Source organism: Panthera leo, chromosome B2, assembly GCF_018350215.1.
Source record: "Panthera leo isolate Ple1 chromosome B2, P.leo_Ple1_pat1.1, whole genome shotgun sequence".
Lineage (NCBI taxonomy): Eukaryota > Metazoa > Chordata > Mammalia > Carnivora > Felidae > Panthera > Panthera leo.
In genome coordinates, this window is record NC_056683.1 from 11,920,604 (window position 1) to 11,992,692 (window position 72,089).

General features: G+C 43.4%; 1 protein-coding gene across 1 annotated transcript; it reads right to left on the reverse strand.

The window, feature by feature from the left end:
- Nucleotides 1-26,078: 26,078 nt before the first annotated feature.
- STMND1 (stathmin domain containing 1) lies at nucleotides 26,079-52,418 on the reverse strand. Its single transcript, XM_042937836.1, is given in 6 exon segments — nucleotides 26,079-26,974; nucleotides 26,977-27,085; nucleotides 27,974-28,105; nucleotides 36,006-36,157; nucleotides 40,799-40,979; nucleotides 52,259-52,418. Coding segments are annotated over 6 exon segments (831 nt in total). The 5' UTR covers nucleotides 52,340-52,418; the 3' UTR covers nucleotides 26,079-26,798.
- Between the last annotated feature and the right edge of the window lie 19,671 nt (nucleotides 52,419-72,089).

The following is a 72,089-nucleotide window of genomic DNA, read 5'->3' on the forward strand; positions in this document are numbered from 1 at the left end:
AAATCCAATTCTTTGAAGTCCGATGTGTGTTTGGATCTTTATACAGAGACAATGGGAGCTATATTTCATTATTGGCTTTAATAGAAAAAGCAGGGACTAAATGTCTGTAAGATGAAGCCTGTGAAACCATTTTAAAGCCTATAATTGTCTTGATAACGGGGGGGGGGGGGGGGGGGGGGGGAGAATGCACTAGAATTCAATAAAATAAGGTATATTTAAAGCATTCTAAAGACAATATTTGGATTGATAGTTATAAATACTGTTCAAATGGGCCTAACTTTATTTCCCAATTAGCAAAAGATAAGAAAACCACTTCTGATTGTTTTAGACGCAGACCATAGATGAATGGCCACGGATTAAGATATGAGCGTCTCTAAAGCGCACAGCTCATGAATTTGTCCAGAGCGCCACCTCGTGGACAGATCGGTGCGGCTGCAGAACGGCAGGGAGGGATCATGTAATAATGAGTTTAAATTTCTTAAGAGGAAGCGAAAACCCTTTGTTGCCTCATTTTAAAACGATTTTTCTAATATGTCCATATATATTTTGCCTCGGTAAACATAACATAGCATAACCACCCATTTCTTAGGCAAACCGGAGTGATTGTACTTCAAAAGCATCCTTTAGAAAAATCAGTTTCCTATGCAGAGAATCAGTAGTGTAGGTTGGTAATGCAGACAGTGAGAGATCGTCACAAACTCTCTCAGCCTTTGTCACATGTGTTTTGAGTAAGTCTCTTTGTTTTCATACAGTTTACCTCTTAATGACAATAACTTAGTGCATACAATTTTACGGAGTTGATGGCACTGGTTAATGAATTTATTGGTTATAGTTAATAAAGTGGCCCATATATATGTGTGTGTGTGTGTGTGTGTGTGTGTGTGTGGGTGCATCTACGTATGTGTGTGTACACACACGTATGTATATATATGTATCTATGTATCTATACCTCTATCTAATGCTCTCTGTATATATATCGAAGCATTCAGAGTGTGCTTCCCTCCCAAACCTCCTAGCTGTGAGGCCCCTGAGGACAGGAGCCGTTGCTTATGGGCGCTGGCACCTTGAGCCCCTCGCATGGTGCTGGGAGGATTTCAAGCAGTGGTTCTCAACTTTGCCTGTACTTTGGGATCCTCAGGAGAGCTTTCAAAAACATTGACGCCAGGTGCCACCCCAGAGACTCTAATTTAATTGGTGTGGAGAATGTGCTTGGTATTGGGAATTTTCAAAGTTCCCCAGATGATTCTAACGTGCAAGTCAGTGTTGAGAACCACTGATTAGAGGAGTAAATTCTCCAAATGCGGAAACGGCAGTGCCACTGTTCATAGGTGGTGGAAGGAAGCAAGGAGGACGTGGGTGACACAGAGGTCCCCCGGATTTGCTCGTAAACACACGACAATGTGTGTGTCCCTGTAGAGTTGCCTGGCGTGACAGTAGAGCACTGTGGGAATTTTTCTGGCCTGATCGTCATGAGTAGTTGGGATGAGTTCCAAAGAATGGAAGAGTTTGAGGGCATCTGAAGGTTCCAGAAATAAACTTCACCTCTGCCCCAGGTTTACAGACTATCCCATAAACAAGCAATTCACAGAAAAGGAAATAATAAAATATTAAAAATGTCCAATTTCAGCAGCAACAGTATGAGGGCAAATGAACACTCCTTCCTTTTAATTACAATAGAGTTATTTTGACAATTCTCAGTGTTAACAGGGAGAGTGTAAAACAGCTTTGCTCGACAGCATGGATCAAGGATGGTAAAAATGGATACCCTTTGACCCCATGATTCCCCTTCTGAGAGTCTATTATAAGGAAACCATTCACCATTCTGGAAAATCTACATGGACAAAATATTCATCATGGTTCTCTCTAATGGTGCAATATCAGAAATAGCCAAAGTATCAAACAGGAGAAAGGTTAAAAAAGACATGAAAGGATCTATTCACTGGGTGGAATATTATACAGCCATTATCAATATTGATAGAAAAGAAAATGTGGCACATAAAAATTTAGCTCTGATGCTAAGTAAATCATGATATCACACTATTTGCAAATTATGATTTCCATAGTTTGTTTTTTTGTTTTTTGTTTTTTGTTTTTTTTTTTTTTAAGAAAGTCACCTGGGACATATTCAATTCCAAAGCATTTCTCTCCTGGGAGTTATTCTGACACACCAAACATTTGCTTTCTGTGTAGATTTTCTCATGATGGCTCCATTTTGGATTCAGATCTTTGATCTAAACCGTTTCTCCTTTGAAATGGCTGTTGGTCTTTTTCATCAGAAGTTACTATGACGAAAAAGTACTACAGACACTTTTTAATTTTCTTACTATCTTGCACTTTCTTAGGACAGCCAGAGATCACTAAAAGGGGAAGCTATTAAGTCCTATGAAAGTTCTCTCCTGGTATTGCACGGAGGAGAAATCACAAGCCTGTTCCGTTCACCTTTTAGAGCCTGTTCCTGAGGTCTTTCCCCCTTCAGGTTGAAATTTCCACATGTTCTTAAATTAAAGAGCCTTGCTGACCACCCGGTTGGGGCCATGACTTACGAAAGGCAGACCAGAACCTCCAGCTCCAGTAATGATAAAAACCACCAAGTAGGAAAGTGGGTGCACAGAAAGGGAATTGCTACAAAACGAGTAAGGATTAACTCGCAAATCCATCTGTGAGAATTCCAGAACTGACATGGATACTGGAGCTTTGGAGTCGGATCGGACCAGTTACCAACGGGAAAGCAAAGCCTTTGCTCCACGCGGAGACCACTGCTGATGAACCCAGCCGGCCTGTCCAGATAGCACAGCAAATTGCGCCCCCACCAGGCCACGCCAGTCAGTGAACACTTACCGAGCTACATGCATATTAAGTTAGGGTAGAGTACTTGTGATCTATTATTAACTTATGATTATTAACTTATTATTAAGCTTATTAACCTATTGTCTAAAAAATGACTTAGTCCAATTCATTTCCTACATTGTGGCCTGAAGGATTATAAAAGCCAGGCTGGATCCAGTAGAATGCCTTTCTTCTTCTCCTTCCCCTTCCCCTTTCCCCCCTTCCCCCCTTCCCCTTCCCTCCCCTTCCCCTTCCTCTTCCCTCCCCTTCCGCTTCCTCTTCCTCTTCCTAGTTCTTATTCTGCCTGTCTCTTCCTCTTCCCCCTCCTCCTCTTCCTCCTCCTCCTCCTTTCTTTAAGGAAAAAAAAGGCTTTTATTATCCTTCCTAACTAAAATTCCAAAGGTTTATTGTTTCAGGTATAACCCAGGGGCTCAAAGGGTGATTTGTTCTTTCTGCATCTTTTGGCTTTTATCTCCTTTTTGTTGACTCAAGATTGCTTCCCATCAGAGAGAATAGAGATCATTCTAAACAAATGAGTAGCAGCCCTGAGAATGAGGTGACGAAAGGTGGCTATTTGGACTTTAAGACTGTCTATTTTATCTATTTGTTTGTTTATAATTATGGTAAAAAAAAAAAAAAAAACAACCCATATGTCACAGGGGCGCCTGGGTGGCTCAGTCAGTTAAGAGCCCATCACTTGATTTCTCCTCAGGTCATGATCTCAAAGTTCTGGTTCCGTGGGTTCGAGCCCCAGGTCGGGCTCTGCGAGCTCACAGTGCAGCACGTCCTTGGGATTCTCTCTCTGTCTCTCTCTGCCTCTCCCTCCCCACCCCTCTCAAAATAAATAAATAAACTTAAAAAAAAAAAAAGCCCTGCAGACCATCAAATACACCATCTTATCCATTTTAAAGTGTGCATCAGTGACAGCTATGTTCACATTGTTGTGCAACAGATCCCTGGAACTCTTTATCTTGCAAAGCTGAAACTCTATGCCCTTTGGACATCATCTCCCTACTGCCCCCCACCCCCGCCTTGGCCCCTGGCCACCACCATTCTGCATTCTGCTTCTGTGAGTTTGGCTACTCTAGATACCTCATGTAAGTGCAATCATATGGCCCTTGCCTTTTCACGACTGGCCCATTTCTCTTTGATAACATCCTCAAGGTTCACTCACGGGTTGCATGTGCCGGAATATCCTTCTTTCCTAAGACTGACGAGACTCATTTGATGCCTTGCTTTCTTTAGCCTACAAATATGCTCAAGGATTCCATCTCATCATAACGGAAATAATGAAAATAATACTCTCCTCTCTTTTCTCAGATAAACCCTCAAACTTATGTCTTTCTTCTTTTTACTCATTGTCATCATAAAACCCCAACTGACTTGTATTCAGTCCTTTCCTCTGGATTGAAGCTCACCACTCTTCTAAAACTATTTCCTTGAAGAGTGTTAGAACTTTCTGGCATTAAAAAAATTAAGAGGGGGTGCCTGGGTGGCTCAGTCAGTTAAGCATCTGACTCTTGGTTTCGGCTCAGGTCATGACCTCATGGTCCGTGGGATCAAGTCCCGTATCAGGCTCTGCGCTGACAGTGCAGAGCCTGCTTGGGATTTTCTCTCTCTCCCTCTCTCTGTGCCTCCCCAATTGGCACTCTCTCTGTCTCTCTCAAAATAAATAAATAAACTTTAAAATAATTAAGAAAAAAAAAGAAGTTCTTCTCTATCATGATGCACTCGTGGGAAATCTACTTCTGTTTCTCGGCTTATATTTTCTTCCAGATGAAGTTCTTTGTCCATTCCCTACAGATCCTTTCCTTTCACTTTCCTACTCTTTTAGTTTAGTTTTGTGTAGCTTCGTCTTTAGCCATAGAATCATCTGTAGAGCAGACAGAAATTCCTCATGCTTTAAACAGACAACTCTTCTCAGACATCTAATTGCTGTTCTGTACTGTAATGGATTCTACTTGACAGGTTCCTTGCCTGATCGTGAGGCCAGGTTATTATGTCTTTCCAATTTTAAGGTAGGTGTCGCTTTCAGCTCGGTTTTTCTGTAGGCTGGAGGCAGGAAGAGACATGGAGACTGGGGCTGACATCGGAGCCAGGGTGCACGAGTGCTGAAAGTGTTTCGAGATTCCTTCCTCTGTAACAGAGTCCGCTCGACCCACTCAGGGGGACAACCAACCTCAGTAAGGTTGAGCTCATCACCCCAACTCAACAGAACGTCTTGGAGGGTGGGAAGCCCTCCTGTGTCTTTCTAGCATCTCTCAGGACCCCACCAGAGAGAAAGGCATCTAATCTGGAAGACTTTTCCACAGTTTTTCTGGGAAAGCCTTTCCGTGCCCTTGGTCTGCTTCTCCACAGATTGGAAGGCATTAGTGAGAAGGCTCGAGATTTTGCTGACTCATTCGTGTTCTTTCCTCAGTAACACTTTTGGGGGAGGAGAGAACTGTCAGGAGCCACATGGATTGTATCACTCCAGAATCCTGTGTTCCTCTGCCCCTGTCTCTTTTTTTAAGTGTAGGACATGAAGAGGTTTCTTTTTTTTTCCTTTGAATACTCCTGGTAAGTTTTTATTGTTTCTTTTTAGCTTTTGCGGTTGTTTTCAATGTTTCCCTCATTGCTTTAGCAACAGTCTATGGGTTGGCTTTGTGCGGCCATCTGTGCCTTGAAGTCCAACAGCAGTGTCCTCATTATGAAATGTAATGATCTTTTCTTGGTACTCACCCCCCCCCCCTCCACCTCCTCAGCATTTTAATGTAGCTGACTATGCCCTTATCTGACCCAGGTTATGTGACAGGCTCCTACGTGGCCCTAGGATCTCTCTTTTTTGGATTCCTTCTCCCTAAAACAAGGCCAGTTTTTAGTCCTAGTTGCACATTAGAATCACCGAGGGGGCATTTGAGAAATACTTCAGTCCCAGGAAATCTAATTTATTTTCCTTGAGGTTGAACCTGAGCATGAACATTCAAAAAAATTTTTTTTAATGTTTATTTATTTTTGAGAGAGAGAAAGAGAGACAGAGCACGAGAGGGGGAGGGGCAGAGAGAGAGGGAGACACAGAATCCGAAGCAGGCTCCAGGCTCTGAGCTGTCAGCACAGAGCCCGACACGGGGCTCCAACTCATGGACCGCGAGGTCATGACCTGAGCCAAAGTTGGAGGCTCAGCCGACTGAGCCACCCAGGCACCCCTCGAACATGAACATTAAAAAATAGCTCTCTTCAGGGGATTCAGTGAGTGGCCAGAATTGAGAGCCACGGACGGGCCTCTGCATAGCGACAGCCCCCCCAACCCCCAGCTCTGATGCTGTAAGGCTGTCTTCCCCTATAAAGAAGGCAAGTGGCACTTGCCAGAAATCCCCCCAAAGTGCAAGAGGTTGAACAACGTTAGCAAGAGGGAAGATTCCATGAACAGAAAACACAAAGTACAGAGAAGACCTAAGCACAGCGGAGGAAGAAGAGCCCAAAACAGGATGCTGATTCTGTTTGGTAAATCAGGAGAGGATCCGGAAGTTACAATTTTAAAAAGCCACCCAGTTTGGGTAGTTGGTGAGATTTGAGAACTGGGTATCTGGAGATATCCTTTGCCTACCTCCTGCCAAACCTTCAGAAAGGTCTTTCTAATGCATCCTGTCCCGCTTAAACTCACGCCCCTGGCTTTTTCTTTTTTCGGGCCTGAGCTATTTGGAACAATCTGTGCAGATTCAATCTGTCTCTCCCAAACTGTTACTAGGACAGTGTGTCTCACATTTGAATGTGGATCAGAAGCAGCTGGACGCCTTAATACCATACAGATTTCCAAGCTCCATGACCAGAAATTCTGAATTTCTGACCCTGAAATCTGAACTGGGGGCCAGAACTTGGGTTTTTACCAGGTTCCCAGGTGAGGCCGCGGCCGCTGGTCTGGCCTACACCTCGGGGAGCCCGGGACTGGAGCCATCACCCTACAACCCTGGGTGCGTTCACCCATCGCCTAAAACCCTTTCGTGTTTACGGGATCGAGCCCAACCGTGGAGCAGGGCACACAGACTCTTCAGTGTTTCGGGACGTCTCTCTCCCCTCGGCATCGCAGGCTCAGGCACAGCAAACATTTCCGTGTTCCGCCGCCCTGCCTGGTACTTTCACACGTTCAGGCTTTGCATATCCTATCCTCTGCCTGAAGTCTTTCCCTCCTGCTTCTATATTCGGTGGACTCCCACTCATCAGTCAAGATTCTGCCTAAATGTCACTTTCTCCACGAAACCATCGCAGAGCCCGTCAGGAATACACTGCCTCTCCTCTCTCGTCTGTGCTCTGATTTGGAATCATCACCTCGCATTTTGATGATCTATTTGCACATCTCTCTGATGCCTTGTGAGCCCCTAGGAATAAAGCTCAATTTATTCTCTTTATCTTCATCTTAAGACCTAGCACAGTGGCCAGCACAAAATATACGCTAAGTGAACATTTGCTACAGGAAACGCTGGCTAGTCAAGGACAAACTATATAGCAAAGAGGCGGGTGACTTTTCCCTTAAGGCCTGAAAATACTAAAAATGAAAAGACAGATTCACTCATGAGATGGGGGGGTGGGCATATCAGAAGGACCCGGAAAATGTTTTCAAGCCTGGACGTTATGGAAAACATGTAGAGTTCCTGAAAGAATTTCCTGAGACCATTGTCTTCTCTACCCGGGAATTAATGCCACTTTCCTTAATCCTTACTCCGCACTTCCAGAAACGTGTTAGCATTTCAAGTCTCATCAGTACTAAAGAGAGTTTGGGTGTGGTCTCACTCTTCTGAGCAAATATAACTGCAATTATCTCAGTGACAAAAAGTCAGAGAAACGACTTGGTAACACCCTTCACATTTGAAATGTAGGACACACTGCCATTTGGAGGATAGAGATCCAAGGTTCTTCCTTTTATTGAGATTAATGCCAGTATCTTAGGGCTTAAAGACACTTAAGTGGCCACAGAAGAAATTTAGTGTCATTCAAACAAAATGAATTACAGTCATCTATTCTCAGGTTTCTAAAATACTGGCTGGGCTGGGGGGGGGGGGGGTGGTGGGAACCCTGCATTTATAGATGATTGTAAGGATGAGGATATTTTTCTGTCGCTGGCTCGTATTTTATAAAACATGCCACTGTGTTCAGCTTTGCAGAATTTATGCCGTTAGGAGTTATACCTTCAGATGATAGCTGGCCCCAGGAAAGGGAACTGTGGGCAGAGCATTTGTTGGGAAATGATTTACAAAGACATGTGAGTTGGTTTGTTCTGAGTTTTAATGTTTCCTCTCAGGAAAGCCTTGACCTTGAAAGGACTTGCAGATCTGCCTGAGCTTGTAGTTCGGAAGGGCAAAGTACTGTCTGTCACGAGTGGTAGGTGGTATTTATTTGTGTGTCCAGACACATTCTGGGATTCGACCACTAATGTGGTCCAGAATAATTATCTGTTCACTCATCATTCAGCAAGCTTGTATGGAGGGCTGGTCCCGTGCCAGGTGGTCCTGTCGGCCCTGGGGAGACAACAGTGAACAAAGCAGACACAAGTCTCAGCCCGCATGGACCTTAGACTCTATTTGGGGAGAGACAGGCAAGAAACCAGATGGGTATCTGTATGTGTATGGTGTGTGTGTGTGTGTGTGTGTGTGTGTGTGCTTAAATCATTATGGAGAAGAAGAAAGCTAGAAGCAGGCTAGAGAATTATGAGGGTAGCCAGCCTGTGATTTTCCACCACGGGTTCAGGGAAGACCTCATTGGTGGGGAGAGGGTGGCCGAGGGGCCCTGCCACTGCTGGGGAAGGATCCTTCTGGGCAGAGGAAAGAGACACAACTGGTCTGAGATGGGACCAGGCCTGGGGTGCTGAGGAACTGAGAGGTGCTAGTGAGACTGGAGCAGAGTGAGTGGGGAACGTACTAGAAGATGAGGTCCAGAGAGCTTGGTGTAGGGTGGGGCATCCTTGTATATGGCTTTGCAGGCCATTGTAATGACTTGGGCTTTTATTGGGTGTGAGATGGGAATTCTTGGCAGTGTCAATTAGGAAAAGGATGGAGGGGGGGGGGATGTGCCTGGGTGGTCCGGTCTGTTAAGCGCCCAACTCGTGATTTCCACTTGGGTCATGATCTCACAGTTCATGAGTTCGAGCCCACCTGGGGCTCTGTGCCGGCAGCGTAGAGCCTGCTTGGAATTCTCTGTCACCCTCTCTCTGTCCTACTTGCGTGTTCTCTCTCTCCAAAATAAATACACTTTATTAAAAAAAAAAAGAAAAAGGGTAGGATCTCTTTTATGTTTTAACAGAGTCACGCTGGCTGCTATCTTCAGAATAGATGGGAAGGAGACAAGGCAGGGGCTGGGGGATGAATGACAGCCGTCCCCGTGAGAGGTGGCTCTGGCTTGGAGAGGGACGTGGTACACAGATGGTAAAAAGTGGTCATACTCTGGATATATTCTGAAAGAAGAGCCAACAGGATCCTCAAAAGGATGGGACAGAAAATGGGAGAGACAGAGAGAAGTCAAGTGTGACGTCAAGGTTTGGGGCCCAAGCCATGGAGGTGGAGATGCCATTCATTGAGAGGTGAAGGGCTGTGAGGGAAGCAGAGAGAATCTCTTATTTGGAACATGTTAGGTTGAGATGCTGATGAGACACTCAGGTGGAGCCTGGTCTTAGAGAAGACATTGGTGTTGGATAGAAGGTCAACAGTCATCTGCATGTAAGTGGTATTTGAAGCCACTGGACTGGATATCACCAACCATGATGTAGGTAAGAAAGAAAAGAAGCCCAAAGGAAAATGTCCTAGGTTGTTTAATGGGAAGGGATCAAGGATACAAGGAAGTCAAGGAACTGAGAAGTCAAGATGTGGGAAGGGTATCCACGCAGATACTGAAATTGTCAAGAATTGGGGCAAAAAGAATGTTGGAAATCCAGGAGCGAAAGAGTCAAGGGATAGACTATCCAAGATTTTGATTATTATGCAATCAAGTAGAATAAGCCAAAATGCTCTAAAACCCAGTAGATATTTAGGGTACTATTGAGAGGCATAATGGCTTCAATTAACTATCCTTCAGCGCCACCTGCTGGACACAGACCAAAGCAAATGGCTATACGGATGAAGCCTCTAAGGAAAGCCTTCCACCTGATTTTAGTAAGTTTCATGACAGGTGCAGAAAAACGGAAAAGTCCTTAGGGCACTCTGATTAATTAGATAATCACTTTGGCATTTCACCAGAGGTAATAAATTTCACAGAGTTTGGTTTCTGAAATATCTAGAGAAGAGATAAAAGAAAGAGGAAGGTCATAAAAGGGAAGCCCAGGCACACAAAGGGATAAAAGAAAAGGAGGCAAGGATGAGACAGAAGTTGTCTATTCTACAATTTGGCCTTTGGGACATGCAGTCGCCATTTTATTTTTTCACGTGTACATGTATTTCCCCCTACCCCACCCCACCCTAGTTTGTTAACATTTTCTGTAATCAGCAACCCCATTTTAAACATTACTGATGACATACCCACCCTGCCATTGAGTCTAGTACAGGTCCAGGTGAAAAGTAAATGTTTAATATTTGCCAAAGATTGGAGTAAGTAGAACTCAAGAGTGAAGCTAGTTGCCCAGCCATGTGAACATGCTTAACATATTAAGCTGTACACTCAAAAATGTTGAGATAGTGAGGTTTATATTATGTGTGTGTGTTTACCACAATTAAAAATTAAAAAAATTAAGAGCAGTACAAAGGATGCTTGTGCTGATGGAAATATCCTATATCTTGCCCGTATCAATGTCAATATTGTGTTGTGCTAGCGTATAACAGTTTTGCAAGATACATCGATACATTTCTTTAGTGTTTAAAATGGTGCTAGCTTGGATTTTTATAATTTTTAGTTGAAAGCATCCTAACTATGAAATGACTTGGCTAGGGGTTTACTCCAGGAGTGGGAGTATTGGTCGGTATTGGCAACGATGCTGGTATAGTTCGTTCCATTAGTAGGGCAGAGGAGAGAAACACCAGATCCATTTTGGCATATATTAAAGAGGCATTTGGGAAAATTCAAACTACATTTGTGAGTGAGAGATTCTCTATCATCAAAGAATAAGAAAAAACGAATACAAAAATACAAGTTCTGTCAGAGGATGCAGAAACATTTGGGGAACAGAGCCACCTAACTGTGTTCATTTCTCTCCCTTTACTCCTACCCTCATGTCTATGGGTTTTCTAAGCCAAACAGCTATTGGAGTCCTTAGCAAGCTGGAGGAAGGCAAGGTCTTAGGTTTTGTTGGACTCTGGCAGAGAGAACTAGAATAAGACTGTCTGTCCCAAGGGCAGGACGATTGCCTGGAGACCAGGCATTTGACAGTGGTAGATACTGGGAAGGATGAAGCTTTTGGAGACAAAGGGAGCCAGTTGTGATGATCACCATCTGAGATAAAAAGCATGCCTGGGTACTGGGGTTCTATGACGTTAAAAAGTTAATAGGATTAACTAATCCCTCTTTGCCCATGAGATTGGTAAGGTACACGGAGACCAGCGTCAGGGAACTGTCCCCCATGTACATACAACATTGGGGGTTGTGGCCTGACTTCTACCCGTGAACTCCTTAGAATGGAAACTGGTTTTCTTCCCTCTTCTGTCACTGCTGCCTCCCAGGGTATTTAAACAATCTTACCTGGGTGCTCCCATTGGACATCCAACAAGAGTGATGGCAACAACAAATCCCACCTAAGGACGGTCTGCAGTCAAAGACAGAATGACAAGTTGTAACAAATAGAATACATGCCCAAGGAAATGAAGCTGCTGGAGAAGACAGACAACAATTTAGTAGGGGGAAAATAACATCACATTGAGGGAATCATTGGCAACAGAGACAAGAAATGCTGAAGCTAAAAAAAAAACAAAACAAAACAAAACATAATTTATCAATTAAACAATTCTAAAGACAAATACAAATTTTCTGTTAAGACCCAAATTAGTGTACTTATGAAGGCAAGTCCAAGAAATATCTCAATGACAAGGGGGAGGGGGATAGATAGATAGATAGATAGATAAGAGACTTGGAGGACAGGCCTAAACACCTAATTCTATAATGGAGCTCTAGAAAAAGAGGCAATACTTTAAAAAATAATAAAAGAACATTTCTGTAAGTTAAACAAATATTGGTGACCTATAGACTTGAAAGAGAATACTGATTTCTAGACTGTGTGTATGAAAAAAGACACACACCTAGGAAAATGCCAATAAAATTCCTGAATTCAAAAAAGAAAGAAAATCATAAAATCTTCAGACAAAAAGACAAAATCACTTCCCAAAGGAAAAGAATCAGACTGGCCATGGACTTCTCATATGTCATGCTAGAAAATGAAAGACGGTAGGTTCAGATCTACAGACTTCTCAGAGAAAAGAACTACAAGCCACAATCCTATACCCAGCCAAGATATCCCATTTCACACGTCAAAGAAACTTGAAGGTATGCATGAATTCAGAGACTGTATCACTTAAGTGGCCCCAAAGGAGGAATTTTCTCAAGCAAATGTTCTCATCAGATCACAAACCTAAAGAGACATGAAGATAAGGCAAGAAGATGACAGGAAACCATCATGGGCAATGAAACTTGAGATATTTACATCTGTGATATATCTATATCTGAGAATCTGTATATAAGTATACAGATTCTGTATATTAAATCAAAAGTACTAAATTATCTCAAAAAAAAAAAAAACAACAACAACAAAACAACCCTGGGAGTTAGAAGGAGTAGTAACTAAAACCATTCTTAGACATTCAGCTTAAGAACAGATGAAGAACGGGGGAGGAGCCAAGATGGCAAAACAGCATGGAAGTTTTTTGTGTGTCTCGCATCCATGAAATACAGCCAGACCAACACTAAACCATCCTATACACCTAGAAAGCTGATTGGAGGATTAACACAACAATCTGTACCACCTGAACCACAGAATTCAGCAGGTACGTGGCGCAGAGAGGTGAACTTGGGGAGCGAGAAGCCACGGAGGGCAGGGAGATGCTTTTGCAGGCAGAGAGAAGATGGAGCCTGGGGTGGGGGGGTAGAATACGGGAAAAGCACCCCTCCCCAAAAGCAACTGGAGAGAAAGTGGAAAATTGGAAATAGCCACAGGGACTAAACTAAAAAGGGAGAAAAGAGAAAGGAGAGGGTCTAAATTCCATTAAGACTGTAAACAAGGGGAGCGCAAAGGCTGCAACTCCGCAGCTCGATACCTGGCGGTGCTCTGGTGGGAAGAGCGAATCCCCAGGAACAGAGTGGGTTCCAGGAGGTTCTCAGGCCACACGGGGAAAAGCAGTTCCACTGCTGGAAGGACATTTGGTAGAGACTGTTGAGGCCACCTGGTCCCAGCAGACCCCAGAAAACGGCCACATTTGCTGGTGCTGGAACAAGGTCCTTAAGGGTGAAGGCTGGTGCCAGATGTGTGTTGTGATTTTCCATAATCCCTGAAAAGCTGCAGCTACACTAACTTGCAAACTTTTGCTGGGGCAGGCTGGCACCTGGCCACAGTCTCAGGGCACCGGCTGCAGCAGGGTCCAACAAGCGTTCCTGCATGCAGCCAGCATTTGGCCCTCCCACATGTGAGACCCTCCCACAGAGGGGCGGAACAGGTCAAAGCCGCAGGCCTTCAGAAGTAAGGGGCCGAGAAAACAGCCCCATCTGAGACAAAACTCGGGAGAGAGGTGCCTGGGGCCTGGTCATGGGGAGTGAGAAAGCGGGGAGTGGATGCGAGCTGAAGACAGAGGATGGGTGCGCGATTGCTGATCGGGGAGAACAGAGTTCCAATACTAGAGACTGGGTAGCTGGTTGAACCCATTTTCACCGCTCCTGCCATGCACATACCCACCTATGAGCACCGCAACAATCCGCCCCAGTAGGCTAGTGGTGCCATCTAGTGGAGAATGGAGCCATTACACTGAACCCCGCCCAACTGGGCCAACCTTGCTCTTCAAGAACACAAGTCTCACCGCCAGCTTAGTTTATGGACTATAAAGTGCTACATAATCTGACTTCTAGGGGAAAACGAAGTAATTTCAGCCCTATTTCAATCTGTTAGCAGGTCCATCTATTAAATTTTCTTTCTTTTTTTCTTTTCTTTTATATTACTTTTCTTTTTTTTGAATACAGAAAGAGAAAAAATTCATTTTTATTTTCAATTTTTATTAAAAATATTTTTATTTAATTTTTTTACTATATTTTTTACTTTTGTGTAATTTTTTTTCAAATTCTTACTTCCATCATTTTATTTTAGTCTACTTCAGTGTATTCTCCTTTTCAAATTTTCAAATGATTTCTTTTTCTTTTTTCTCTTTTTCATTTCTTTTCTTTTGCTTGAATGCAGAAAGAGAAAAACTTCATTTTTACTTTCAATTTCTATTAAAAATATTTTTATTTATTTTTTTCTATATTTTTTGCTTTTATGTAAATTTTTTCAAATTCTATTTTACTTCCATCATTTTATTTTAGTCTTCTACATTGTACTCACTTTTTCAAATTTTCAAGCGATTTCTTTTTTTTCTCTTTTTTCTTTTTCATTTCTTTTCTTTTTCTTGAATACAGAAAGAGAAAACATCATTTTTATATTTAATTTTTATTAAAAATATTTTTCTTTAATTTTTTTCTACTATATTCTTTACTTTTCTGTAAATTTTCTCAAATTCTATTTTACTCCCATCATCTCATTTTAGTCTACTTCAGTGTATTCATTTTTTCAAATTCTCAATTTCCTTCCCCCCCTTTTTTTCTCTAATCTGTCAAGCCATTTTCAACACCCAGACCAAAAACACACCTAAGATCTAACATCATTTATTAGATTTGTGTGTTTAATTTTTTAATTTTAATTTTTTAAAATTTTAATTCGTTTTTAATTTTAATTATTCTACCTCATTAATTCCTTTTCTCCCTTCAAAATAACAAAACGAAGGCATTCAGCCCAAAAGAAAGAGCACAAAGAAACGACAGCCAGGGATTTAAGCAACACAGATACAAGCAAGATGTCTGAACCACAATTTAGAATCACAATAATAAGAATACTAGCTCAAGTAGAAAATAGATTAGAATCCTTTTCTGCAGAGATAAAAGAAGTAAAAACTCATCAGGGTGAAATAAAAAATGCTATAACTAAGCTGCAATCATGGATGGATGCAGTGGTGGCAAGGATGGATGAGGCAGAACAGAGAATCAGCGATATAGAGGACAAACTTATAGAGAATCATGAAGCGGAAAAAAAGAGGGAGATTAAGGCACAAGAGCAAAATTTAAGAATTAGAGAAATCAGGGGCGCCTGAATGGCTCAGCCGGTTAAGCGTCCGACTTCAGCCCAGGTCCCCATGATCTCATGGTTTGTGAGTTTGAGCCCCGCGTCAGGCTCTGTGCTGACAGCTCAGAGCCTGGAGCCTGCTTTGGATTCTGTGTCTCCCTCTCTCTCTGCCCCTCCTCCACTCACGCTCTGTCTCTCTGTCAAAAATAAATAAACATTGAAAAAATTTTAAGGATTAGAGAAATCAGTGACTCATTAAAAAGGAACAACATCAGAATCATAGGGGACCCAGAAGATAAAGAGAGAGAAAAAGGGGTAAAAGGGTTATGTGGAAAACTTTCCTAACCTGGGGAAAGACAGAGACATCAAAATCCAGGAAGCACAGAGGACCCCCATAGATTCAACAAAAACCGACCATCAACAAGGCATATCATAGTCAAATTCACAAAATACTCAGGCAAGGAGAGAATCATGAAAGCAGCAAGGGAAAAAAAGTCCCTAACATACAAGGGAATACAGGTCAGGTTTGCAGCAGACCTATCCACAGAAACTTGGCAGGCCAGAAAGGAGTGGCAGGATATATTCAGTGTGCTGAATCAGAAAAATATGCAGCCAAGAATTCTTTATCAAGCAAGGCTGTCATTCAAAATAGAAGGAGAGATAAAGTTTCCCAGACAAACAAAAATTAAAGGAGTTTGTGACCACTAAACCAGCCCTGTAAGAAATTTTAAGGGGACTCTCTGAGGGGAGAAAAGACTAAAAAATATATATACATACATATATATATACCAAAATCAACAACGATTAGAAAGGACCAGAGAACACCACCAGAAACTCCAACTCTACAAGCATCATAATGGCAATAAACTCATATCTTTCAGTACTCACTCTAAACATCAATGGACTCAATTCTCCAATCAAAAGACATAAGGTAACAGAATGGATAAGAAAACAAGATCCATCTATATGCTGTTTACAAGAGATCACTTTAGACCTAGACACCTTCAGAATGAAAATAAGGGGATGGAGAACCATCTATCATGCTAATGGTCAACAAAAGAAAGCTGGAGTAGCCATACTTATATCAGACAATCTAGACTTTAAAATAAAGACTGTATCAAGAGATGCAGAAGGGCATTATATCATACTCAAGGGGTCTATCCACCAAGAAGATGTAACAATTATAAACACTTATGTGCCATATGTGAGAGCACCCAAATATATAAATGAATTAATCACAAACATAAAGAAACTCATCAATAGTAATACCATAATAGGAGACTTCAACACCCCACTCACAACGATGGACAGATCATCTAATCAAAAAATCAAAAGGAAACAATGGCTTTGAATGACACACTGGACCAGATAGACTTAACAGATATATTCAGAACATTTCATCCTAAAGCAGTAGAATATACATTCTTCTCCGGTGCACATGGAATGTTCTCCTGGATAGACCATATACTGGGACACAAATCAGCCCAAAGTAAGTACAAAGAGATCGAGATCACACCATGCATATTTTCAGACCACAACGCTGTGAAACTCAAAATCAACCACAAGAAAAAATTTGGAAAGGTAACAAATACTTGGAGACTGAAGAACATTCTACTAAAGAATGAATGGGCTAACTAAGAAGTTAAAGAGGAAATTAAAAAGTATATGGAAGTCAATGAAAGTGATAACACCACAACCCAAAACCTCTGGGACACAGCAAAGGCGGTCATAAGAGGAAAGTATATAGCGATCCAGGCCTTCCTAAAAAAGGAAGAAAGATCTCAGATACACAACTTACCCTTATGCCTTAAGGAGCTGGAAAAAGAACAGCAAATAAAACCCAAAACCAGCAGAAGACAGGAAATATTAAAGATTAGAGCAGAAATTAAATGCTATCAAAACCAAAAAAACTGTAGAACAGATTAATGAAACCAGAAGCTGGTTCTTTGAAAGAATTAACAAAATGGATAAACCACTAGCCAGTTTGATCAAAAAGGAAAAGGAAAGGGCGCAAAGACATAAAATCTAGAATGAAAGAGGAGAGATCACAACCAACACAGCAGAAATAAAAACAATAATAAGAGAATATTATGACATGCCAATAAAATGGGCAATCTGGAAGAAATGGACAAATTCCTAGAAACATATACACTACCAAAACTGAAACAGGAAGAAATAGAAAATTTGAACAGACCCATAACAGTAAGGAAATTGAATTAGTAATCAAAAATCTGCCAAAAAACAAGAGTCCAGAGCCAGATGGCTTTCCAGGGGAATTCTACCAAACATTTAAGGAAGAGTTAACACCTATTCTCTTGAAGATGTTCTAAAATATAGAAGTGGAAGGAAAACTTCCAAACTCTTTCTATGAAGCCAGCATTACCTTGATTCCAAAACCAGACAGAGACCCCACTAAAAAGGAGAACTATAGACCAATTTCCCTGATGAACATGGATGCAAAAATCCTCAACAAGATATCAGCCAACCGGATCCAACAATACATTAAAAAAATTATTCACCACGACCAAGTGGGATTTATATCTGGGATGCATGGCTGGTTCAATATCTGCAAAACAATTAACATGATTCATCACATCAATAAAAGAAAGGACAAGAACCATATGATTCTCTCAATAGATGCAGAGAAAGCATTTGACAAAATACAGCATCCTTTCTTGATAAAAACCCTCAAGAAAGTAGGGATAAAAGGAGCATTCCTAGACATCATAAAAGCCATATATGAATGACCCAATGCTAATATCATCCTCAATGGGGAAAAACTGAGAGCTTTCCCCCTAAGGTCAGGAACAAAACAGGGATGTCCACTCTCGCCACTGTTATTCAACCTAGTATTGGGAGTCTTAGTCTCTGCAATCAGACAATACAAAGAAATAAAAGGCATCCAAATTGGCCAGGAGGAGGTCAAACCTTCACTCCTCGCAAATGACATGATACTCTATATGGAAAACCCAAAATATTCCACCACCAAACTGCTGGAATTGATTCACGAATTCAGCAAAGTTGCAGGATATAAAATCAACGCACAGAAATTGGTTGCATTCCTAAATACCAACAATGAAGCGACAGAAAAAGAAATCAAGGAATCGATCCCATTTACAGTTGCACCAAAACCCATAAAATACCTAGGAATAAATCTAACCAAAGAGGTGAAAAATCTATACACTGAAAACTATAGAAAGCTTATGAAAGACCCAAATGATGGGAAAAGATTCCATGCTCCTGGATAGGAAGAACAAATATTGTTAAAATGTCGATACTATCCAAAGCAATCTACATATTCAATGCAATCCCTATCAAAATAACACCAGCATTCTTCACAGAGCTAGAACAAACAATCCTAAAATTTGTATGGAACCAGAAAAGACCCCGAATAGCCAAAGCAATCTTGAAAAAGAAAACCAAAGCAGGAGGCATCACAATTCCAGACTTCAAGCTATACTACAAAGCTGTAATCATCAAGACAGTATGGTCCTGGCACAAAAACAGACATTCAGATCAATGGAACAGAATAGAGAACCCAGAAATCGACCCACAGACATATGGCCAACTAATCTTTGACAAAGCAGGAAAGAATATTCAATGGAATAAATACAGTCTCTTTAGCAAGGGGTGCTGGGAAAATGACAGTGATATGCAGAAGAATGAACCTAGACCACTTTCTTACACCAGACACAAAAATAAACTCAAAATGGATGAAAGACCTCAATGTAAGACAGGAAGCCATCAAAATCCTCGAGGAGAAAGCAGGCAAAAACTTCTTTGATCTTGGCCGCAGCAACTTCTTACTCAACACATCTCTGGAGGCAAGGGAAACAAATGTAAAAATGAACTACTGGGACCTCATCAAAATAAAAATCTTCTGCACAGAAAAGGAAACAATCAGCAAAACTAAAAGGCAACTGACAGAATGGGAGGAGATATTCGAAAATGACATATCAGATAAAGGGTTAGGATCTAAAATCTATAAAGAACTTCTCAACCTCAACACCCAAAAAACAAACAATCCAGTGAAGGAATGGGCAAAAGACATGAATAGACACTTCTCCAAAGAAGACATCCAGATGGCCAACCAGATGAAAAAATGCTCAACATCACTCATCATCAGGGAAATACAAATCAAAACCACAATGAGATACCACCTCACAGTGGTCAGAGTGGCTAACATTAACAACTCAGGAAACAGCAGATGCTGGCGAGGATGTGGAGAAATGGGAACCCTCTTGCACTGTTGGTGGGAATGCAAACTGGTGCAGCCACTCTGGGAAACAGTGTGGAGGTTCCTCAAAAAACTAAAAATAGAACTACCCTATGACCCAGCAATTGCACTACTAGGCATTTATCCAAGGGATACAGGTGTGGTGTTTCAAAGGGACACGGGCACCCCCATGTCTATAGCAGCACTATCAACAATAGCCAAAGTATGCCAAGAGCCCAAATGTCCATCGATGGATGAATGGATAAAGAAGATGTGGTATATATACACAATGGAGTATTACTTGGCAATCAAAAAGAATGAAATCTTGCCATTTGCAACTATGTGGATGGAACTGGAGGGTATTCTGCTAAGTGATATTAGTCAGTCAGAGAAAGACAAAAATCATATGGCTTCACTCATATGAGGACTTTAAGAGACAAAACAGATGAACATAAGGGAAGGGAAACAAAAATGTAAAAACAGGGAGGGGGACAAAACAGAAGAGACTCATAAATATGGAGAACAAACTGAGGGTTATGGGAGTTGTGGGAGGGGGGATGGGCTAAGTGGGTAAGGGGCATTAAGGAATCTACTCCTGAAATCATTGTTGCACCATATGCTAACTGATTTGGATGTAAATTTTAAAAAATAATAATAAAAAAAAAGAACAGATGAAGGAGGAAAAGCATATTGAAAAGTATTCACTGATCTTGTTGAGGTGATGTGGGGCTATACTGGAGATGTGGGAGGGCTCAAGCTGGCTGGTTGTTGGGAGGTTCCAGGGGGCACCATGAAGGTCCTGGTGTCCCCCACTGAGCTGGGAACATTGTGCACACCCTGCTATGCCCCTTGAGCATATGAAATAGCAGACTTTTATCAGGCTGAGCAGCATGAAATTGCCAATGAATGGACCATATTTAACCTCTGAGTTTTCTATTACAGACAGTGGAATGTAATGTTTCAGCCAAGCCAATACTCCAAGGCCATCTGCCCAGGGCTTCACTTTCTTCCTTTTCGCCCTACAGCACATCACACTGGAGATGTTAGTCTTTCTAGCAACCGATTCGCAGGCCAGCAATTGTTCCCCATGGGCCGAGGACTCAAGTCCACACGAACTTCTCTACCTCGGCTGCTGCAGCTGGCGATCACTCAATTGTTTTTTCTGGTCCGGATTTCCAGCATGTAAACCGCACAGGTCACAGCAATGTGGAGGCATAAAGGAATAAGTGTCCCTCCTATGAGAGTTACCCAAATGGTTCCAAGCCATCTGAACTAATCAAGCACTCAGTCAGTGCCACGGTGTTTCTGTCCAAATGGCAATTTCTTGCATCGCCAAGTTTTCTGCAATGGGAGACACAAGATGCAAAACAAACATTCCCATGTTATACAGCTTGGGAGATAAAACTGAAGGCATATTCAAGACTAGTTTCATAAACCAGCATTTGTATGTTGACTGCAGAATCATTTATAATAACCTATAAAAGCGAGAAATTGAAACTAACCCAAACCTCCTATAACAGGGATGAATTAATTAATTAATAGCAGTATCTTCCAGCTTTTTTGGAAACGCAAATCCCCTTAAATATTTTCAGCAAAAATATTTTCAGCAATTTTGAATGGCATGTGAGAATGAACTGATTTTAAATAAAAAAAAATATTTAAAAAAGTTTTGATCCATATATTAAAGGCTGTGTTATAAAATTCCTTCAAAATGTAATAGATGTAGGGGTGCCTGGGTGGCTCAGCTGGTTGAGCGTCTGACTCTTGATCTCAGCTCAGGTCATTATCTCTTGGTTCGTGAGTCCAAGCACGGCATCGGGCTCTGCACTGACAGTGTGGAGCCTGTTTGGGATTCTCTCTCTCCCTCTCTCTCTGCCCCTCCCCTGCTCCCCCTCCCTCTCTCTCTCTCTCTCTCTCAGAACAAATTAAAAAACTTAAAAAAATGAAATATAATAGATGCAGTCAGGTCTGGAAGATTATTAGTTAATAAAAAATAGTCAATTTGACAGAAAGTCTTAAGAAACAATGCATATATACGGTAAGCAGTTTATTTTAACTTAAAACAGTTACATAAATTTTCATTGAAAATATTTTGGCATAACACCAACAAAGCATGATTGGAATTCTTAACATGAACCACATGTTATTGTCTAGAGCCAAAGTTTTAGGTGTTTTAATTGGAGGGTGAAATTTGTACATTTTATGAAATGATGTGAGCATAGAACCTTTGAAGTTTTTTTTTTACAATCTTATCTATTCCTTTACAGACCATTTTTATTTTTATTTATTTATTTCAGACTATTTTTATTTAAAATAGAGAAGCTATTAAAAATTAAATATAATAACCAGTACAAATGGCATTAGTAGGTTTTAGAAGAAACATCACTGACTTGGTAAGTATTGTTTTTAAGTTTATTTATTTATTTTGAGAGACAGAGAGAGTACAAGTGGGAGAGGGCCAGAGAAAGAGGGAGAAAGAGAATCCCAAGCAAGCCCCACACTGACAGCGCGCAACCCCACGTGGGGCTCAAACTCACAAACCGTGAGATCATGACCTGAGCGGAAACCAAGAGCCAGATGCTTCACCGACTGAGCCAGCCAGGCGCCCCTGACTTGTTAAGTATTTAACTCGATGCTAGAGGGTAGGGGTCCTTGAGCCTGCTGGAAAGTGGCCTGAACTGAGTGCCTACAACGGAGTGAAAGAACAGGGCAGACTTCGGTGAGAATCAGAACTACCTGGAAGGCTTGAGCAAACCCAGAACGTTGGGCCCCACCATCTGATACAGAAGGGCTGGGGTGGGACCTGAGAATTTGCCTTTATTACAAGGTGGGGAAGGGGCACACCCTGAAAATCACTGGCATAAACCCGTCTGGAGGGTTGGTGAACAAATCTCCCTAGCATCTTTCTCCCACTTAGCATGTGAGCATTGCTGTTTGTTTTAAGCAAGGAAAAAGCATGAATTGTTTTCATATGCATTTTAGACGATACACTGTGTTTGCTTTAGGGATTGAGTTGTGTGACACAGAGAGAAAATTTATGTGTCAATTACTAGAAATTCCTAGGAATTGAAGCACAGCTTTCATGACCTTACTGTTTGGAATGAATGCATTCTGTGCTTAAAATAGCCAGTCGCTTTATTTTTAAGACTAATTTCTTGGTTCTGAATGATGAGAGAAAAAGTTTCAGACCCTTAGCTGCAAACACTCTTCTGTCCACACTTTGCAAATGCAGCTCATCTTTATTCCTGATCCACGAAAAGCCAACTCGGATATAAGATGTAATTGTCAGTCTTGTTTTCTCTTTAGCACACGGGCTTTTGAAGCAGACTTGAGGTCTCCGTGTGCTGAACAGCATCGGTGATGAGGCGAAGTCGGGAGTGGAGTCTGAAGGTGGGTCTGTAACACTGGTTGCATCTGATCTTGTGTTCTTTTGCACTGACCATCCTGCGGGGAAGGGCGTGGAACAGAGCGCGAGCCAGGGAAACCAGCAGGGCAGTTTCTGCCCTGCAAGGTGTTCAAACTGTGTTGTCTTCACAGGGGAAATGCTCAAGATGTTTGACTTCTCCACCTTTTAAAAACAGAGACTGAGCATGCGTTCTTCCCGTCTTTAGCTACAGGAACCCTTAGAAACCTAAGAGGAAAACTATACAGTGTTGCATCATTAAGAACGACAGCGCGGAAGTAGATGTGTTTACGAATGAGAATGAGAAGTTGTTGAGTGAAAAAAAGCAAGTTGCAAAAGAGTTTATGTAGCATGAGTCCACTTTTGCCAGGAAAAACGTGTTGAAATACATACAGCAAAATGCTCCCAGCAGTCTCTTAGCTGGAGGGAAGCACGTTGGTTTCCTGGTGTTTTTTGTTTTTTTGTTTTGTTTTGTTTTTTGTGTTTTTTTTTTTTTTTTTTGCGTCTTAGCTTTTTCAGTGTTTGTAAGTCCATATTGCTTCGGTAATTTAAAAGAAAGGGGGGGGGGGAGGCAGCAAATACAAGTGACACAGAGAGACCATAACGGTCATCTCCCACAGTTTATTTTAAAATAATTGATCTAACATAAATAAGAATCTTACAACGTGTATTACTTTCAACATATGTGAAATATTTTAAACACACCTTTTATTTTTTTTAACTTTTTTTTAATGTTTATTCATTTTTGAGACAGAGAGGCAGAGCACGAGCTGGGGAGGGGGCAGAGAGAGAGAGAGAGAGAGGGAGACACAGAATCCAAAGTGGGCTGCGGGATCTGAGCTGTCAGCACAGACCCAATGTGGGGCTCGAACTCATGAACCACGAGATCATGACCTGAGCCGGAGTCGGTTGCTTAACTGACTGAGCCGCCCACACGCCCCTTAAATATACCTTTTAAATATTAGTTTAGGTATAAATTATCCATAAGGGTTTTTTTGTTCACCCCCCTAAACTGGAGGGTTTACTAAACATCAAGTTTACCTCCTCTGAGACTGGACCAGACCATCTTTCACAAGGAACTCGATATAGGCGTTTTTCTGTTGCACCCAATTAAAATGGTTATAGGGACATTTACCTAAGTTTGTCTTCCTGACTCATAACTTCCTGAAGGTTGTAGCTGGATTTGAGTTGAAATACCCTGGGGGCTGTTCAAAACCTTCTGCTTCAGCAATGAGAAAACCAATTAGGTTATTCTCAACACATAAAATTAACGTGATCCCAGAGGCTATATTTTAGAAATCTCTTTCTTTTCTCTTACTCTTCAGTATAAATCATCCTTTTAAATAAAAAAAAAAAATGAAAACAAAAAGAGGATCATGGGAAAAAGTCACATTTACATTTGAAGTTAAAAAATAGTACGTTGCCGGGATGGGCTGACCGCTCTGGAGGCAATGGGAGGATTCAAACCCGAGCCGGACCCCCTTGATGCCAGGGTTCGTGAAGGTGAAAAGTCCTTAGAGCCTCTGAGCCTGTTTCTTCGTCTGTAAAGCCTCGCTCTGTTTGGTGAGTAGTAATATACTTAGAGCTTAAGAGCCGTTCCTTGTTTCCAGGTGTCTATTTTCATCACCTCTCTTCCCACCCTGTTAAAGTGTTTCTTGCTAAGAAAATACATGGCTAGTCATTCTGGATGTGTTACTCCGCTGTATTTAACTCTCTCTATGTAGAAAGCTTTCCAAGCCAGGTGATCAGCGATGATGTTCACATCTGTAGTGCATATATTTGAACTCAACAAATGTGTCACCCAAGCCACTGTAAGTAAGAGCATAGAAGTTCAAGAGAAAGAATTAGTGGGATATTTATCAAATTGGGGGACTTAATATACAACAGTTACTATAGAGGCACCTGGGTGGCTCAGTTGGTTAAGCGTCCGACTCTTGATTTCGGCTCCGGTCATCATCTCAGGGTTTGGGATCCAAACTGACAGTGGGGAGCCTGCTTGGGATTCTCTTTCTCTTCCTCTCTCTCTGCCCCTCCCCAACCCGCACGTGTGCTCTCTCAAAATTAAAGACAAAAAACTTTAAAAACAAAACAAATCAATTACTACACATTTGCACTCCGTGTATATTTGGGCCATTTAAATTTTTTTATTTACAGAGATCTGAATGACACCTAAATCCTTTCGAAGTGGCCTACTGCAATCATTTCAGCTACTGTAATATTTTGTAAGATTATCACATGTCACCACAAGATAGCTGCCAGAAAAAAATCTCAGGACAATATGGAAAACATCATGTTGGCCACCTGGGGTTTTACATAAATAGCATTCTATAATATTATGGCATATTCTAGTTTACACAGTACTTTTAGACCCATTATTTCATTTGGGTTGATGGAAGCGGTTATCCCAAATTAACATATAAGGTAATGGAGACACAGACTGCCCTGGACCAGGGCTCTGCAGGTCCCATTGTAAGAAGGAGATTGTGGTTCTTAAAGGTTTGGGTTCCGGAATGGGTTTTGAAAGAAGTCCCTCCATCATACCACCATCATACCTGGCTACCGGATCCCGAATCCTACAATATCCCAAAGGGAATGCATAAGCAGCAGGTGCCTCGTGGCCCTCCAGTCAAATTGCACTGTCCCCAGCCACCGGTTCCCATCTTTGGGGGCTGTCCTGCTTCTGGGAGATGTGTGGGGACACCGACGCATCCACTAACAAAATATTTACACGGCACTTATGATGTGCCATTCACCTTCGGAGGGACAAAAAAATGCAACTGTGAACAAGGCACTCATCTCCTGTTCTGCTAAAACCGAAATATCTCGTGGTAGAGCTGAAAACCTATCAGGCGATTTCAAGTGGGTGGCAAGTGCAGAGGTGAGTGGGCCAGGGTGCCGAAAGTCAACTGGAAGAGAGCGGCACCAACCCAGACCGGGAGCTTTGGACTAAGTGGTCTGAGTGGAGACACAAACAACAAGAAGGCATTAGTCGGCTCCAGCAGCGAGAGGGAGAGAGGGGAAGAGGGGAGCTGCACGTGCAAAGACCCTGAAGCGGAGGGGAAGCTGTGTGATGAGTCTGAGGGGCTCAAGTTCAGCACAAGTGAATTGTGAAAGCAGAGATCCTTACCAGTCACAGAAAGGGTTCTGGACTCCGCTTTGACCATGAAAGGCACCCAGGAAAGGGTTTTGATCAGAGGACTGTGGTAGAGGGACCAAGGAAACCTTTGTAGAGATCCAGTTGAATGACTCAGTCGGTTAAGTGCCAGGCTCTTGATTTCAGCTCAGGTCATGATCTCACGGTTCATGGGATTGAGCCCCACATGGGGCCTGGGAATCCTGCCTGGGATTCTCTCTCGCCCTCTCTCTCTCTCTGCAACGCCCCTGCTTGCACACACGCTTTCTCTCTCAAAATAAATAAACAAATAAATAAATTAAAAAAAAGAATGTAAACCTGTCAGACTCCCATGGGGGAATTAGGCACAGGGCCTCCTGTCACTGTACCCCCCTCCGGGACATCCCCCACCCCTAGAGCCTAGTGAAGTTTGTCTTTTTTCTTACTTAATTCTCTGAATTGGATATTGCTTCCTTAAGCTGTATGGATGAAAGTGTAATTCAAACAGCTTCAAGATACTGCTTTCCATCCTTCACAACACAGAATGAGAAGAAATAACGAAACACACAGATAAGCATTCAAACACGTGATACAAATCTGTGCAGTTTGTCTGAAGGGACCCTCAGAGGGTGGACATGGCCAAGGGGCAGGAGCAAAAAAGAAGGGTTTCATCTGGCACAAACACATTAACGTAAGCTGGAAAGTATTCATGAAGATGTCTTCATAGCGTCTGAAGCCTCACTGGAAGAGAATGCCAACTTTATAATGTGGAAGCCAGTCAGATCTTCCTGGGTTCCCCCCCCTCCCCCTTTTGCTAGCTAGCATAGATATTGAATTGACTCAGCCAAGTTCAGCCCATGCAGATTATACAATCGTTCCTAAACCCATGGCAAATCCCAGTGGGGTGAGATCAGGCCTCCAGAAAAACACGAGACAGACTAAAATTGTCACAATCAGGGAGAATGGATGTCTCTTCATGAAATCCACATAAGATGGCTTATTCAAATACATCATCTGCTTGGTTGTAAGACACATCTGACTCCACCACCCCAAATCCTTCATAATTGAAGTTTCTATCACTCGATGCTGTAGGACTCTTCTTCCCTTTCAAAGGCTTTCCTCCCTGCGGGTCAGACGGCTCAGACTCAAACACAGCAGAATCACAGCGTGAGGTCCTTTGGCAAACAGAACCTCAGCCCCGTCCGGCTCAGCTGCATCTGAATGATTGGCTGGGGACAAAAGTCGGTCACTCCTTAGCCTTTTTCTCATTTCTTCTTCTTTAGTCTGAAAAAAAGAATGAAAATGAGCCCCAATAACTTCCTCCGAGTTCTCATTAATATGCCTGAAATTAACCTGTGTGATTTTCCATTTCATTATTCAGTCACTTCACAAACATGTGTTGAGGAACTACATAAAATCTTGGTTTGCGAGCATAATTCGTTCCGGAAACAGGCTGGTAATCCACTTGTACATCAAAGCGAATTTCAGAACCACTGGCTCAGTTGTGATCGTGTGACGTTCAGGTATGACTCATATTGCAAGGCATGGCTTGTTTATCAAGTTAAAGTTCATTAGAGACGTTTGCTCGTCTTGCGGAACGCTGGCAGAACAAGTTACTCGCAATCCGAGGTTTGACTGCACTATTAAAGACACGTGCACACTCCCTACCCTAGTGGAGCTGAATGGGGAGTCCCTGCTCCCCGAGAGGCCAGGTAAAGGGATGGAGACAAAGACTGTCAGACCACAGCTGTGAAAGCTGCTTCCCGGCAGGATGGGGGACAGAGGGTGATGGGGACCCGGGGCGGTGATGGAGCAGGTGTTGGTCTAATGGTCTGCACGGCCTCCTCTCGGCCTCTATCCTCCACCCCACGCCCCCCTCCCATCCCCACCCCACATGAAGCTTTTCTTCTTCCAAAGAAGAAAGCTCCATACTTCATTCTGAGAATTGAACAATGCTCCCTTAGGCTATTCGGATGAGACAATACTTCAGCCAGCTTCAAGATGTTGCCTCCCTCCTTCACCACACAAAGAGAATTAAAGGAAAATTAAGCATCCTGCCTCGGAAGCACAGATCACTAAGACACTGAATCTGAATCTTCAAGCTGCAGATAGGAAAGGCCTACGTGGGCTCATTTCAGCAGGTAGCACACACTGACACAAGAGCTCAGGTACCTTCTTGTGCGTCTCCACCGCTTGCACCTTCTCTTCTGGATCGTTCGTTGTGAAAGCCTTTGCTTCCTTTTTGAGCTGAAGTTTTTTCAGCCTGGCTGGAGGCTTTCTCAGAGGCCTCTCGGTCATGTTTGCCTGGAGGAAGAAAAGGGAAAAAAACAACAAAAGGGAGAAACAGACATATTCACTGGTGGAGGAGAGAGATGGGAGAGGTAGAATCAACACAGTGTACATTGTCGATCCTAAAAATCTGAACAGATACGTTGGCAGATTTAAAGATCACGATGTGAACGCTGGTCACCACAGAACTAATTCTTCGAAAAGAGAAAAAAAGGTCTATTAGATGCTTAGAAGGAAAGACAGGCTCTTTCTAAAACGCATTAAAGAACGCAACAACGTTCTGGAGCTGGAAGAAGGCTCACGAGAAGAAAACGTTCTGGAGAATGAACACAGGTGGGAAAAGGTGGCAGACGAGTGATGAGTGAATGCTTAGTTCAAGGTCAAAAGTGAAACCTGGTAATTTTGTAATCTGCCACAGCTAGAAACGCCTTTCCCTTGGGATCGAGATCGGTTTTGAGTACTTTGGGTCTCATGCAGGAGAAAATTAACCCGAGCAGCAACCTCGGGCTGGCCTTTGCCGTCAGGACTCTGTGAATGTTTTCAGGACGGGAGGAAAAATCCCCAACTATTTCATGTGACTGACTACCCTTTCCAAAGTTCAAAGCAGCGATAATGACTTTCTGATGACAACTTCTAGTTATAAAAAAGGAAAAGTGTCGTGAAGGGTTTATGAAGAAAGTTTTAATGTACATTTTTTTCTTTTTAAAAATTAGTTTTCTATAACGTACATCAGTTAGGAAAAAGTAACGTGACACGTAAATAACTGCATAGTCTTCTGTTGAACCCCCTGGCCCCCAGTCCTACTCATCAGCATGAACTATGTGAAAGAATTCGGTATGTGTGTTTCCAGGCATTCTCTACGCACATATATTTATGGACATATGTATGTGCAGTACAACTGTAACGCTAAACCAGACGTAAATGAAATGATACCCTCTACAGGCTGTGCAGTTTGCCTTCTTTACTTAATTTGCTATGGACATCTTTCTAGTTCTATGACATCTTTCCAGTTCATGATAAAGTAAACTGATTGTTCTAGGTAATTTCTCCAAAGACTTTTAAAGGCAAAGGAGCCACTGATATCCATTGTAATATCTGAAAGAGTCTCTTTATGCTACAAGCCTGCTGGTCCCGAGAAAACACACCAGAGAGGCAGTTTAGCATGTTAGAAAAAGATGCCAGGTCAAGACTCAGACAGACCTCGGTCTGAGTCCTGACTTGGCCAAGGTGTGCTTTGCGTGAGTTCTTAAGCTCTGTGAACTCGCTTTTGTCACTTAAACGGTGGGTGTAATGATACTTATTTCACAGGATTTTCTTTCTTTTTTTTTTTTTAATGTTTATTTATTTTTGAGACAGAGAGAGACAGAGCATGAACGGGGGAGGGGCAGAGAGAGAAGGAGACACAGAATCGGAAGCAGGCTCCAGGCTCTGAGCCATCAGCCCAGAGCCCGACGCGGGGCTCGAACTCACGGACCTCGAGATCGTGACCTGAGCTGAAGTCGGACGCTTGACCGACTGAGCCACCCAGGCGCCCCTACCCTACCACTTTTTTATCCGTTCATCCATCAATGGACACTTGGGCTGCTTCCATAGTTTGGCTATTGTAGATAAAGCTGCTATAAACATAGGGGTGCATGGATCTCTTTGAATTAGTGTTTTAGCATTCTTTGAGTAAATACCCAGCAGTGTGATTACTGGATCATAGGGTAGTTCTATTTTTAACTTTTGGAGGAATCTCCATACAGCTTTCCCCAGTGGCTGCACCAGTTTGCATTCCCACCAATGGTGCAGGAGGGTTCCTTTTTCTCCACATCCTCACCAACACTTGTGGTTCCTTGTGTTTTTTATTGTAGCCATTCTGACAGGTTTGAGGTGATAGTTCATTGTGGTTTTGATCTGTATTTCTCTGATGATCAGTTATGTTGAGCATCTTATCATGTGTCTGTTGGCCATCTGGATGTCTTTTTTTGGAGAAATGTCTGTGAATGTCTTCAAGCAGTGATTTTTTTTTTCTTTTCTTTTTTAATGTTTATTTATTTTTGAGAGAGAGACAGAGCACGAGCTGGGGAGGGGCAGAGAGAGAGAGACAGGGAGCCACAGAATCCGAAGCAGGCTCCAGGCTCTGAGCTGTCAGCACAGAGCCCAATGTGGGGCTTGAACTCATGAACCACGAGATCGTGGCCTGAGCTGAAGTCAGACACTTAACCAACTGAGCCACGCAGGTGTCCCCAAGCAGTGACTTTTTTCAATGACAGCACACAGAATCATCACCAAGATAGAGTATTTGTCCTGAAGGGCAGGAATGGGCCAGCAGGCGGCCTGGGCTTTAATCCGGGTCGACTTCTAATACCCATGGTGTCCCCTGAGGCAAGACAGCTCTACTCTTCGGACTTCATGTTCTTACATGTAAAAATAGTGAGGGGGCTGAGGACCGCTAAGGTTCCCTCCAGGTTTAAGAACCATGCTTCTCAGAAAGCCGTTCAGAGGGAACCATTTGTTGAAGCTTTGGCTCACTTACAGCCATCAGACAGTTTTATGTGGTGAGAAGTTTTTCACTACACGAAAACTGTGGAATGTCTGTCAAAGCAAGTTCCCCTTCCCCCATCACTGTATTATTTATATGACAATTGGCTGTTAGGCTCCCTCCTGGCAAAAGCCATTTGCTGCAAAGAGGGACGTACTTGCTAGAGTGGCTCAACTAAAGATACTGTGAAATTAGTATGAAAACAGTTTTTTAGGGAAGTTCACTCACAGAAGGCTAAAAACGTGAAATGGTAATCCCAGATTCAGTGAAGAAAGACTCCATGAGGCTTGACACAGGAGTCTGAATCTTAACGAAAGGAGTAGGTGAGTGGTTCTGAGAGACTTGGGATTTCTGGTCTGGGTGGACTCTTCCTGTGGCTTTAGCTCAAAATGATGCCTAGGAAATCAAGTACTTCCTCCCGCTTCCGGAAGTTAATCCAACCTGGGCAACCCTCATCCTTTCCCGAGTTTGACATTTGAAGTAAAAGCCTTGGAAGCCCCGAGGGAAAACATCCGTACTCTTTCCCACTGGATTTTATAAAGTCAGGCGTTACCAACTGTTGGCACTTAAAAATAACAATAATTGCATGATGCTTAGAGAGGGTGCTCCCTATAAAAACCCTAAACCTGTGGAAGTTACTAGTTCAATTATTTCCTTTAAGAATACCATCCGAAGACTGTCCCACCCAAAGATGCTGTGATGAAGTTTGGATCTTGTTTCTAGCTAACGTGGCTTGTATACATTACTTCCTGTGGCCACCATGTAGCCCTCGGAGTTTCCCTAATTAGCTGTTGATCCACAGGTAAACCTACTGTCGCTATGTTCCCTCCCCAAAGTCTTGTGCATAGAACGGGTCAAAGCTTCCAGGAGACCTGCCATTCTTGCTCTAGCCCCATGAGACCTCCCAGCAAGGTCACAGCGTCAGCTGACATTAGTCTTACCCGGCCCACTTCCTCCTCCCTAAAAAACTCCCCGTGAGGTTCAACGAGTAATGGTAGGGACTCTGATGCAAGAGAGACGAACTCCCTAATTGCACTGAAGGTTACCAAGGGCAAAAGTTGCCCAGAGAAGGGGATACACTTTGGCCAGAGACAGAATGAGTCAACAGAGAAATCGGAGTCTTGTGTATGGAGGCTAAGGGGCAAGGAAAAAACGAGTCTGGGATAAAAGACACCTCAAGTGGATAATACCAATGTGGATAAATGAGAGCCAATTACACTTCTTGTAGAGATCTGTACCAATCCAGACACACAGCGACATGTGCATATAAAGTCCATACACATTTATGATACAGCCACTTAAGTCTCTTTAGAATATTTAAAAATATACTAAAAATTTCATTTAGTCTGATACTTAGGTTAATATTATATCATTATATATTATAATTAATTATATCAATCTAATTCTTTCTGAGTTACTCAGAGTAAATTCTATTAGTATGACTCTGTTTGAAATCATGTTACCCCAGGGGCACTGTGAAATTGTTGTAGTACTTGCCAAGAAGCAAATGATAACAATTAAGAAAAAAGACGAATGGGGGCCTGTGGATAGATACTTCCCTGGACCTCCAGGGAGAGGCTGACCCACAGGGGGGTCCCCCAATTCAGCAGATGAATGGAGGACCTCACTTTTCAGCATCCTATCTTATTTTTCACTCTACATGAGAACTAAATTAAAGAAGGGGACAGATCTGGGGCGCCTGGGTGGCTCTGTCGGTTAATTGTCTGATTTTCGCTCAGGTCATGATCTCACCATTTGTGAGTTTGAGCCCCGCATCGGGCTTAGCACTGCAGAGGCTGTGAAGGCGGAGCCTGCTTGGGATTCTCTCTCTCTTCCTCTCTCTCTGCCCCTCCCCTCCTCTCTCTCTCTCAAAACAAATAAACTTAAAAAAAAAAAAAAAAAGAAGGGGACAGATCTAACATTCCCTGGTATTTATACTAATGGTATATGTTAGAAGTCTTGTTTTTAAAGTATTCTCACATTTATTGTTCTATTTTTCCCCCATAATATTTGATTTAAAAGATTTGGGGGGACCAATGAAGAAACCGTGTTACATGGCTTCATCACATTGTATAACTGCTGCCATTACTAACATCCCTTTGGTTTGCATTTTTAGCCAATTTTATCATCTGTTGTTTTTTTCTAAAAATATTATTAAATATTGGATAGGAAAAGCATGAACTATCCAATAATACTTCCGTTCTTAGTATGTTCCCTTTTCAGTATTCACTACTCATCTTTTCACATTGGCTCAAAACTTTTGCCAAAATATGAAGGCACCTGGTGTCTGATATATGCATGTTCTCAGCTACAGCTGAACCGTAAGAGACTTTACCTGTGACGCTAAGCAATTATACCTCTCCCTCATTTCCCTGTGTTCCTGGGGATACTCTTTGTCCTCTTCCTGGAAGTATGTTACATTTTCAGGAATCTTTTAGAATTCTTACACATGGGGGATTTCATTTCAAAAGATTTAACACTTTCCAGCTTTATAATGAATTTGAGGGCTTTGTGTATATTGGTAGAAAAGTCAGGGCAGTGATTCTTGGCCTGGGCTGCCCACTAGAATAACCTGGGAGCTTTCGAAAGCACTGCGGCCAGAGCCCATCCCCAGCCACTGGTCCCAGGGGGGCCCAGGCACCGGGATTTTCTTTCTTTTCTTTTTTTTAAACATATTTTTAAAATGTTTATTTAATTTTGAGAGAGGGAGAGAGACAGAGCTCGAGGGAGGGAGGGGTAGAGAGAGGGAGACACAGAATCCAAAGCAGGCTCCAGGCTCTGAGCTGTCAACACAGAACCCAATGTGGGGCTTGAACCCACGAACCGTGAGATCATTACCTTGAGCCGAGGTGGGACGCTCAACCAACTGAGCCACCTAGGCACCCTGCGAATCCCAAGGAGGCTCCTCACTGTCAGCACAGAGCCCCATGTGGGGCTCAAACTCACAAACTGTGAGATCACGACCTGAGCCAAAACCAAGAGTCGGATGCTTGACCGACTGAGCCACCAAGGCGCCCCTGGGGTTTTCGAAAGCTTCCTGGGTGATTCGAATGTGCAGCCAGGTTAAGGACCACTGCTCTAGGTGATAAAACATACAGCCGTGTGTTACTGCGTTGGCTTTTTGCAAATCTAGATTATGCTGGGACATCGTGGCCCAAGCGCGGAGCAAAAAGCAAAAAACAAAAGCAAAGAGCTGTGTTATTCTCACCTACCTCCTGTCACATTGAAATCCTTTTGAGAACAGTCCAACTAGGCTCCTGACAACTGTTCCATTTCTACAGAATATGAACACACTCATCATCTTTGGCTCACTTAATGATGGTATTGAAAGTCAAGCCTGTAGTTTCGTTTTTTACATAGATACATTTCTTTCACGAGGTGGCTTATGTTAATTCACCTTGTCGTGCCCTTGTAAGGTCTCAGTCTGGACTCCATCTCTGGCATCTGAATCACTGGAAAATATTTTAATGCTATTCCCATTGCGGTTAGCATCAATTTTCTATAGCATTTCCCTGAAGAGGGCATCGCTTAGCGACTGAAAGTTTCCACAATTTATCCTCCTCCAAATTGTTCTCTTGTCTTTTTTCTTTTGACACACCTTCCTTTTTTCTGACCCCCAGAGACTCACCTATAGCTGGAAAAGAATCTCTCCCCCTCCTTTTCCATGTTAAAGACCCATCTTCTAGTACTTTCAAATAAGATCTGTACTCTAAAGTGCCATGCATCTCACAGATGTGAACTGTCATTATATTGGTATTATCTTTTCCACTATATAATCTATTTTTACCTTCCCCTGTCCCCGACACCCTCTGATTATTCGCAGCCTGATAACATCATTCGTGAGGTTTATCGATTTCCTCTCTTTTCCCCAAATACCTTCTGCAGGTTGTATTTTCTTCTTCAAGAGAAAATGCCACTTTGGTTTTTATTCATGAGTCTTAAGCAATTCCTACACGCAGAGAAGGAAATTACCTTTGTTCAAACACTTAAGTGACTTGGTCTAGGTGGCATACTTGATTTAAATAATGTGTCTGTTTGTCCGCAGTTGATTGTTTTCCCTACAAGACAAGGATGGGCGACCATTGAGGAGCCTTCAATGTTATTTCTGGTCCCCATTTCCATCCTTTCTGTGTCTTTCTTGTCTTTCCCACTCATCTCTCCCTAGGCTTCTTTTCTCTGTTAATTCTTCTTTCCACCTTCGTTAGGCGATGGGGTTGCTTGGGAGCTTTGTTAACAAACGAACACTCGAGAAAGCAGAACAAACAACACCTGCCATCGTCTTTACAGGTTTAGACAGAACTTATTAAAAAATTAAGGACTTGGGGCACCTGGGTGGCTCAGTCGGTTGAGTGTCCGACTTCAGCTCAGGTCACGATCTTGTGGTCCGTGAGTTCGAGCCCCGCGTCGGGCTCTGGGCTGATGGCTCAGAGCCTGGAGCCTGCTTCCGATTCTGTGTCTCCCTCTCTCTCTGCCCCTCCCTCGTTCATGCTGTGTCTCTCTCTGTCTCAAAAAATAAATAAACGTTAAAAAAAAAATTAAAAAAAAAATTAAGGACTCAAGACTTCAGCCACAACCAGTTAAAATCAGAGTAAAAATTCTGCTCACGCTAGGGAAACACTACAACCGATTAGTCAAGATGAATCAACAAAGAAAAAGAAGAGTATGAGGAGTTTTATGACCGAATTCATTTCTTCCTGTTTGACCTTAGGGTCAATATCGACATGTGTACATATAGGTGCATATGTAAATGTGTAAGCATATCTGTTTTAGCTTTGGCATTTAGGCCTATTTTTTATTAGATAAATCAGAGTTCAGTTTTATATTCACAATACCTAGTCCACAGGCAATGCCTAATAAAAATTCTTCAAAGAACGAAGGCATGTTATTCAATGGGCTTGCTGTCCCTCAATTTCAGTAAGACCGAAGATAGGTTTTACTGGATTCCTTTATCATCAGTGATTAGGGCAGTTGCTGGGTGCCTGGCTGGCTCAGTCCATAGACTGTGCGGCCCTTACTCTCAGGGTCGTGGGCTTGAGCCGCACGTTAGGAGTAGAGATTGCTTAAATAAATAAACTTCTCTTTTGTAAAATTTTCTATGAATTTATTTATTTATTTTTTTAATTTACATCCAAGTTAGTTAGCAAATAAATAAGCTTAAAAAAAATGATTAGGGCCATTCCCGAGTCCGTGGAAAAGGATGATGTGGAGATGGGTGAAAGAATTGATGGGAGAGACACCTGGCTTAGATAAATGCTATAATCTGCATTGTGACTTTGGAAATCGTAACTCATGATCAATCATATTCTATTACTATTTTAGACTATTACTATTACTTTTGAACTAAACTATAACTATTAGCTTATAGCTAATGTTTAATTAAGGAATACTTGCCATGACATCATAAGATTCTCCATTTCTAAGTACTTTGCTGTGGCTTTGTATTATTCCTTGACCAATTAATTCCTCCAGGATGTCTGATGACTTTTGTCGCTCTCGGGTCTCGGGGGCTTGGGGGTTATGGATTAATCCACCGGTCACTAGGTCTTCCAAAGGAAAAGAAAAAAGAAATAGGAATTTAAGCATGAACATTTTATCAATCGGATGCTAAATGGATGCTTTATAAATCATGCCGCTTCATTAAATCTTGGGTGAACACTCTTACCTACATATCTGTTTGTATTATAAATCTTTGAATCCTTTGAAGTTGAAAGTCTTCACGTTCTTTTAGAGGATACACATCACCATAATATACGGTTTGCTTAGCAAGCCCCATATTAACATAACAAAAAGTCTTTCATGTGCTGCTATGTACTACTTTTTTTGTTGTAACAACACTTATACACTGGGGTAGGACTACATGGGTTCTCGACACTAATTACCAAGCTAGAGCACAGCAAGGAAGGAGATCTTCTTTCAGTGACTCTTGTGAGTTGCAGTTTGGTTTCTATGCTTTGTATACAAAGGATAAACAGTGCGATGTTGCCAAGAGACTTCTAGTTCCGCAACCTTGAGCTTACAATTACGCCATCTGCTAAATCTATGTAAGTAAAAGTAATGCCTTTCTGAAAAGAGTCTTTGAACCAAATCAGAACTGAAGTGAAGTGATGTCAGCTAAATTTTTATTAATGATTCTAAAAATGGCACCGAAACGGTGTCTCCGGGAGCCTTTATAAACTGCACTAATGAGAGAGATCCCATCCCCCCATTACAAGTCGCCCAGTGCTCCAAATAAGCGAGCATCTGTTTTCCGGACTCACCTCATGAAATAAAGGTGCAATGAGTCTTCAGAAATGAGCTATTTTCTATTTTGTAATCATCATGAAGTGCTCACTGTAACCCCGTTGATTCCGTCTAGTGGACGGAGTCTTGCAATGAAAATTTCTAACCTCACTGGTTAACAAAGACAGTTTTTGTGAATTTGCAGTGGGAAGAGAGGAAAAAACGCACACATACACACGAGCCAGATGTCTCTTACTTCAGAATATTTGCCTTCTTGTTACGCAAGACTTCTCTAATTGACCACTGCGGGTAACTTCAACAAATTGCCTACAATGTCATTTCTTGTCCAGTGTTGTGTCTTCCTTCTACCTTCGCATGTGACTAGAATAGACTTGATTCCCACTGTAAAGAGCTATATACAGATTTTGGTACAGAGTCGTAAAGCATGTCTTTGAAGTATGTAATCTAGAAGCTTGAAACCACAGAGAAAAGTTAAAGCTAGAGGTAAAGAATTAGATGGATTTTTTTTTTAGAAGGTGGATTTACCTGGAAGGGCCAAAATAATAACAATTACTATTTACTGAGCATTTATGTGCCTGGCACCATATTAGGTACTTTATATACTTTATAACACTGTGAATTCTGCGAGAGAGGTACTGTTATCCTTATTGTACAAATAAACTATATGAGAGAGGCGAATTAACTTGCTTAAGGTGACATGGGTAGGAAGAGAATCAACTAGGGTTTGAACTCAAGAATATCCGACTTCCACATCTGTGTTCTCTGCCACCCTCCCCCCCCCCACTCCTTTCCCAAGGTCATGGAAGGAGGTCCACTGCATGATCCATTATTTTTCTGAACCCACCAAAGTATTTGGCTTGACACTGATAGTCGCTAGCCTACAAAGAGAACCCTGAGCTATCATGGTCATTTCAACTAGTTCTCATGATTTCTTGGGATGCTGAAGACGATTGGGGAAATGTGTGAAAATGACATTATGCTTTTTTCTGATCATGAAAGTGATACATGGTTACATAGTAAACTTGGATAGAAAAGAATGAAAAAAGAAAAGAAAAATGCCCATACTCTTAGCATTCAGAGATTACCACTGTTAATATATCAAATTTTACTTTTAAAAATCAGACACGATACTGAACATAGTTATGTTTCCTATGCAGTCAACATATACACTAGCATTTTTTTCACGAGATCGGAAACTCTTCATAAGCGTGTCAAAAGCGAAGTCATATGAGAAAATGTAGGTGAATTCATCTTAAACTCTGGTGTAGGAAAAAACTTTCTAAACATGACTCAAAATCCAGATTCAATAAAAGAAAAGATTGAGAAATCTTCGATTTTAACTACATTAAAAAGTGTTTGCAAGGAAAAAAAAAGCAATAAATGTCAAATATAGATACCATGTAGCTTGTGATTTGATGTACAAATGGGGTACAATGTCATTTTTGGTATTTTTGCTAAAAATGCATAACCTGAAGTTAATCATGGGGAATTCTCAAACACAAACTGAGGAACTTTCTACAAAATCAATGGCTTATATCTCCAAAATATCAATCCGATAAAAGACAAAGAAAACCTGTGGGACTGGCTCTGGATTAAAGGAGAAAAACACATTATGTCTAAATTAAACGTGTGATTCTGGATTAGATCTTGAACCAGAAATTTATTTACAAAGGACATTTGTGAGACCATTGATAAAATTTGAATATGCAGATGAGACAATGTACTGCGTAAGGGGTAATTTGCTGATTGTGATCCCTGTACCGTGATTATGCAGAGAATATCCTTGTTTTAGGAAACATATTGTGCTTAGGAGTAAAGTGTCATTATGTCTGCGATTTGCTCTTAGAAACAATCTAGGGGTGTGTGTGTGTGTGTGTGTGTAAGAGAGAGAGTGTGTATGTGTGTTTACATGACAGAAAGAGTGTGTGTGAGAGAGAGTGTGCCAGAGAGGGTGTGTGAGTGTGTGTGAGAGAAAAAGTGGGTGTGAGAGACAGAGACAGAGAGCATGTGTGAGAGTGTGTGTGTGAGAGTATGTGAGTGTGTATGTGTGTGTGGGGGGGACCATGATATGTGCAATTGTATCACATACAAATGTGGTATAACGTTAGCATCTGGGAAATCCGGGGGAAAGAATATAGGCGTTCTTTGTTTTTGCAACTTTACTTATATCTGAAATTATTTAAAATAAGTTTTTTTTTAAGAAGAAAGTAACTTGAGAAGTGTTAGAGTGAAACCTGAAGTTTTATCTTTTTTTTTTTAAACAATTGTTTTTAATGTTTTATTTATTTTTGAGACAGAGAGAGAGCATGAATGGGGGAAGGTCAGAGAGAGGGAGACACAGAATCGGAAACAGGCTCCAGGCTCTGAGCTGTCAGCACAGAGCCCAACACGGGGCTTGAACTCACTGACCGCAAGATCATGACCTGAGCCGAAGTCGGCCGCTTAACCGACTGAGCCACCTAGGCGCCCCGAAACCTGAAGTTTTAAACGACTGTGTTCTGTAGCTGGGCAGGGCAAGGATGCAGAAAGGACACAGGAGGAACAGGACAGAGGACAAATGTAAGCCTCGGGGCATTGGTTCTGCACTCTGGGGCAAGGTCTTTTCTGGAAACTAATCGACAACACATTTGGGGAACACTGCTTTGCTGGTTCACTCCCTCCCCAGGCTCGTGTCTCTTGGCTCCACCCTGCTGGCTGGACTGACGGAGGGTGCACCCAGGTGTCCCCTCCCGCCCGACAGTCTGCGGTCTGCTAGGGCCACAGACATTGAGCATTCACGGCGCTCCCGTCCACAGAATCATCAGAGAGAGACACACGGAGGGAGGAGAGGCGCCCCGCTCTATCCCCAGCCTCCTACCTCGTTCTCTGACCTCACGAAGACCTCACATCAGAAGCACAAGACGAAGGCTAATAGGAAAACTATCATAGCTAGACTGTGCCGTCCAAGTCCAAGGAAAAGAATCTCACTTACTAACCCATCTCTTTTCCAGCTCTAACTTGTAGCTAGGGAAGAAATGACGGCCGCGAGGAATGACACACGAGGCTTCCTCCCAGATAAAACAGAACACTTTTGCTCGAGTTCTGTTGAACTCAATTGGTTTCAGAGGCTGATGAAATATAAACGGGAGCTCTCAAATCAACACCAGGGGGGGTAACTCAAGTAAAGCAGAAACAACCGTAGGAAAAATCAAAATAGTTTCCAAGGAGCACATCAGGTCATGATTACTTCTTTTATGATTTTGAAAGCTGTTTGTTTTGTATATTCGCTGATGCTTTGGATGGGAGACACAGGGGAAACAGTTTGACATAGGTTTTATTTATTTTTTCAAATGTAGAACGTTCTCTTGGAAAGATGTTAACAACAGTGGAAGTTTACAGGAATTTAACCAAAGCCTGTGTGACTCCTCCTAAGGCCTGTTCCCAACCACCAGTAAGGGCTCTTAGTTAAAAAAAGGGGAGGTGGGAGGGAGAGAAAAAAAAAGTAAGATAGTTTTAATTACTTGATCTACAAGAAGAGTAATGGTTAGCATTATGTACGCACACAATGAAGGCTTAAGGCTACATCCTAATGTCTCAGAAATAGGGATTTTGCTATTTGGAGCACTGCCTCGCCCACAAAACTGTGATAAAGGGGTTGCTAGCATACATCATACTTTATATAACGTATATATGTGTTTTTAGAAAATATTTATTTATTTTGAGAGAGAACGAGCACAGGTGGGGGAGGGGCAGATGGATAAGGAGACCGAGAATCCCAAGCAGGCTCCCCACTGTCAGTGCAAAGCCTAATGTGGGGCTCCAACTCATGAACCGTGAGATCATGACCTGTGTGTAAATCAAGAGTCAGACGCTTAACTTACTGAGCCCCCCAGGCGCCCCTACCTTTTAGAATATATGTAGAGAGATAGTGTTTTGTAGAGATTAATATACATGGGGGCTGTTACCTGAATTTATTCCTCTGTTTCTTTCACTAAGAAATGGGGGACTTTCTGTTGTGGTTCCAGGTAAACTTCCCAGCCGAGCCTGTATTTCCAGGCCCTCGGGGCTGCTCAAAGGGTCCTTGGGTAATTCAGCTCCAATCTGGGGCCCGCGGTTCTCCCCGGAATAAGTCACACCGACATCAGCCTGTGAAGAGGGAACGGCTCATTGAGAGTCAAGATTTCTTAGAAAACAGTTTCTTGGAAAATGAAAACAATGTCACAAGGTCTGCTTGGCAATTATTTAGCCTACGAGTATCTGCAGTAGGCTGATTAGCCCCAGCCACCTGTACATGTTACCATGCATGCAGATATCATTAATTTTTTAAATGTGTGTTTATTTTTGAGATAGAGACAGAGCATAAGCAGGGGAGGGGCAGAGAGAGAGGGAGACACAGAATCTGAAGCAGGCTCCAGGCTCTGAGCTGTCAGCACAGAGCCTGACGCAGGGCCCGAACCCACAAACCGCGAGATCATGACCTGAGCCGAAGTCGGACGCTCAACTGACTGAGCCACCCAGGTGCCCCAGTGTGTGTTTATTTTTGAGAGAGAGAGAGACAGACAGAGAGACAGAGGGTGAGTGGGGGAGGGGCAGAGAGAGGAGGAGACAGAATCTGAAGCAGGCTCCAGGCTCTGAGCCATCAGCACAGAGCCCCGCGCGGGGCTCAAACCCAGGAGCCGTGAGATCATGACTTGAGCCAAAGTCCGATGCTTAAACGAATTGCCCAGCTGCCCCCAGATATGATTAATTTAAGGCCCTTGAGATGGCATGATTATTCTGGATGATCCAGGTGACCTATGTGTAACCATGATTGTCCTTAAAAGATGGAGGCGGAGGGAGATGTGGCTACAGACGTGGAGAAGGTGATGTGCCAGGGAAGCAGAGACACATTCGAGGATATTACCAGCAGCGGATGAGGGAGGGTCACCCGCCAAGGAATGAAAGAATGTAGCTCTAGAAGTCGGGATGGGCAAGGAAAGGGATTCTTTCCCCAAAGCTCATTCCTGAAGGCAACCCACCAACTTTATCCCCAGCGCAGCTGACTGTAGCCCAGTGGAACTGATTCTGGACTTCAGACCCCCAGAACTGGAGGAGAATAAAATTGTGTGGTAGTGAGCCACCAAATTTGTGATCATTTGTTATAGCAGCAATAGAAGTTAATATATTATCTACTAGGAATCTATCAGGTACGAGCTACTATGCTGAGCACCCCGGAGGACGCCAAGCTGAACATGTTCATCAAGTGTGAAGAGTAAAGATACAAGATACAGCTGTGTAAAATTTTTTTTTGTCTTTTGTGTGTGAGAGAGAGACAGTGGGGGAGGGGCAGAGAGAGAATCCCAAGCAGGCTCCGCGCTGTCGGCACAGAGCCTGACGTGGGGCTCGAACCCACGAACTATGAGATCACGACCTGAGCCAAAACAAAGAGTCAGTCGCTTAACCAACGGAGCCACCCAGGCTCCCCTAAAAAAGTTTTCTTTAAATGAAACTGTCTTTATTGCTTATGCTGATTAAAGAAGCAATAGAGACTCATTGAAGAAATAAATAACGTAAAAGGAAACTGTTGATCAGTTTTGTGTCAACTAAGCTATGGTATTGTTATCCAATCAAACGTGAATCTAATCATTGCCGTGAAGGTATTTGGTAGATGTGGTTCAGGTTTACAATCTGTTGACTTTAAGTAAAAGAGATTATGCTCGATAATCTGGATGGGCCTCATCCAATCAATTGAAGGCCTTAAGAGTACAATTGATATTTCCCTGAGGAAGAAGTTTTTTCTGTGGACTGTACCTTTAGCTCCAGTAGGGTCCTTTCTGACCACCTGTGCTAGCGTGTGAATTGTGGACTTGGCTAGCCAGCTCCCATAACTGCATAAGCCAATTCCTTGTAATACATCTATCTATCTATCTATCTATCTATCTCTCCATCCATCTGTCCATCTGTCCATCCATCCAGTCAACCATTATACTGGTTCTATTCTTTTGGTGGAACCCTGAATAATACAGGAACACGGTAAACAATAAGTACCATAGTCTACGCTAATAACATCTTAGTATATTACTTCTTGGATGTGTTTGCTCAAAGAAATATAATCTTTAAAAACAAATTGGAATTGGCTAATTAGCACATGAAAAGATGCTCAATATCATTAGACATTAAGAAAATGCAAATCAAAACCAGAATGAGATACGACCTCGCATTCATCAGGATGACTGTAATGAAAAAAAACACACACACACAGGAAGTGTGAGCGGGGGTGTGGAGACATCGGAGCCCTCGTACAGTGGAGTGGGAATGTAAAATGGTACAGCCACTTTGGAAAACAGTTTGAGAATTTCTAAAAAAAATCAAACAGAGCGATAGCATATGACCCCCAAATTCCACTTCTAGGTATATACGCCCACACAAAATGAAAGCATACATCCACACAAAAGCTTGCACGCAAATGTTCAGAATTAACATTCAAAATATCTAAAAAGTAGAAACAACCCAGACACCCATCAACTGATGAATGGATAAATAAAATGTGATGTGTCCAGACCAGGAAATTTTATCTGGCAATAAGAAGAAAGAAAGTACTATTGCATGCTGCTCAGAGATGACGTTTAACAACATTCTGCTGAGTCAAAGAAGCCAGGCCCGGAGACTGTTCCAGTTACCAAACACTCAGAATAGGCAAATTAATAGAAACGGAGTGTAGACTTAGTGGTTGCTTAGGAAGTAGGGGTTGGCCGCTAATGGGTAGTGGTTTCTTTTGTGGGCGGGATAAAAATGTTCTATTAGATTAGATTGTGGTGACAACTGTGAATTGTATAATATGTGGATTATATTTTAAGAAAGCTATATATAAATAATATACATCAAGTTCTATATTAAATGGTATTTAATATTTCCATAACCTGTTTTTTCCATTAAGGATATGTCAGGGATATTTGCTTATATAGGTCTACCTCATTCTAGTTAACGGTGGGGAGTAGTCATTTATTTGATGACTGTAGTGTAGTCTATTATACAACATACTATAATTTATTCAACCAATTCCTACTGACGGCCATCTTGGTTGTTTCTATATATGCTTCTATATGTGTTTCTGTATATGTCTGCAATATAATGAACTATGCTGGCATAATATATGTGCATATATATATCAGTGTGAATTCACCCCATCATTCCATGAGAATAAATCCCTACATCTAAAGATGTACACATTTTCTATTCATATGTGTTTCCAGAGGGTCCTCCATAAATCTTGCACTGGCTTACAATCCCACCCCTTCCTTTTATGAATCTCTATTCTTCCATACCAATTCCACTGATTGTAAATACGTCAATACACTGTAAAAAGGGTCCATATGTGATTTAGGAAACCACTGACTCCAAAATGCTGACCCATGTCAAATTTTTCATAGTCCCCCAGCAAAAGAAGAAAAATAAGAAAAATGTAGTGAGTGTTCCAAAAAGTTAAATTAATTCAATTTAAAGAGTTGGCATTTATTGGAGAGGCAGCGTGTTCTAAATATTGGTATGTTCAGGAAAAGTTTTCTCCAATCCTCGCTAACTCCCCTGCCCCCTTTCTCCTAGTGCTGGCCTTTCCTTCTTTGCTTGGGTTGATCAGCCAACCTCTTCTCCATCACACATACCAGTGAAGCCCCCTCAGTGTCCCCAGGAGACCTAGGCACATAAGCAACTTCTACAGAGTTTCGCCTTCCGGTTATTCTTCTCATGTCTATTGATTTCATGTTTGTTGGTCCAAGGGGTGCTTTTCTTCTCCCCTGAGTATTGGAAGGTCCCCAGGACTGTACCTCCAAGGCCCCACGGTTCCCAGTAATTCCCTGGTACACTTGTACCAGGTTGTAGCTTCTTGGGGCAGCAGGAGGTGTTCAAGAAGATGCTTGAATTGGCTCTTGATGAATGAGTTTCCAGTGGGCAAGGAGAAATTGTCATTGTAGACAGAGAGGTTAAGCGCACACAAAGACGGGTACGAAACAATATTGTGAGCATATGAACTTGAATTATTCCAGGGGAGCAGAGAGATGGAGGTAGAACGGGGTAGATGCTGAGTGGGAAAGGGAAGTCTTTTGTGATGAGTAAAGGGGCTTGATTTTGTTTTGAATGCAACAGGAATCCTTTGTAGGGTTTTTGTGTATGGAAGTAAAATAAAATGATCAGTCATGTGTTTTAGAAAGATCACTGGGGTTCATTTAAATGAGGGGGGCTGAAGGAAACAAGCAAGGGACAGAGCAGGGCGGCCAATTACAATGATTGCAATTGTCCAGGTGAGCTCTGATTGAACGTGACCTAGGACAGTGGCAGTGAAACTGGGGGAAAGAGATGGAAGAAACATTAGAAAGGAAGACAGCAGACACCCTCTCCCCCCCAGCTCTTCCATTTAAAGGAGGGACAAATAGGACATCAGCATTAAACCCTTGGTAATCTCACAATAAGAATCACACAGATTTTTAAACACCTAGGCACGTTTGTCCACTTTCTGAAAGCTCTCCAAAGAGCTGTGAAATCCCTCAGAGGCTCAGTAGAAACCACAGTAGCCAGGTCCTGGCGGCTCCAACACCCACCCTCAGGTTCCTGTCATTCAATGACGGTTTCTCGAGTGTTCGAATGTTCATGGGGAGACGCACGTAGCTCCTTATCACTGTGTTTACATAACATGCTGGCTGCAGCTAATCAACATCAGTTCATTGTGCTGGGGGTTAATTAGTTCTGTGCTTCAGGGCTACATGGGAAAGTATGAAAACGCGACCAACTGAACAAACAAGTCGGCCAACAAAAAGTCGACAGATCCGAAATATCAATGGCCTACGGAGAAAGTATCAGAGCTATTATGTGCTCTTTCTATCTCTCTCCATTTGTCTTTCTTCATAGACACAGTTACTGCCGTGTAGTCCCTGTACGGTAAGCCGACCCAGGAAAAGTCTTTATGTATATTACGTGTTATTATTTTATTATATGATAATAATCTTACTATATCAGACGGGGTCTCTCACGTGCACACACACATTTACAGATATATAAAATATATATTGTTATTTTATATATATGTAAATATATAATATATAAAAATATATGTTGTTACATATAACAAAGGACAAGGAGACTGATGGTTTTTTTTCAGGTGCTCATAGTCTATGCTGACGGGAAAGAGCAAAGATCACGGGGCCCCGGGTGGCTTAGCTGGTTAAGGGTCCGACTGTGGCTCAGGTCGTGATCTCACGGTCTGTGAGTTCAAGCCCCGCATCAGGCTCTGGGCTGACAGCTCAGAGCCTGGAGCCTGTTTCGGATTCTGTGTCTCTCTCTCTCTCTGACCCTCCCCTGCTCATGCTCTGTCTCTCTCTGTCTCAAAAATAAATAAATGTTAAAAAAAAATTAAAAAAAAAAAAAAAGAAAACCGATATTTGCAATGGCGGTGAAGCAGGCAATTTCACAAGCTCATTGTGTCTTCCAGGCCTTCGTTTTTTGAACATAGCAGGGCACTGAGTTACACATAGGGACGAGTTTTGCCATCTAACATTTCCCACCAGAGACCTTGGAAAATTTAGCAACAACAAACAAAAACACGTCCATATTGGAGCTGAGAGCACACACGAATATTCTCAATCTAAAAGGTGGCTTTTCACAAAGATATTCTGTCATCTACAAACCAGAAAAATAGATTTAATTTTTTTAACTTTTATTTATTTTTGAGAGAGAGAGAGAGAGAGAGAGAGCATGAGCACACGTGCTAGGGGGGAGGGGCAGCGAGAGAGGGGGACAGAGGACCCAAAGCAGGCTCTTCGCTGATAGCAGCCCAAAGTGGGGCTTGAACTCACGAGCTCTGAGATCATGACCTGAGCTGAAGTCAGACACTCAAATGACTGAGCCACCCAGGCACCCCACAAGTCAGAATATATTTAAATTCCACATTTAATTATGTGACCCTCATTGGTTTCATCAAAGTGAGGAATCCAGGCCTTACCAAGAATCTTAACCCCTTTATTCTAATTTAGATCCCGTCTGCCTTCAAGCTCTGTTAGTGACCAAAGCTTAAATGGCAGCAAATGAAGCACAATCTTTGGGCATAAGATAACATATACCAGCCTTCAGTTTCCAGAGCAGAAATTTAAGGTTTTTCTCTCTGAAAAACTAAGCATGTCTTTCAAATATCTTATCTATGTGCAACACATTCTGGAAATTTTAACCCAATTTCATAATCTAGACTTGAGAACAGACACAGTTCAAAGGCCAGAAATATTGACAAATTAATTATACCTATGCCTCTCGGGGGCATCGCAAAAACAGTTTTCTTATTCTTTCTATGCATGCAGGGTTTATATTTTCACACCAATGAGAAGTCTATCTGCCGTGGAGGGGATCAGGAGGTGGGTGGGAGGTTTGACTTTGTTTCCTGGAGATGAAGTTGTGCAAACGTACAGATTCGAAGGGCGTCTGGGTGGCTCAGTCGATTAAACATCCAGCTTCAGCTCAGGTCATGATCTCGCAGTTCGTGAGTTCGAGCCCCACGTCGGGCTCTGTGCTGACAGCTCAGAGCCTGGAGCCTGCTTCGGATTCTGTGTCTTCCTCTCTCTCTGCCCCTCCCCTGCTCGTGCTGTGTCTCCCTCTCTCAAAAATAAGTAAGCATTAAAAAAAAGAAGTAGAGATTCGATATGTTTATATTTTGTGTCAATTCTATTTTATGCTTCATTGTCTTGGGGATACAATCTTATTAGTTTTAGAATTGAAAAGCTGTGAATTCTAAGCCAACAGTTATGCATGGGAATCATCAGCATTCCAAAAAAGGTATTATTTTTAATTACAGACAGGGCTGTTTTTTGTTTGTGTTTCATATATTTGTTTTCGGTCTGGAAGTGTTATAGGTTCTGTTCTAAAGCTTTTGGGAAACACATTTGCCAAATAGTTTGGAGGGAGTCATCTGTCATGTCTCCCTTGGACTGAAACCTTAATCACATTATTGGCAGGTGTATTTTATAAATATATTTGTCTGTAGACATATAGGAAAAAAATGCATTCTTCAGCATTTGATTTTCTAGTTTATGTCTAACGAATATTGTAACAAATAGCGACCCTCCAAAAACACTCAAAAATACCCTGTTTTAAAAATCAGGACTTGAAGAAGTCATTTAGTCCCTTTTACTGATGATAAGCCAGAACTTTCTTGTCAAAGGTTAGGGGGAAACTGTGAGGGGTCCTTAGGGATTGTCTATTCCAGTCTAGTCTGTTCCCTTTCATAATAAGACAGAAACTCGGAGTTCATCATACAGAACATTTCCCTCATTGAGAAAAGTTCCCCATGCTTTTCTTATTATGCATTATTTTATTACCATGTCTATCTGCCATGTTAGACTAAGGTAAAAGTGAAGACAAAGTCAGTAGTCTTGACAAGTTTGATTCGGAATATTTTAAAAGTTGTGCCACTAAGAAACATAAATATTTCATGCAAGCAAACCTGTACATCTCATTTTAAAGACACTGGTGAACCACTGAACGTTCAGCCTGTACATTTAGGAAGTTAGCAAAAATAGCACTGTATGGTAGCTAGAGAGCGTTTCATTAGTGATTACGCCTTGGCTGGATCAGATTTCCAAAGTCTACCACTTGGGGTGGGGAAGGAGGTATACGCGTGAATTGACTCTGAGTCTATTTTCAGGCTATTTATTTTAATAATTTTTTTAAGTTTTATTTTTTTAAATTTATTTCTGAGAGACAGAGAGACAGAGAGAGAGAGAGAGGGAGGGAGAGAGAGCGCGAGCAGGGGAGGAGCAGAGAGAGAAGGAGAGAGAGAGAAACCCAAGCAGGTTCTGTACAGTCAGCCCGGAGCCAGGTATGGGGCTTGAGCTGAGATCACCACCTGAGCCAAAGTCAAGAGTCAGATGCTGAACCACCCAGACTCCCCTATTTTCAGGTGATTTTAATACTGAATTTACTCCTTGCTGACTGTTGTTGGTCTAGTTATGCAACTAGGAGACAAGAAGATACCAAGGATCGGAGGGAGTGGGAGGGACACCGGGTCCCTCAAGAAATGGTCATTAGTGCCTGGTCTTTATCAGGCGCTGTAGTAAACAGGGGGGATTGCAGAGACAAAGAACAGTTTCTGTCCTCAAGAAGATAATAACAACTCAGGATGGGAAGCAAACACAGACATGAATAAATACAATAAGATGTTTTGAAATATGGTAGGAGAAGGTATAAGTTCTGCCAGTGTGGTAGCCTAGCGGGGTGGGGAGCAGGGTCAGGAAAGTGGTCTTGAGTTGTCTTGAAAGATGGGTACGTATCTGCATGTGGCCCAGCACGGAGGACGGGGAAAGGTCTGAAAGGAGGGAAAACAGCAGGTGCAAAAGCATGGAGATAGAAACGGAATGGATTTGGGGAGCCACGAGTAGTGAGGTTTGACAAGCAATGAGTGTGGGAAGAGACGAAGCCAGAGAATTTGCCAGGAGGCAGCTCAAAGATGGCTGGTAAGGGGCGCCTGGGTGGCTCAGTCGGTTAAGCGTCCCACTTCAGCTCAGGTCACGATCTCGCGGTCCGTGAGTTCGAGCCCCACGTCGGGCTCTGGGCTGATGGCTCAGAGCCTGGAGCCTGCTTCCGATTCTGTGTCTCCCTCTCTCTCTGCCCCTCCCCCATCCATGCTCTGTCTCTCTCTGTCTCAAAAATAAATAAACGTTTAAAAAAAATTTTTTTTAAAAAGATGGCTGGTAAGATGTGCTAAGGAGTCAGGACTTTATCTTAAATAAATCACTGCAATAACAATTGTACTGACTCATATTGAGCACTTACTCTGTGCCAGGCATTGATCCGATCATTTTACGTGAATTGAATTCATCAATCTTTGTGACAACTCTGTAACATAACTATTATTCTTATTATTGCCCTCATTTTACAGATAAGGAAATCAAAGCGCAGAGATGTTAAATAACTTGACCAAAGTCACACAGCTGAAACAAACAGTGAACCCAGAAATCATAACTGAGGTAGTCACATTCTTTGACCCCTGGTGTGTGTGCCTACCTAATGATTTGGGAACTGTTTTTTTTAGCAGAGGATGACATTACCAGATTTTAGAACAATGGCTCTGGAGGTCATGCGAAGCCGGGAGCTGGAGCACAGGTGGGGGTGGGCAGAGGAGGAAGGATCCAGGGAGACCAGTTAGGAGACTTGTCAAAACCCCAGGAGACAGGCAATGACTTTCATGCCCAGGGAATTCAGGAAGAGACCCAGAAACCCTCCCAAACCCAGGGAAGCTTGGCTTCCAGGGACCCAGCTTATCTGACACTCAGAGAGGATTGCTTTTCATCACTCTCCTGCTCTGTGCAACAGTCATTTTCAGTAATAACCTTGAAATGAAACAAATGATAATGGCCAGATAAGAAACACAAATGGTGAAAATGTCCTTCTCTGGAAGTCTCATGTGTAATCACGCCAGTCAAGTAAATAAAAAAGATTTTTTCGCGCAAAAAAGAGAAAAGCGCAATGGGTTAACATTTTAAATCATATTCATACAGTTTTTGGAGAAAGGGAGAAAAATGTATTCCTGCATATTAATCAAAGCAGAAGTAATGAGCAAGTAAGAGGACCAAGTTGTTTCCAAGAAGCCCGTAAATCTATGAGGGAGGAGGAGCTTTAAACACACATTTGCCGTGTGAGAAGCGAGTGGTACAGCGGTGGTGTTTGGGCTCAGTGCTGAAGGACAAGCAGGAATTGCATCAGGGGACCTGGGAATGGGGCCTGAGGAGGGCATTCCAGGAGGATGGAATGGCATGGGGAACAGCATGGACTGTGTCCGTGACTGGTGGGACCGAACCCTGCAGATTCTCGGGTTGGCAGACCCGAGAGTCCTCTAGCGTGCAGGGCTGGACAGGACGACGTTACAAAGCCTGGTGGGACCGCGGGTAGAGGGTTTTGCGTGCTCCGGAGAATTTTTTCTTAGGAAGACAGATGGCAGTGTGGGAGGCAGAGAATACCCTGTGCTCACGGGGGAGGCAGGAAGACCCAGTAAGAGGGAATAGGGCCCTGAACTCAGACAGAGGTGGCTGCAACAGAAAGCAGGAAACAGGGGCGCCAGGTGGCTCAGTGGGTTAAGCACCTGCTCAGGTCACGATCTCACTGTTTGTGAGTGTGAGCCCCTCTTCGGGCTCTGCGCTGGCGGTGCTGAGCCTGTTTGGGATTCTCTCTCTCTCCCTCTCTCTCTGTTCCTCCCCTGCTTGTGCTCTCTCTCTCTCAAAATAAGTAAGCAAACAACAACAACAACAAAAGCAGAAAACAGTGTCAAGATGGGTAGGCACCTGGGCACAGGCATCCACAAGGGCGCCAGGTCCTAAGCCTGAGTTTCAGCCTTTACCAGCTTCCAGTTTGCTTTTTGATGTACTCCAAGAGCCCAGCAGGTGTGCTGTGGGTGTGTGTGCACGCGTGCACACACACACGCGCACACACACACAGTAGGTGCTGTAAGTGGCACCAAATGGCACCTTGCACATTGTCTGCTAAAAAAAAAAAAGGTGTGCTCTTGAGACAGTAGCTCCAAAAATGCCCTTTAGGAAGGGTGACAGTAAATCCTGGTTTTCTGCCAACAATATGGGCTTAAATCAGACCAGGAAAATTTATTAATAGCATTCCTTTTCGCTCCTAAAAGTATTCTGCTTTTGGAGACCAGTTATATGGTATTACTACCTTTGGGTGACCCCTCTCCAAGGGGTACCGTTGTGCCTTCCCAGCTCGGTTTGTGGAATACTGACCGAGGTGAGCATGGGACGAAATCCTGGACCTCATTTCTGTCTGGACCAACCCATCCCTTCATGCCCCACCCTGGAAAAAATTCCCCTTCATGCCGGCAGAAGAATTACCAGGATGGCAACCTTGAGAGAGGGAGCAGAAAGAGTACTGGAATGAGACTCTGAAAATTAGATTCTATCTCTAGCTCTGCCCCCAAACAAGCTGTGCAGCCTCAGGCAAGGCGTCCTCGTCTCTGGGCCCCAGAGTCCTCAGGTGGGAAGCAAGAGGGCTCAGCCAGATGGAAGGCCTCTACCGTGTCTTTGAGCCCTTAAGTAATTCTCAAAGGGCCCACTTTCCGGAAGCGGATAATATAAGGCACCTCCCAGGATCTCCCACCCTCCCCCTGAGAATCCCCGCCGGCCCCAGCTCTGTGCGGATCGCATGGCTCTACTTTTTAGGGTGTGACCAACTTCGCAAGTTCTTGACACACAAAAGGCTCTCAAAGCCAGTCCTACAGCAGCGGGGCCCTGGACACGACAGCAGTGAAACACAGACCGGCACAGCTGCTCCCATCCCGCCCACCCTGTGCCCACCCACCGGGAGGGCTGCGAGGCCCCTGCGGACCCAGCTCCAGCCCACTCCAGTCGCCCCCCCCGCCAAGCGTGGCAAAAGGCCTTGTGCCTGCTTGTCTGTTTTATTGGTTTTACCTTAAATCCCTCATCCCAGCCCTTCTTGGGCGCGGGGACGCGTGTCTGGTCCTCAGCAGCCTGGGAAGGTCCGCAACCCATGCCGCGCGCTCCACCTCCGGCCGGGCCTCCAGGTGCGCCCCCGGGGGTCGCTCCCTGCCGCGCCCCTGAACCTCACCCCGCCGCCCCCTCCCCTGCGCCCCGCGTCCTGCACCGTGCCCCTGCACCCTGCGCCCATGCCCCTGCGCCCCTGCACCCTGCGCCCCAGCACTCTCCGCCTCTCCCACCTGCCGCACTGAAAGCCTGGGGTGGAGGCGCTCCGCGTCTGGGCAGTTGCCGGGAACTGTTGCCACAATAAACCGCATCAGCGGACCTGGGACTTTTGTAACTGGAAACTGGAAGGCCGGAGGCGCCTAAATCACACCTAGGACGCAACTTGCAGCCGTCTCCGTTGAAAAGCGAAGGGTGAGGGGCGCTCACTGCCGGGCGATTAGTCTTTAGAGAACCGTAGTCTTAAGCATCCTGCGGGACCTGTTATTTGTCCCTTTCTAAGGCACCGTGGGACCCTCCTGCTTCTGTGCTGCGGAGGCGGGGGACTGTGTGGCCAGCCGCTGCTGAGCGAAGGGGGGCCGCGGAGCTGGCCGGACAGCCCCAAACGACAGTGTCACGGGCCCACCTCGGGGAGGACGGTCACACAAACAGAAACCCGCACAGTGAAGAAGAGCGGGCATTAGGACCCTCACAGCTCAGCGGCCCCGAAATGGGTCATGCAAATCGTTTTTATGGAAGCCACATTTTGTGAGATGCTACATGGTAAGGAAGTGCGTTCTCAGAGAACTAAATAAAAAATGCCTAACCCACCAGGCAAGGCGGACCAGGAAGACTGCGGCACTGAGCAACAGGTCCTTTCCTGGATTCCACCCCCCCCCCCTTTGTCCTATTTTTGATTATTTTTTTCAATTTTCAATAATTAAAAAAAAAAGTGAGAGGGATCTTAGACATCATCTACCAACTCCCTATTTTACAGGCTGTAAACCTAGGCTCAGAGAGGCTGAGTGGTTCAGATCGGGGTGGGGAGGCTAGTCAACGAGGGATCTGGAACCAGGAACCAGGTGGCCTGGTGGCAGGATTCTGACACAGGGAGTTGGGACACGGAGGCCTTTCTTTCCAGGAAGCAACTTTATTTGAGCCAGCACCGCTCCGTTGGGTTCCTACCCTAAGAACTGAGCCCCCAAGAGCCAGGTGGCCTAGTTTTTTAAATACATTTTTTACTTCTTTGTCTCCCACATATGGTAACACACAAATATGTAGTCTGATTAAGTGGTCTCATGTTACAGGGTCGTGATGGATGTTGTCACATATGCATATAACCAGGTTGCCTTGAGGTCTTTTTTTTTTTTTTTTCTTTCCTTGGGGAGGGTTCCCTACAACAGCCTGACTCAGTCCCATGAATCAGCAACACCAGGAAAATCCTAGTAAGAATTTTTGGAAATGTAAAAATCCTGGATCCTTCCAGGGAAATTACTGGTCCGTTCTGTTACAGGCCCTGATTCTTTGGGTTATAGCGTTTAAACTCGTTTCGCTGCCTCTCTTTACTGGTTGGACGATGTTGCCCATCAATTTTCCTTTTGCTAAAATTGAGAAAAAAGAGGAAATATGGGATGAAAATCAAGTCAAAGCCTTAGGATTATCGAGCAAGGAGCATTACAGATTTGTGAATGAAGAGTTGAAACAAGGCTCAGATGGCATTTGGGGTTCTTTCTCTGAAAGAATGAACTCATGGGTGTAACAAGTCACATGAAACGTTCCAGCTGGAAACTGAAAAACTCTCAACTAGAATAAGCCAACACAAGACACCAAAGAAATGTTCTCGAGAAAGTTTAGTGAAAGTTTACAGGATGAGCTGTGTGAGTTTTTTTTTCTTTTAAGGCAACCTGTGAACAGAGACTTGATAGGACATGGGTGTGAATAAGTGGGGTGGAACCCACATGTGTTGTACAAGTGTGTCTGGAAGCATCCTCTAACTGCGGTCCACAGTTGTGAAAATTCTCTTTTTCTAGCAATGTGCTAGAGCTTGCGTGAGCTGCCTCACGAGAGCTGATTGTCAGGAATGTTTGGGCCTGGCTGTTAAAATACGATCATTATTAAAAATGAAGTTATGTAATACAATAATAATATGTAATGCATACAATTAAATTAGTTGCATTCAAAATGAAGGTAACGATCACAACTCACCAGTTCCTAATTATTTTACTACAGTTTACTCTCGGGCGCCTGGCTGGCTCAGTTGGCTAAGCGTCTGACTTTGGCACAGGTCATGATTTCACGGCTCGTGAGTTCAAGCCCGATGTTGGGCTCTGTGCTGATGGTGGGGAGCCTGCTTGGAGTTCTCTCTCTCCCTCTCTCTCTGCCCCTCCCCTTTGCGTGCACTTGCTCTCTCTCTCTCTCTCTCTCTCAAAAAAATAGATAGACTTAAAAAAATAAAACAGGGGCACCTGGATGGCTCAGTCAGTTGAGCATCGGATTTCGGCTCAGGTCATGATCTCGCTGTTAGTGAGTTTGAGCCCCGTGTCAGGCTCTGTGCTGTCAGCTCAGAGCTTAGAGCCTGCTTTGGATTCTGTGTCTCCCTCTCTCTCTGCCCCTCACTCATGTTCTGTGTCTCTCTCCTTCAAAAATAAATAAACATTAAAAAATTAAAAAAAACCAATTTACTCTTACGCTTCTGAATGTATTTGTCATATCTGTGTGCTGTGCTACTGTGGGTCTCTTTCCAACTCCACGTCCGGTGACATCACTTCCGTAGTTTGAAATCAGTCAAGGTGAGAATACAGACACTGTGAAAACTGATAAAAGCTACCAATCAGGGCTTTCTGCCTCCCCACCTCCGGCCCCTGGAGTTGGCTATTAAACATCTATCAGCACACCACTGCCTTTTCCCTTATATTCCAGAACACCAAGGAATAGCTCTGCTCTGCTTATCCTTCCCTGATTTCTGCAGTGAAGTGACCTCGGTCACCCCCAGCCCCAGCCACGGGAGGTATGTGGATATCATTTCTCTGTCCCCCTTCACCCTGGAGCTCTGCACTGAGGCTCTGTGCTGCTGGCCCATAATGATCATTCTCTGGTCTTGGATAACTTGTTTCCACTTTGAAGGCCGTGTGAGAAAGCCTTTGATCTTCAACAAAACAGGGCCATATCGCTTGCCCAGTTTTTTAAAGTAAGCTCTACCCCCAGGGTGGGTCTTGAACTTACCACCCGAGACCAAGAGCCACATTCCCCACAGACTGAGGCAGCCAGGTGCCCCATCACTTGCCCATTTTAAAGTTTGACCACCAGCCTTGGTTTTCCTCTTCAGTTTTGAATAATCTCAAGACGGCCAGCTTTCCATTTCCCTACGGAATTTAAGCCTGAGGTTTGACCTGAACTCTTTCTTCTCTGGGGTGTTGAGGATATTGGAAGGACTGGTTGAGGATATTGGAAGGACTGGTGCCTCTCAAACTATAATGTGCACACCCTGGAGACCTTGTCAAAAATGCAGATTCCTATTCAGTAGGTTTAGGGCAGGGCCCAAAGATCGCTTTTCTAACAGGCTTCCGGGCCACTGTTGATGGAGGGTCGCACTTGGAGTAGGAAAGGTATAGAACACATGTGGATGTTAAGCCATTACTTCAGAAGACAGAAAGGAACAATGGAAGGAAGGAGAAAGAATTGAAGAGGAAAAGGATGGAGGCAGTGACAACAAAGCCCATAGTTCATTTTACTCCCATCTGGGAAGGACCTTTACGCATAAAGTTACAAACTAGGAACACGACCAGCTTCTTTCTCATCCCTCTTCTCCGGTGCACGATGGGTGTCTGTGAGTAACTGGGTTATGGTGAGGGAGAAAAGAAAATCCTTACTTGCTGTCACCCAAGCTCTGGAGTTAGCTTTTTTTCCTCTTCTGTTCGTTCTGAGATAGTTACCTTTCCAGGGATGGTGGGTAAACCAGACAGCAGAGTTAGGTGTCTCTCTATGGCACTCAGAGCATTAGTGCATGAGGGCAGGGTCGGTACCAGGTGGCTGCAAGGTTTCAGGTTGCAGTGACTAGAAAAATTATGTGCGGACCTTCATTCCCAAACACGTCCCAAAGACTGATTAGTATAATCATAGTTGACCTTAAAAAGATTTGTTTTAATGTTTATTTACTTTTGAGTGAGAGAGAGACAGAGCGTGAGCAGGGGAGGGGCAGAGAGAGGGAGACACAGAATCCGAAGCAGGCTCCAGGCTCCGAGCTGTCTGCATAGAGCCTGATGTGGGGCTCAAACCCATGAACCATGAGATTGTGACCGGAGCTGAAGTTGGCCACTTAACTGACTGAGCTACCCAGGTGCCGCTGACATTTTTAAAAAAGATTTACTTATTTATTTTTGAGAGAGAGAGAGAGAAAGGGAAAGTGGAGGAGGGGCAGAGAGAGAATCCCAAGCCAGCTTCACATGGTCAGCGCAGGGCCCCACATGGGGCTCGAACCCATGAACCATGAGATCACGACCTGAGCTGAAAGTTAGAGGCTTAACCAACTGAGCCACCCAGGAGCCCCATGGTTGACATTTTTGAGTGCTTGCTAAGAATTAGTTGGTATTTCTATTTTATTGCTATTTTATGAGTCAGTTATTGGCTTAAAGTATGGATTGGAAAACTATGACCCACAGGCCAGATCTTGATAAAGACAGACATGCCTGTCTTTATCAGACATATGAGCTAAGAATGGCTTTTATACTTTTAAACGGTGGAAAAAAATATGGGAAACAATTTTTAAAAAGAAGAACATTAATTAGTAATTTGTGACAATTATTTGTGACACTCAAATTTCAGTGTCCATAAATAAAGTTTTATTGGAACATAATCAGCCCCATTTGTTTACATATTATCTAGGGCTGCCTTTGTGCCATGAGTGACAAAGACCATATGGCCTGCGAAGTGAAAATATTTATTATCTAGCCTTTAATGGAAAATGTTTGCTGGTCTATGATTTAAAATGATAAAGTAATTCCCACAAGGGTCTGAAATAACTGTGTGGAACCCTAATGGCCTGGAAGACTTTGCATCCCTTCCAGAAGGACAAAAATCTCCAGGGGGAATAGATGCCACACAGGGGGAATTTATCTCATTAGCTAACAGAACTCCCAGGCCTCTAAACCATTTTGTTAAGTGGCTTCATTGGGCCGCTAACCCCCGCTCCCCCACCCCCCATGCTTTGCCCGGAGCACCCTGTTCAACAGGAAGGCTGTGAGGCGGGGAACACCACCTCGCTGTGTTGACGTGCTGTTTTGTATCCTGGGACGCAGTACAGGGAGTGTTGCGGCTTCTGGAAAAAGAAAAGAGAGCACCAGATTGTCAGAAACGAGGGGCGGCATTTTGAGCGTCTTCTGGAATGTAAAGACCTAATTCAAAAACCCCATATCGGTCTGGTTTTGCGGGATCCTTTGTCAGACACTCCAACCCAAACCCTGTGTATCTGGAAAACAGTCCCCTCTTTTGTACACACACCGTGTCACTCAGATGTGAAGGGCCTCTGAAGTTTGTACCTCTGGCATCCGCTGGGACGGGTTGCCTCAGTAACAGTACCAAGCACATTTAGAAACCTCACGAACCTGTCTATGAACAGTTGTGTGATAAAGAAAACGACCACTAGGAAAGGAGAAAGAATTGGACCAGAAGATCGTCACACACAAAAAAGACGCAGCAACACATTTGCATAATCAAGATTTTTGCTACCTGTGTACGGATGCTTGTAATAACGCCAGCAATGAACTAACAGAGTTGCCCCAAAGTGCCGAAGACAGGCACATCTTAGGGATCCTTTAAAGGACTTGATGTGAGGGGCGCCTGGGTGGCTCAGTCGGTTGGGCGTCCGACTTCGGCTCAGGTCATGATCTCGTAGTTCGTGAGTTCGAGCCCCGCGTGCGGCTCTGTGCTGACGGCTCAGAGCCTGGAGCCTGCTTGGGACTCTGTGTCTCCCTCTCTCTTTGCCCTTCCCCTGCTCATGCTCTCTCTCTGTTTCTCTCTCTCAAAAATAAACATTAAAAAAAAATAAAGGACTTGGTATGACAGACTCTTGCAGAGTGCATGCAGAAATAAATAAATAAGCCCCCAAACAGGGGAAGAATTGTTTGCCAAACTTTGACATTAAGCCAACGATCCTGACGTTTGCTCGTTCAACACAAACTGGGTAAAAACAGAGAGAAAACACCAATCTCAGGGTACTGGCTCAGAGAACGGCCCCTTAACAGTAAATTTAGCAGTAATAACCTCATAGAATTATAAGACGTCCATTTACATCCACCTTAAGAACCAGGTCTGGAGCACATTTAGGTATTATGTGGATCTAATACGGGGCTGAGAACTTAACGGGGATGTGTCAAACTGGAAACAATACTCACTGAATGGCAGTTGGAAAGGAGAGCTTGCTTTTGAGAAAGCTGTAACAACTCCTAAGGTTACCCGTGACAATTTTCACACACTGATATTCTCACAAGTAAAGAAAAGTAATATTTAAATGATTTTCACCGCTTCCAATTTTGGCAGGACGTGGGCACAGAGCCCTGAGATTTCTCGGATTGGCGGTGTGATTTTTCCGTGCTGGCCTTGAACGTATTGTTTGACGCTCCAGGGGAGTTCGGCTGCTGGCAGCACTGAAAGACTAGGCGGAGAACAAAGCTTGCTAAGAGACTGGGATTTATTTTCTCCATTGGAATGCGGTGGAAAGAATGCTGGGCGGGCTGGCTCCGTTCTGACCCGGGTCCCTCTCCGGGCTAGTGGACCACCCTCCAGGAAGTTATTTCATTGTTGGCGGGAGTGGGGCGGGGGGCTCTCACTCTCCTAATAAAGGACCCGGACCAGGAGATGCTGAGTAGTTACCTGGAGCCCTGGTTCTCAAAGTGAGGTACCGTAGCACCTGTCTCAGAATGCAGGCTGCTGCCCGGTCATCGATGCAGATTCCCGGCGACAGGGACACCTGCACGGGATCAGAAATCTCCGAAGAGGCTGCCCCGGAATCTGTATTTGCAGGAATCTTCTTGGGTTGTTCACGTGTACGGGAAGGCTTGCCACCCTGCAAGGGCAAGAGGAGCCTGGGCTCTGGAGAGACCGACCTCTGACCTTTGGGATATTATTTCTCATCTTTAAAATAGGAGAGAGCAATGGTACCTACCTCCGTAAGTTTTTCCTGGGAAAAAATAATCCTGAGGGAAAAAAGGCATGGGAAGTTCTTCATGTACTTGCCGTGATTGTGCAGTAAATGGGAGCAAAGAGGACTTTGGCGACATTTTAATAGTTAAGGTTGACCTATTTTTTTTAATGTTTATTTATTTTTGAGAGAGAGAGAGAGAGACAGAGCACGAGCGGGGGAGGAGCAGACAGAAAGGGAGACACAGAATCTGAAGGAGGCTCCAGGCTCTGAGCCGTCAGCACAGAGCCCGACGCGGGGCTCGAACCCACAGACGGTGAGATCATGACCTGAGCTGACGTCAGATACTCAACCGACGGAGCCACCCAGGAGCCCCTGATTTTTTTTGTTTTTTTTTTAACCAGGAGTTTGATTCCATTTCATTTTGACACCAGTGAGGACTGTTCAGCCGGCCTTCACCTGACGCATCAGGCCCCCAAAGCTCTAGAAAAACTGAACAAAGAGTACAAGGGTCACGTGTCACCTACCACGAACCAGATGCAAGCATGGCTGCTGTGGATGTCGTCCCCGCTCTTTCCTGTGGCGAAGGCCCTTCTGAGCATGGACAGAGGGGGTTCACGTGAGTCCCACGATTCCCGGCTTCGCCTTCCCGCCCTCTGTCTTCCTTTCGACAGTCTCTGCAATTATAGCCCCTACAGCAAGCTGCCTGTTCTCTGTTCTCTTACAGAGAGAGGGCGAGGGCCTCGCGGAATCACCTGGAGCAAAATTATAGCTCTTCTCCCCGAGGAGTCTGCTGAGTCTTGCCAGGAGAACCATCCCGGGGAGGCTGCTGTGGATTTCTCTCTCTTGCTGTGAAGACTTGAGACTCCTGCACAAGCACAGTCGTTGGCCGTTGGGGACGGGAGAGGGAGGGAGAGAGACGGAGACGGAGAGAGAAACAGGGAGAGGGATCGTTGAGCCTGTTTATAAAGGCACAGCTCTCCCAGACAGACGAGGTGTTGGGTATGCCCCAGGCCGGCCTCCCCTGGGAAAAGAGGGACTCAGTGCCTCGACCTTCTTGGGCCTGAAAGGGTTTCCTCCAGGAGGGCACCCGCGTCATCGCTTGCCGAAATGGCTCCATTTCGTGGACTGGGGACCTGTAAAAGGGTGAGGCGCTCTGCAGGGCCCATGGTTGGCCCATGGAAATGTCGGTGTCAGGCCTCACCTCTTGGCTGCGTTGCAGGTGGAGTTCTCATAGTCCCGACCGTTAGAACAGAGGACTCGGGCAGAGGCTGTGGACCTAAGGACAACATGGGCATTCTTTGGAAAGTCTGTGTTAGAAATGCCAGCGTGGAAGGGGGATGTGCTAATGCCAAACTCTAGCTCAGGTTTGTAAGTCGTCCCGAGGGGCCGCTGATAGCTTTTGATTAGCTATGTGACTTGTCACCATGCTTCCGGGTGCTATATTGGCTAACCGTGTGAGTCACAGAAAGGCTGTGCGGGCCTCCTCTCTGGGAAGCCGACAGCAGCCCGCTGCGGGCCGCTTCGCGGTATCTGCGGTTGAGGCTCTGTTCTTCCAGCGGCTTTTGTTTCTAATTCCATTTTTTCCCCCAATGTTTTCTTATTTATTTATTTATTTGAGAGAGAGAGAGACAGAGTGTGGACGGGGGAGGGACAAAGAGACAGAATCTGAGCAGGTGGCAGGCTCTGAGCTGTCAGCACAGGGCCCCACACGGGGCTTGAACTCGTGAACCCCGAGATCATGACCTGAGCCAAAGTTGTCCACTTACCTGATTGAACCACCGAGGAGTCCCTAATTCTTTTTTCTTTTTATGTTTATTCATTTTATTTTTGAGAGAGAGAGAGAGACAGAGACAGAGAGAGAGGAGGGAAAGAATTCCAAGCAGTCTCTGTGCTGACTCACAAACTCGAGAGATCATGACCTCTTGGCGGAAACCAAGGGTGGGCCGCCGAACCAACTGAAGGCTTGTTTCTAATCCTTTCTTTCGGGAGATTTTCAGGCCCCACCTGCCCCATTGTTATGAATCCTCCCTCATCACCTTCCTAGATTGCTATCTAGATATGCCCCTCCCCCCATACCCACGGATCCCTATAATATCTCCAATTGCCTGACGTGTTACATTTTAATTTACGGCCAACATCACTTGCTACTTTGGTCTAGTCAAGCCAATTTTCCAAAGATCCACTCACACTAGTTAGCCTGGTTCTGTTCTAAATGCTTGCATATTTATTCATTCAACAAACATTTATTGGGCATCAGGCACTGTCCCACGTGCCAGGGATAAGGAAGAGACCAAAACAAAGTCCCTGCCTTCATGGAGCTTACAGAGGGTCAGCAGAACAAACAGATAAGTAGACATAGACCACAGGAGGTGGTGGAAAGTGCTATGCAGAAAAGAAAAACTCAAACTTGGAAAGAAATAGAAACTACCTGGAAAGGTAGAGCAGAAATGACCCTTAGGGATGTAGGTGGGTAGAGAGGGAACAGGAAACAAAAATGCTCTGTGCTGAAACATCTTTGGAACGTATGGAGGAGAGGGTGTGGGCTGGTGTGGTTGCCGAGGAGACAAGAGAGGGACAAGGTCAGAGAGGCACCTAATGTCAGCAGCATTGCTCTTTGGACTGGGTGGCACCCTCTGAGAGGCATGCACTCTAGTCCTTGTTCTAGAGGTGATTGTGTATTATTACACCCATTGTATGGAGTGCTTGAGGGTCAGAAAGGGGGACAATATTTTTAAAAATTTTTTAAGTTTTAAACAAAATCTTTAAATTTGAGAGAGAGAGAGAGAGAGAGAGAACACGAGCCAGGGAGAGGGGCAGAGGGAGATAGAGAGGGAGAGAGAATCCTAAGCAAGATCCATGCTCAGCATGGAGCCCAGGGTGGGGCTTGATCCCATGGCCCTGGGATCATGCCCTGAGCTGAAACGGAGGATGATATTGTATTTCAGGGCAAATGGCACACCCAGGATGCTGCTCAGACAGGCATGTGCCCCAGCAAACATTGCAGCAGGGAACATTCTTCTCCCCTGACAGGTTTTACAGCTAACAGCACCATCAGCCCCTTTGAGCACAGTGTCTGAAGACCAAAAAGGAGTAATTGAACAGCCATCCATGGTGGGCAGGCCTAAAACCTTCCCAGTGAGCTTATTCTTGTTCGCCTCTAGAGTTAATCCTAACTGACTATTAATTAGACTGAGTATTTACCAGCTAAGTGCTGAACAGTCCACAGTGAGAGAGATATTTGGTGACATTAGCAAAGATACACTTTAAAAAAAAATTTTTTTTTTAACATTTATTTATTTTTGAGACAGAGAGAGACAGAGCATGAACGGGGGAGGGGCAGAGAGAGAGGGAGACACAGTATCTGAAACAGGCTCCAGGCTCTGAGCCATTAGCTCAGAGCCCGATGCGGGGCTCGAACTCACGGACCGCGAGATTGTGACCTGAGCTGAAGTCGGACGCTTAACTGACTGAGCCACCCAGGCGCCCCAAGATACACTTTTTTTTAAAGCTTATTTATTCTGAGATGGGGAGAGAGCGTGAATGGAGGAGTGGCAGAGAGAGAGGGAGAGAGAGAGAGAAAATCCCAAGCAGGTTCCACGCTGTCAGCACAGAGCCCAAGGCGGGGCTTAAATTCACAAACCACAAGATCATGACCTGAGCCAAAATCAAGATTCGGATGCTTGCCAGACTGAGTCACCCAGGCGTCCCAGGAGAATCTTACTTTTAAAGGACACTAAGCAATGTAGTCAAATTGCACTTTCAATTATTCGGAATAGATGTGATATCACTGAATACTGCTAGAAGGAAATTTTCAGCTTGTTATTCTCTTATCATTTTGGCGCTGGTTGAATTAAATTAAGCAACAATTTAAAAATTCTTTTAGTTTCTGTTCTGTTAGGGAAAAAAAAAGGAAAGAATGTTTCAAAGTTGCCATAAAAAAAAAAAAAAGAGGAATCTCACCTGTCCTCTCTCCTCAATCTGTTCTATAAAAGGAAACAGGTGAGACACAGAAAAATGGTATGATTATCCTATACCTAGATAGCTTTAAGAATTTTTGGAAAATGATATCTATCACCATCTTCCCTTTTTCCTGATGTAACATCGTCCTGGGAGACTCTGTTTCTGGTCGCAATGAATGGTTACAGGATACATAAAACTACCCAGGACCCAAAAAGGCAAAACTGATAATGCCAGACATCTAATAATAATAATAATAATAATAATAATAATAAACTTACCAGGCATGCAAAGAAACAAGAAAATATGATCCACAATTAGGAGAAAAATAAATCAGTCCACACTGACTTAAAATGAATGCAGATGTTAGAATTAGCAGACAAGGACATTACAATTTAGGGTTGCTGCATTCTGTGTGTTCAAAGAGCTAGAAGAAAGACAGCATATTAAGTGGAGACATGAAAGGTATTAAAAAGACCCAAATTACACTTTTGGAAACAAAACTATAATGTCTGAGAGTTTTTTAAAAAAAAATTTTTAATGTTTATTTATTTTCGAGAGAGAGAGAGAGAGCATGAGTGGGGACGGGGGAAGAGAGGGGGAGACACACAGAATCCAAAGCAGGCTCCAGGCTCTGAGCTGTTAGCACGGAGCCTGACGTGGGGCTTGAACTCACAAACTATGAGATCATGACCTGAGCTGAAGTCGGACACTTAACCGGCTGAGCCACCCAGGGTCCCCTGAGAGGTTTTTTTAAATGAACTGAATGCGGTTACTGCTAGGACTAGTCTGTTCAGGCTGCTGTAACAAGCCATCACGGGCTGCATGACTTAAGAACAGGAGGCTTGTTTCTCGTGGTTTTAGAGGCTAGAAGTCTGACCTCAGCGTGCCCACGTAGTTGGGTTTTGGTGAGAGCCCTCTTGTGGGTTGCAGACTTCTTGCTGTGTCCTCACTGTGGAAAGATGGTGAGAGGGCTCTCTGGGTCCCTTGTATAGGGGACTAATCCCACTCACAAGGCTCGACCCTCATGACCTGATCACCTCCCAAATGCTCCACCTCCTAAAACCATCCCATCGTGGGGTTAGGGTTTCAAGATATGAATTTGGGGCAGGCAGTGGGTGGGAGAGGGGAATGTCAGCACTCAGTCTATTGAAATGGGCAATTAGACATTGCAGAAGAAAAGACTGGTGAACTTGAAGACAAGCACTCAGTCTATTGCAATGGGCAATTAGACATTGCAGAAGAAAAGACTGGTGAACTTGAGGACAAGCACTCAGTCTATTGCAATGGGCAATTAGACATTGCAGAAGAAAAGACTGGTGAACTTGAAGACAAGCACTCAGTCTATTGCAATGGGCAATTAGACATTGCAGAAGAAAAGACTAGTGAACTTGAAGACATAGCAATAGAAACTATCCCAAATGAAACATACAGAGAAAAAAGACTGAAAAATAAACAGAACATCAGAGACAACCTCATATAACCTAAAATACCTGTAATTGCAGTTTCCAAAGGAGAGGAAAGAGAAGGGGGTAGGGGAAGATAGGAAGGATATTTGAAAAAATAATGACTGAAGAAATTCCAAATTAGATGAAAACTATAAACCCACACATCCAAGAGGTTCAAAGAAACTGGCACAAGAAACATAAAACTACCCTCAAGTATGTTATAATCAACTGCTTAAAACCAGTGATAAAGAGGGGGCACCTGGCTGGCTCGGTTGGTGGAGCATAGGACTCCTGATCTCAGGTTTGTGGGTTTAAGCCCCGCATTGGGTGTGGAGGTTACTTAAAAAATAAAATCTTTAAAAAAGCAGTGATAAAGAGAAAATCTTAATAGCAGATGGAGAAAGAAAACCTACTATGTGCAGAGGAATTTTTAAAGTATATTGGAAGTACTTTTAAAGCATCTGAAAATATTGCAAGCAAAAGTGGCGACCTATAATTTTATACCCTGTGAAAATATCTATCAAAAACAAAGGGACGCCTGTGTGGCTCATTTGGTCCAGTGTCTGACTCTTGACTTCAGCTCAGGTCATTGTCTTATGGCTCATGGGTTCGGGCCCCGTGTCAGGCTCTGCGCTGCTGACAGTGTGGAATCTGCTAAGGAGTCGCTCTCTCTGTCTGCCCCCTCGACTTGTGTTCTGACCCTTTCAAAATAAATAAAGAAGAAAACAAAAACGAAGGCAAAACAGAGACCTTTCAGGTGTACAAAAGTTGAAAGAATTCATCACCAGCAGACCCCTTTGTAGAGATGTTGCAGGAAGTCCTGGAGAAAGAAGGCAAATGAAACCCAATGGAAATATGCATCTACACAAAGGAAATGGTAACTACATGCATAAACAGGTAAGAGATTTTATTACTGTTTACATTTCTTTAAGGTATAATTGAGTGTTTAAGCAAAAATAATAACAATGCCGTGTGGGGTTTATGTTGTATGTAAAAGTACCATGTATGACAGCAATAATAGCTCAAAGGCCAGGAGGGGAGAAACGGAAGTATATTGGGCGCATTTGGGAAAAACTGATAATATGGTCTCTGGATAAGCCCCCAGATGTTTGGAAACGAAATAACATTCTTCTAAGTAATCCCTGAGTCAAAGAGGCAACCAAAGAACTAAAAGAAAGATGCTTGACATCTGGTTTCTTTACCCAGTTCTTTGGGAAATTAAAACATCAGTGAGTATCATGATAGTATTTTGGGCAAGTAATTATTAACAGTAATTGGGGAGTGTGTTAGTTTTCCATGGCTCTGTAACTGATCTCCACAAATTTAGTGGTTTTAAATAACACACATTTGTTATCTCACAGTCTCCATGGGTCAGGAGTCCATGCATGCCTTAGCTAGATCTGCTGTTTAGGATCGCACAAACTGTAATTAAGGTATTGGCTGAGGTCTCACCTGGGACTCAGGATTCTCTCCCAAACTCATGTGGTTATTGGCAGAATTCACTTCCTGGCAGCTGTGGAACTCATTTCACCTTGCTTCTTCAAGGCTAACAGGAAAGACTGTGCTACTACGTCTATCTCTGCCCCATAGACCCTCCTTTAAATGGCTCACCTGATTTGGTCAGGCCCACCCAGGATAATTCCTGTTCTGAGGAGCTCAAAATCAACCACTGTGGAACCTTAATTATATCCGCAAATGCCTTCACCTTTGTCGTATTACATAACTGAATCATGACCTCGACACCCCATCATAATCACAGAGCCCACCACATTCAAGGAGAAGGGATGATATGAGGGGTATCCACCAGAGTCCTGGGATTTTAGGGGCCATCTTAGAGTTCTGCCTGCCCCACTGAGGGGCAGTATAGGAAAGGATATGATTTGTCGATCGTTGGTTACTCATAATCTCTTGTAAGTGACTGAATATTGTTCCTGGATGCAAAGAATTAGCTTTGATTGGCTTCATATTATTGTCTTCCTCGAGACCATTCAGAAGGTTTTGAATAATCTTAAGAATAATTATAGTAACAATAACAGCGACCATTTCTTGAATGCTTAAGCCTGACATTTTGCACAGTATTTTACACACAATATCACATTAGATCTTCACAACAAGCATATGAGGTAGGTGTTATTATACCCATCTTACAGATAAAGAGAAGATTTTGAAGTTTAGAAGTCTTATATAACTTGCCGAAAGTAACACAGCTAGTAAGGGAGGAGTCAAGATTCGGACCCAGAGCTGCCAGATTCCTTTTTTTTTTTTTTTTTTTAAGTTTATTTAGTTATTTTGACAGAGAGAGCAAGCAGGGGAGGGGCAGAGAGAGAGGGAGAAAGAATCCCAAGCAGGCTCCGCACTGTCAGCACAAAGCCCACCACGGGGCTTGAACTCACGAACCCGGGAGATCATGACCTGAGCCGAAACCGAGAGTTGGATGCTTAACCAACTGAGCCACCCAGGCGCCTCAGACTCAGAGCTAATTCTAAATCCAGTGCTCTGGAGAAAAAAAAAAAAAAAAAATGGGAAGGCAGATATCAGCAGAATCTGTGTTTCCACTGCTAATTCAGCTTTTTGAACAGCTTGTCATTTCTTATTGAATTGTTTCCATTAAGGATAAATGCAGCCGTCTTCAGCTTTTGGGAAATGCTCTCGTTGGAAAGAACATATAGCAAAAACTGGTATATCTACCAGTGTGTAAGTGTGTGTGTATACGTGTGTGTATGTCTATTCCAACTCTGCCAAACCGTTTTCTATCAATTGGAAACATTGTTCCCCATACCCACCTCTCCCCTACTTTGTCTTAAAGGCTGGAACCAGGTTGCATAGTTGGATTGTGTTTCATGAGTAAGTTTCTGATTTGGGGAGTGAAAATGCACGGAGACATGAAAACGTGTACAGGTGACACTGCCTTAGCATGCAATTATTATATGCAATGAATGTACCTAACTTCATGTCTGATTGTCAGCAGTGGTATACTTTTATACATTTGACAAATTTTTGTTCCTGAATGTCTAAGACCCATGGAAAAGCGAGCTCCTACCAGACTGAATATTGCACAGATAGTCTCTAAAATGGGGGTCCCCTTTGTTCTTTGAGACCAAATGGTTTCATGGCTCTGGTGGTTGCCTTCCTAAGACGGGACAAAATGTCTCCTAAGGGATGGGGAGCAAAACGAGTAGATTGGTAGGTCCTAAAAAGAGGTATGGGCGGAGTCAACACAGAAGTTTTTATCAAGAACATACTCTGATGCTTTCGTCTCTAGTTTAACTTGGAGAGAAATAAATACCAGCATCTCCAGGAAAATCTGTGCACCTCTCTTAAACAGCAGCTTCTTCAAACATACACAGCTATGTAATTATCATCACCACCAGGGGGCAATAACACCACAGCGATGCTGGAATAGTATTAAACTTGGCATTGTTGTGTCCAAATCATCAAGAGTAGTCTTAGGTGAATGGATTATATGCTACTCATGGTCTTGGACACGATTAAGTACTGCTATACTAATTACATTTCTGCTTTAAAGTAACAATAATTGGGACGCCTGGGTGGCTCAGTCTGTTGAGTCTCCAACTTCAGCTCAGGTCGTGATCTCATAATTGGTGGGTTCGAGCCCCGCCACAGGCTCTGTGCTGACAGCTCAGAGCCTGCAGCCTGCTTTGGATTCTGTCTCCCCTCTCTCTCCGCCCCTCCCCTGATTGCTCTCTCTCTCTCTCTCTCTCTCTCAAAAATAAAATAAACATTAAAAAACAATGAAGTAACAATAATAATCAGCCTTTGCAACCTGTATAGTTGGGCAGGCTCTTTTGGGGGAAAACTTTTATTCCTCTCTGCTACCTTCCCCCTTAGAAAGGGATCTTAGCTTTAAAAGAGATTATAGTGGGAATCATGGGGTGGAGCGGGGGGCTGTAATGGACGAGAGCAGGGAAGCTTCCAGATGATGAAAACGAGGGCCAGAGGCATGAGAGAGTGAATCGTCCAACATCAGCCTCCTAGAAACACGAGGAGGGCCCCCAGAGATCATGAGTCACATCCACTGGGAACCCCACAAGACTATGCAGCCTTCTCAGTGAGAAAAGGGGCATCATTTCCTCCATGGGCCCTTAGCATTTAACATGAGCTTATTGAGTTCCTAGTATGGGCAAGGCACTGTGCTTGGCCTGGGCTGTCCTGGGGGGAATAATAATAATAACAATAATAATAATAATGGCACCAACGTACATATAATAATAGACATAATCCTTGCTCCCAGGAACTCAGGGTCTGGTGGGAATATAGATAATGAGTTAGTGCTCAAACAAACATCTCATCTCAAAATGCGTTAGATGATGTAAAGGAAAGTATGTTAGTGTGAGATCATGTAATGGGGGTAGGGTGTCAGAACTAGACACTTATCCTGAGAAGTGAGGGAAGAAAACACAAACCACAAACCTGGAGAAGAGTATTCCAGGCTGACTCTAAGGTACACTGGATTATATATAGAGAGAGGTGGGGGCCATTTCATGCCAAGTACCCTGTCGACCACGTCCAGGGATTGGGATTTCATCCTAAGGATGATAATAAGTGTTGAAAGGTTTCGTACAGAGGATTAACATGGATCCAATTACATTTTTGTAAGAACAGTCTGGCTTCCATTTGGAGAAATAAATTGAAAGAGAACAAGAGTTAAAGCAGACAGAATTATTAGGGGGCCATTACAGTCATCTGTGATAAATAGTAAATGCTTAATAGTGACAATACAGAGAAGCAAACAGATTCCAGGTGTGAGACTAGGTAAGACTTGTTGCCTTGGATGTCAGGGTGAAGGGAGAAGGATGGATCAAGGATGAACCCTCAGAGAGGTGGCGTATGACAGGGCAGATAGGTGACATTTACTGAATTGGGGAAGGCAGGATGAGGAACAGAAGGCCAACTTTCAGCTTTAGATGTGATACCTTGGACTGCCATGGAGATATCCAAATGGGGATATAAGGTTGGAGCTCAGGAGGAAGACGTAGGCTTGGGATCATCAGCATAAAGCCCTGAGAGTAGACGAGACTGCATAGGAAAACAGCGTTGAAAGAGGCAAAAGCCAGGGAGAGTCCCAGGAGGATGCCAACATTTAGAGGTGAGGCAGGAAATGGATTCATGCCAAAGCGAGTGTTGGATATGCTCAAGAAAAATGAGGAGGATATGGTATCATGGAAGCCAAGGCAAGAAGATTTTCCAAGAAGGAAGGAGTAATTCACTGGGTCATATGCTATTGAGTGATTACTAAGTAACGTAAGGCCTGTAAAGGAGAATTGGATTAAGCAATATGGAAGCCATCAGTTACCTTCCCTAGAGCACTTTTCAGCTGAGTGATGGAAATGGAAGCCAGATCAGAGTATTTGAAGAAATGGGCACACACAGTACTCCAAAGTAAACTATAGATGGTTTGGGGACTTAAATGTGAAAGGAGAAACTAAAAACTTTGAGAAGAGAATGTGGAGGAATTATTTTCATGATTCTAGAATGAGAAACAACTTCTCAAACGATAAACAAAAAAGCACAAACCATAAAAGTTACCACTGACAAATTTGACTACTCTAATGTTAATTGAACATTAAGAACTCTGCTTCGTAAAGAATACAAAAAATCAAGTTGCATATCTCATGATCCTCCCGTGTTCCATATTTAGGAATGTGGAGAAAATCTTGCCCACGGGCCCAGAGAAATGTTTAAGAATGTGCACGGTAACATCGTCCATAGAGCAAAAACCCAGAAACAGTTCTGATGACCAACCTCAAAAGAAAGGATATGTACACTTGTGGTATATTTATTGAACAAAATGTTACACTTCACAACATGTAATGAAAATGATTGCAACTACATGGGTGTCTCTCACACATGTAACAAAGAGCCAAACATTCGATGTGCAGAAGATTATGTACTGGGTCCAGTGAGACCAAGTGTAAGAAAATTATTTAGAAATATGAATACCAATATCCAAAGAAAAAGCAAAAAGCATTGAAGGTATTTATCCTTTCTCAGCAGACTTGAGTGTAGAGAGTAGTGGAGAAGATTACATTTTCAATATACTGGGTAATATTTGAATTTTTGAAACTATGTACATGTATTATTTTAATTAAAAAGTGTAAAGGCAAGTGTAAAAGTCAAGGAGAGGTGAGAAAATGGAGTTTCTATGAGGGACAGCTCTGAACAACTTTGGATCCCAATGGAAATATGGAGAGGGTAGTTGGCTGACACAGCAGATGGGGTCAAGGGAGGGTTGTTTGTTTTGATGGCCTTTTAAATTATTTTTATTTTTTTTAAGTTTATTTATTTTGAGAGAGAGGGAGAGAGAAAGTGCGTGAGCATGCACGAGTAGGGAGGGGCAGAGAGAGAGAGAGGGAGAGAGAGAATCCCAAGCAGGCTTTGCACTCTCAGCACCGAGCCTGACACGGGGCTCAGTCTCACAAACTGTGAGATCATGACCTAAGTCAAGGCCAAGTTGGATGCCTAGCCAAATGAGCCAACCAGGTGCCCGTTGACTGCTTTTTAAAATGAAATATATTTCAGGGCGCCTGGGTGGCTCAGTCGGTTAAGCGTCCGACTTCAGCTCAGGTCACGATCTCACGGTCCCTGAGTTCAAGCCCCAGGTCGGGCTCTGGGCTGATGGCTCAGAGCCTGGAGCCTGCTTCCGATTCTGTGTCTCCCTCTCTCTCTCTGCCCCTCCCCCGTTCATGCTGTGTCTCTCTCTGTCTCAAAAATAAATAAATGTTAAAAAAAAAATTAAAAAAAAAATAAAATGAAATATATTTCATACTGTAGGGGCCAAGGGCAGGCCACCCTCAAATGTGCCACCTTGGTATATTTATTATTTCAAATAAAAGTTACTTAAGCACAACAATGCAAGAAAGACACTCAGACTCTTCTCTGTCCCCTTGAGAACAGAAAATAAATCTCCCATATGATACTCTCCCTGTACTAAGAAGTAAAAAGACATCCTTACCACAGGGATAGGAAATTTAAAGCCGAGAAAGCTGTAGAAACAAGTTTTGCTACCTTTTTTTTTTTTTAATCTGCTACCTCAACCCAAATTCCACTTCGAATTCCTTACTAAATAAAGCTCCTAAACATCTGTTTTCTTTATCCTATTAATTCCTCACAAATTTGATGTCTTTATGACAACTGCCTGCCTTCCCTGGTCATTTCCTTGGGTCTCAATTTCAATACTAGGCCTCCTTATGTATGCAATAAAAATGTGTTTTATTCTACTGTGAACCCGTCTTATGTAAATCATATTCTTAGTCCAACT